Source organism: Corythoichthys intestinalis, chromosome 8, assembly GCF_030265065.1.
Source record: "Corythoichthys intestinalis isolate RoL2023-P3 chromosome 8, ASM3026506v1, whole genome shotgun sequence".
NCBI lineage: Eukaryota > Metazoa > Chordata > Actinopteri > Syngnathiformes > Syngnathidae > Corythoichthys > Corythoichthys intestinalis.
In genome coordinates this window covers 43,866,499-43,938,587 of record NC_080402.1, presented here as the reverse complement: position 1 = coordinate 43,938,587, position 72,089 = coordinate 43,866,499, and the positions used below count along the sequence as shown (strand labels likewise).

The 72,089-nt window shown below is 38.3% G+C and overlaps 4 protein-coding genes across 5 annotated transcripts; 3 read left to right on the top strand and 1 right to left on the bottom strand.

Annotated features, from left to right (window-relative positions):
• The first annotated feature begins 6,503 nt into the window (after positions 1 to 6,503).
• On the top strand, positions 6,504 to 15,126 carry LOC130921085 (somatostatin receptor type 5). Its single transcript, XM_057844728.1, has 5 exons — positions 6,504 to 7,284; positions 11,155 to 11,295; positions 11,378 to 11,650; positions 14,315 to 14,452; positions 14,929 to 15,126. Exons 1-5 carry the CDS (start codon positions 6,751 to 6,753, stop codon positions 15,124 to 15,126), a joined length of 1,284 nt encoding a protein of 427 aa, XP_057700711.1. The 5' UTR covers positions 6,504 to 6,750.
• A 17,660-nt stretch (positions 15,127 to 32,786) lies between these two features.
• gprc5bb (G protein-coupled receptor, class C, group 5, member Bb) lies at positions 32,787 to 39,859 on the top strand. The gene is made up of 4 exons (XM_057843822.1): positions 32,787 to 33,186; positions 33,659 to 34,769; positions 36,705 to 36,817; positions 36,903 to 39,859. Exons 1-4 carry the CDS (start codon positions 33,148 to 33,150, stop codon positions 36,945 to 36,947), a joined length of 1,308 nt encoding a protein of 435 aa, XP_057699805.1. The 5' UTR covers positions 32,787 to 33,147; the 3' UTR covers positions 36,948 to 39,859.
• A 4,133-nt stretch (positions 39,860 to 43,992) lies between these two features.
• On the top strand, positions 43,993 to 56,042 carry knop1 (lysine-rich nucleolar protein 1). Of its 2 annotated transcripts, none has more exons than XM_057844035.1 (7): positions 43,993 to 44,176; positions 44,500 to 44,539; positions 49,012 to 49,074; positions 49,166 to 50,317; positions 50,378 to 50,449; positions 55,219 to 55,287; positions 55,497 to 56,042. In XM_057844035.1, exons 4-7 carry the CDS (start codon positions 49,208 to 49,210, stop codon positions 55,800 to 55,802), a joined length of 1,557 nt encoding a protein of 518 aa, XP_057700018.1. In that variant the 5' UTR covers positions 43,993 to 44,176; positions 44,500 to 44,539; positions 49,012 to 49,074; positions 49,166 to 49,207; the 3' UTR covers positions 55,803 to 56,042. The 2 variants fall into 2 exon arrangements, with proteins under 2 accessions (XP_057700018.1, XP_057700017.1); XM_057844034.1 differs by having other exon boundaries at positions 44,465 to 44,539; positions 55,497 to 56,041.
• exosc1 (exosome component 1) lies at positions 54,513 to 68,566 on the bottom strand. Its single transcript, XM_057844036.1, has 8 exons — positions 68,488 to 68,566; positions 66,133 to 66,248; positions 65,899 to 65,973; positions 61,645 to 61,733; positions 61,528 to 61,561; positions 61,394 to 61,444; positions 58,562 to 58,646; positions 54,513 to 57,695 (listed from the first exon to the last, which is right to left on the bottom strand). Exons 1-8 carry the CDS (start codon positions 68,513 to 68,515, stop codon positions 57,589 to 57,591), a joined length of 585 nt encoding a protein of 194 aa, XP_057700019.1. The 5' UTR covers positions 68,516 to 68,566; the 3' UTR covers positions 54,513 to 57,588.
• Positions 68,567 to 72,089: the final 3,523 nt, after the last annotated feature.

Sequence of the window (72,089 nt, the reverse complement as noted above, 5' to 3'; positions counted from 1 at the left end):
CATGGACAGATGTCACATCGATCTTGATTTTATTGAAAAGATATTGTGAGGACACCTATTTTGTAATATTCAGTGTAATAAGTCAAAAAATAATTGGGACATTTAGAATGAATTTATAAAGTACATGAATTGATGGTAAGTGTTGTTTTTCCATTATTACCATAAATGAAGTTGAAGATAGCTGATCAGTGTTGGTGTTGAAAAATCAGAAAACAGAGAATCCTGAGAAAGCTCCTCTTGCGCTACTACAATGTGCTCTACGTTGGCATCAGGCACGAAAATAGAGCTGCTATAATAAATCTGAAATCTATCCTCTTTTTGTGTCAATCACAATACATCCACATAAATGAGGACACAGTTAGGACATCCTGCAGTTTGGTGGTAATATAGTGAGGCATCAGCATCAATTGATGAATGGACAGAGATATAGACAGAACTGCAGACAGGTGAAGGAATGATGGCTGGTGTAATTAACTAGTTAAATCAGGGGTGCCCAAACATTTTCCTGTGAGGGCCACATAACTTTTCCCTTCTCTGATGAGGCAAGGCAAGGCAAGGCAAATTTATTTATATAGCACAAGGCAATTCAAAGTGCTTTACATCATATGAAGATCATAAAATCACATTTAAATCAATACAACGTAAAAACCAAGACAATCAAAATCGGAAATAAAATTATACATAAAGATCGCATTTAATCACAAATAGAATAAAAATAAATAAATAAAAATAAAACAAAAACTACTACTACTAATAATAACTGAAATCAGCAATGGAGATAAGCACAAGAGGAATAGAAAGCAAGTAGATTGAAATATATAGACAGTTATGGATATGCAGTGCTAAACAAAAGCGTTTTTAGCCCTGATTTAAAAGAGCTAACAGTTTGAGCATACTTCAGACGTTCAGGTAACTTGTTCCAGAGGTGAGGAGCATAATAACTAAATGCTGCCTCACCCTGCTTGGTTCTTGTTCTTGGAACATGCAGAAGAACGGTTCCAGATGACCTTAGGGGTCTAGATGTCTTATAGGAATCTAACAAGTCAAGCATGTATTTTGGTCCAAGCCCATTAAGTGTTTTGTAGACGAGCCGTAGTATTTTATAGTCTATCCTTTGACTCACTGGAAGCCAGTGTAGCGATTTCAAAACCGGTGTAATGTGGTCCAGCTTCCTTGTATTTGTGAGGAATCTGGCTGCAGCATTCTGTACTAGCTGCAGCTTCCTGACTGATTTTTTTATCAAGACCCGTAAATATACCGTTGCAACAGTCCAATCTGCTGAAAATGAATGCATGCATGAGTTTTTCCATGAGGGGCCGGGGTCAGTTTGTAACAGAAAAGGTTTGACGATTGCAGGAGTGCCTAAATGTAAAAATGGAATGTTTTTCAGAAAGCCACAATTATATTTCTTTCTGGATTCTTCACGGAACAAAAGTAGATTAAAAAAAATATATATATATATATATATATATATATATATATATATATATATATATATATAATGATAATTATTCATTCATTCATTTTCCATGCCGCTATTTTCCTCACGAGGGTCGCGGAGGTGCTGGAGCCTATCCCAGCTAACTACGGGCAGTAGGCAGGGTACACCCTGAACTGCTTGCCAGCCAATCGCAGGGCACAAGGAGACGTACAACCATTCGCGCACACACTCATACCTACGGTCAATTTAGAGTGTTCAATCAGCCTACCATGCATGTCTTTGGGATGTGGGAGGAAACCGGAGTTCCCGGAGAAAACCCACGCAGGCACGGGGAGAACATGCCAACTCCACACAGGAAGGCCGAAGCCCGGGATCGAACCCTTGATGTCAGAACTGTGAGGCGGACGTGCTAACCACTCAGCCACCGTGTCGCGTGATAATTATAATATGATATAATATAATATAATAATAATACTATTAATCAAATAGATAATAACCAAATAACCCTCTCTGGGTTCTTCACAGAAAAAAAGCCAGGAAATAAATAACACTATTAAAAAGAATAAAATAAAATAAAAAAATAAAAATGGTCTCTAGTACTGTATAGTATTGTTCAGGGGGCCGGACCAAATGTGGAAGCGGGCCGTAGTTTGGGGATCCCTGAGTTAAATTGTTAATGCACAGGGGTGAAAGTGGCTAGAATTTCTTGCTGGAACTCCCTGACATAAAGGTTGCCACTGAGCCAGAAATTATTTATCTTTATATTTTTTAGGGGGGGTTCATACCTCCTAAAACCACAGAAATGCATAGAAAATTGGTTTTGGCAGTTATACCTAGCACACACAATAAAACACAGCGGGTTTTACACATGCGATATGCTACTGCATTACATTCATTGCAACAAGGCACACGTGACAAACTGATTGCATTTTTTAAAATGATGTGCAAAATAAAAGTTAACAAAACACCATACAGTAACCCCAACCTCCTTCTGCTAAGTTTTATTTTCCCTCATTTCCTCCCATTTAAATGCCAAACCTCAGTTTTATCTACTTAAGAACATAGGAGGTACAGTACAGTCAAATTTAAAATAATGTAATCATTAAGTTATTATTTAAGAAAAAAAAGTACATGTGACTTACATTATGCACAGTGAAATGGAAGATATATTGAAGATTACACAAACATCGACTTGTTTATATTATAAAAAAATAAAATACATTGCCTAACATAGGTAAATGAACAGTGCACATTAACTATATTACCAAATGTATCACATTTGAGACAAGCATTACTGGATGTCATTGCAGTAAAAAACATGTTTATAACCTTATTTTGTTAAATCTTACTTTAGTTATATTTGTTTTTACCAAAAGAACTGCATGTAATGCTTAATGTATCATTTATGATACAAATTAGAGAAAATATATGGCGGAAAACACTCAGGTGACTTGAAGTTCATCATTTGGAAAGTTTAAAATCTCAATTTTCTGGGGGAAGGAAATTTTTGAACAGGAGGGCATTTAAAAAAAAAAAAAATCGTTTCAAACAGCAAAACCCTAACTGGAGGTGAGCGCATGCGAGAGCATGATCAAAGACGCCATGATTGTAACGAGATATTATCACGTACTTACCTCTTTTCTATCCAAAAAATCCATGTAGCATGTATCACTGAGTGTCAAGACACAACTGTGAATGGCCACAACTGGATTTTGGGGGGATTTCTATTGGTGAAACATGCTAATATATCAATGGTCGTGGTGCAGAAATCGCAGACATCAAGGAGTGATTGAGATTTTCATTTTCATATATTTACCCTTTTAAACGTTTTGTGTTTTTCAATTTTTCTTTGTTTGGATCAATAATTTATCCTATAAAATATTGGGGAAAATGCGACACTAATGAAAAAAAATACAATTAAGCGATAGTTATGAGGTAGATATCTGTGACTTTTTTAGAGACGCTAATTTTTTCATTGTGACATAATTTGTTTAAAAGTTTGAAATATGCGAGTGAATAATTTTTTTAAGTAGTTTTTTTTTTTTAAACTAAATATTAGTCATGAATTAATGATTCAAAGCTAAAAATGACAGACATTTCGAATAATAAATACGATTACATACCTTCTTTTTATAGCGAGGTTGAAACAAAAGCGGTTGCGCGACATCTCTAAACGGGGGTTTTCAGGGTAAAACGGACAAATTAAAAATAGTTCGGGGACATAAGACATATTGCTCTATCAAACACAACAGTTCTTTTGGCTTAAAATACAGCAGTTTATTTTAAAGAAGGGTGCAAGAACAGAAACTGCTTTTTCAGCCTTGTCTGTGTTTTCTGCCATATACAAAGTTAATTTTAAACAACTGTCATTTTTTCATTTTAAAGACCTCATAAAGCTTTCAAATTTAAAAAAAAAATCTGAATTTTCTGTTCATTATTTCTGGGGTCAGGCATTATAGGGTTAACATGGCAAATGTTGTGAACCTCCCAATCAGAGCAAATAAAAAAATAAAATAAAATAAAACAAACCTTTTTAACTCTTTACTTTCTCTTAAAGATCTAATCAATTTTCCGTTGCTTTGCCCTTTTTCATCCACATTAATTCAAAAAGCTTGTTCTTTTTTTTCTTTTTTGTTGTCCCAAAAACATGTGGATTTGAACCAATCAGAGCTAAGTAACTATCTGTCCTGATCACATGTCAGTACGTCAGCCAATTGAACGGACAACTGGACAACTGGAGTACAGGAAAGGTGGTTTGCTGCGCGCATGTGCACTTCGACATGAGTTGACTGTCTCATCGGACTAAGATACACACGCTGTAGGACTCTGTGGCGCCGTGGAATAAATAAATAATAAAAATCGGTGGAAACGGATTACGCTACACAAGCGCTTTATTCGACCTGTTATCAACACTTGTGTATGTAAATCTGACGTTAGTAGATTGTTTTCTTGGTGCGTGTGGCAGCCTGGGAGTTTTTTCTTTTTTTTATTTACATGGAGGTTTGACAGTTGCCGTCATATTTTTGAGATCGAAGCACCACTCCGCCCTCAAATTTTATACCGGAACGGCGCACCGGAACGTTCCGGCACACTTTCCTCACTGTTAATGCATACACATATACATATTTGTTTTCATAGCTTACATGTTTACTATTGCTAAGTGTTGTTATATGAACAGTTTATATGGGGTAAATGGTAAAAGTGTATTGTCTACACTGGTAAGAAAAAGTATCTGAACCTTTTGGAATTACTCACATTTCTGCATAAAATCACCATCAAATGTGATCTGATCTTTGTCAGAATCACACAGATGAAAAAACCATGTCTGCTTTAACTAAAGCCACCCAAACATTTATAGGTTTTCATATTTTAATGAGGATAGTATGCATACAATGACAGAAGGGGGAAAAAAAGTAAATGAACCTTAACAGCAAGTAAGAATTGTCTTGATGAGAAGCATTGTCTGATGTGCTCATGGCTCGGTCAAAAGAGCTGTCTGAAGACCTGCGATCAAGGATTGTTGATTTGTATAAAGCTGGGAAAGGATACAAAACTATAAAAGTCTGAATGTTCATCAAGTGACAGTCAGGGAAGTTGTCTACAAATGGAGAGAGTTTGGCACTGTTGCTTCTCTACCAAGGATTGGCCGTCTACCAAAGTAATGCCAAGAGTTCGGTGCAGAATACTGAGAGAGGTAAAAAAAAGAACCCTAGTGTGTCTGCCAAAGACTTACAGAAATCACTGGCACAGTGCAATATCTCTGTGCACACATCAACTATATATGTAAAACTATGGCCAAGAATGGTGTTCATGGGAGGACTCCACGGAGGAAGCCACTGCTGCTTAAAAAAAACATTGTTGCTTGTTTAATGTTCGCAAAAAGGCACTTGGACACTCCACATAAGTTTTGGCAAAATATTTTGTGGACTGATAAAGCCAAAGTTGTATTGTTTGGGAGTAACGCACAACGTTGGTGTGGAGGAAAAATGGAACAGCTGACCAATAACAACACTTCACCCCCACCGGGAAGCATGGTGGAGGGAGCATCATGATTTTGGCCTGTTTTCTGCCTCAGGGCCTGGACAACTTGCAATTATTAATGGAAGAATGAATTCAAAAGTTTATCAGGATGTTTTGCAGGAAAACCTGAGGCCGTCTGTCAGACAGTTGAAGCTAAAAAGAGGATAGATGCTGTACCAAGACAATGATCCAAAACACAGAGGTAAATCTACTTCAGAATGGTTTTAGAATAACAAAATACATGTTCTGAAGTGGCCAAGTCAAAGTCCAGATGTGAACCCCATTGAGATGCTGTGGCATAACCTAAAGACAGCGATTCACGTTAGACATCCCAGGAATCTGACTGAACTACAGCAATTTTGTAGAGACGAATGGGCCAATATTAGTCCTGATCAATGTGTCAGACTGATCTGCTGCTACAGGAAGTGTCTGGTTGAAGTTATTGCTGCCAAAGGGGGTGGGGCTGCACAAAATGTGTGATGTGATGGTTCGCTTACTTATTTTCCCCCTTCTGTCATTGTTTGTATACTAATATGAAAACCTATAAGTATTTGGGTGGTTTTAGTTAAAGCAGAAACTCTTTTTGACACTCTGTGTGATTTTGACAAAGATCAGATCACATTTGATGGTGATACTTTTTCATACCACAGTGTACAATATATTTCACATGTATTTCTTGACCAATCAGTTAAAAACATATATACATAATTGTATCCCTTTTTCACGAGTTACTGTATTATATTTAGTCTGGGGACAAATGTAATATTTTTTAACATTCCTGTCTGTCTCCACTCTTGAAATTGACATACAAACTCCCTAAGTGTCTGCTCATAAAAGACATACAAATTGCTTAAATTATATGCAAAGCATTTCGTTCAAAACATTTAAGGTCTGCTATTTTGAACAATCATCAAATCAGATAATTGAGATGTGGTTGTTGTTCAAGAGACCAACCTATGGTGAAAACAGTCGCTCTCTCGTGCGTAAAAGCTGCGCGTATGACACCGACTCTGACCATTGACGCACAGCTGGAGCAGCATCAGTCACCACAATTATAGAGAAGCGAAAACACTGCAGATGCTTCAGCCTCGTAATTCTATAGGAGTATAAAAAAACAGGTCTTTGCTTCTAATAGGATGCTAAACACCTGCTTTGGGAAATCTCTCGTCCATGCGCTTCGTCTCCTGGGCTACCAGACGTTCTTTCTTCATTCTGCGCGATTGACTACTCTGGCGTAATCTGGACATTAAAAAGTGAAATCGACATCCGAACCATCCCTGGACTCGAAAATGGAACAATCGGGGCTGCTGAATTGTTCTTCATATTGTGCTCTTTCTGCCTTCACCAACGTCTCCCCTGAGGTGTTCACGCAGAGCGTCCCCTTCCAGGGGAGCAGCACCCTGCTGACGGCGGTCATCTACATCACCGTCTTCCTCGTAGGTCTGGCCGGCAACAGTCTGGTCATCTACGTGGTGCTGCGCCACGCCAAAATGAAAACGGTGACCAACATTTACATTCTCAACTTAGCGATCGCCGACGAGCTCTACATTATCGGGCTGCCTTTCCTCACGACACAGAATGTGCTCTCTTACTGGCCCTTCGGATCCATCCTGTGCCGGCTCGTCATGACCGCAGACTCCATGAATCAGTTCACGTCCATTTTCTGCCTCACTGTCATGTCCATTGACCGCTACCTTGCCGTGGTGCACCCGATCCGTAGTTCTAAGTGGAGGCACACACGCGTGGCCAAAGCGGTCAGCGCAGCAGTGTGGGCTGTGTCATTTGTGGTGGTCCTGCCTGTGGTCATCTTCTCGGACGTGCAGGTATGCATCACTGGAATTCCACTCAAATTCTCATCACGCCAATAACTTAAAATAAATAAATTTAAACAGTAATAAGCAAACATGCACAAAATGCAAATGCAGTTTTGCACTTTTGTCAATCCCTTGATGACAAATATTTAGATTTAGATTAGTTTTTGAGTAGTCTAATGTTTTGTTGCTGCTTCCCTTGAATTGTTAAAACATGGGCGTATGTTTGCATAGGGACAGTAGGGACAAAACACTACCAAATTTTCAGGATGCTCAAATTGTCCCCACTGTTAGGGAAGCTCAAGTTTGAACTCCAAGTGTTACCTCGATGGCTCGATTAGAGAAATAAATACGACCCCAACCATGGATTGATTTTCTTTGAAGACTTTATAAACAAGAGCTCATGGGTACAAAATGATGTGACCCAGCCAGAAGTTGTGATCACCCAGAAAGTACGAAGCTGTACAATAGAAGCTGGACCTTTATACTGTTGAAAAGGGCGGTGCCGAAGCCCACGTTGAAACGAAAATTTTCCAAGAAACGAAACTCATCATCTCACAAGCCTGGGTATTTTACCATACAAAAACATCTTTGAGCTGAGACCTTGAGCACCGGTCCCCGCTGGAACAAAGATAAGAAAACAGAGTTCTCCCTTGTATTCATTCAGGGCATATTGAAAAACAGGAACATAACAGTCCATATTTGGGCATATGGTGATACAGTCAAGGCCATGAGAAGGCACACTCAAAAAGATTACAATAGATTAATATAACAATGATACTCTAGGCTATAATGTTCTCATGCAAGCATAACAAATGCATACAAAATATGATGTATAATGGTTGTGTTTTAAGCATAAATAAAATTCTCTCACACCCACCAACTTTCAAACAACCTTATTTGCGTTGTATAATGACTTCAGTGATACAGGCCATTTAGATTGTCTGCCCACATGTTTTAATTGTTGTAACTGACCCCACCTTTAATTTCTTTTTTATTATTACAAGTTTTTTTTCAGCCAGCAGCAGTCACTTTAAGAAAAAAAAAGACTTCAATTTTGTGGAAGTGGGGAACACACCACTAATTTTGCAACTGAAAGTCCAACCTGCATCAGTTAGCATGACATTAAACTGTGTGAACTTGCTAACCTGCAAAACTCTGTGTGTCTTCCTTTATGTGTTTTCTACTGCTTCTGTGTGTCCTCCTTTATGTGTTTTCTACTGCTGACGTGAAATAAACTGTGGGAAATGTATGTGGTCTTAAAGCAGCCCAGGAGCTTTCATGTTTTTGTTGAGTTTGGCTGTGCTTGTTGACAAAAGCAGTAGTGTTTTACCTGAAGGGCATCTCCATTTTTATTTATTTTTTTGTTATTCCCTGAGAAAGACGTATATTTAATTTCTTTAATTAGACAATGTTGATTGGTCATAAGAAAAATGTGGGGGGGGGGTTTTTGCATTCCTGGATAGTTAAGAGATGATTAACAAGCTTTTATTTATTGTGTGTGTTAATATTATTTTAGTGATGTTCAAATAATGCAATTTAAATTTGCTCATAAAATACGGACATTTTTTCTGGCAGTTTTCAAATGTTTCTTTTTGTCAAGTCAATACAGATTTATTTTGCATTGATAATTACGAATGTCCCCAGCAAAAAGTCTACGTACAGGTTACATCGTCCCCACCAATGTTGAGCCCAAACCTATGCCCTTGTGTTAAAACATAATTTCATCCCTTTTTAGACATTTGTATACAATGATAAAATTCAAATATGCAGGGTCACTGTTATAGCCACTTTAGTTAGGTCAATTAAACCTATAAAGGGCACCCTAATTCGAAGGCTTTGCTTATGTAAATTGAGTATAGTTTTCCCTCACATTCTGATTACATTCAGCAACTAAGTATTAATTCAAGAAATGCTAAAATATCATTTGGCCTGGATGCAGTGAAATACTAGAAAAGATGCCCATACAGAAATGGCTAGGAATTAACGCGTGATGTTCCGGATAAAGCAATTCTACAATGGCTTGTCACATCCCCTGCTTTGACACTTTGAATTGATAAGGTTCTGTTTTTATGAAGATGTATCAATCTCTCATTTCACAGCTTCAGAGGTTTTCAGCCCCCTCAATTCTGAAAAAGATGATGATTCACATGAACAGGTGGTAGCAAGGAGTGTCTGATTGATTGAGAGGAAATAGTGGCTTTCTGACAAATATGTCTTGCTTAATGTTTCCATAGGTGATGATTCCATCCAAGGGCGTAGGTTTGCATGTAGGACGGTAGGGACATAACACGACCAAATTATCAGGAAGCTGAAATTATCCCCATCAACTATTAAGCAACCTTATTTGCAGTATAGAATGACTTCAGTTATTTAGGTAATTTAGATTGTCTTCCCATATGTTGTAAGGATAGAAATGACCCTACCATTAGTAAGTGAATTATTTTCATTATGTTCAGACTTTCATCTTCACATGCTGAATGTACCAGCCCTTTTTTGTTTGTTTGATTGGCTGATGATTTGACTCCCTCACACAAACGCACTCACAGCACTGACAGAATAGGAGAGATACTAGAAGTTTTTATGGGACAACAGCAGCAGCCACTGTAAAACGGAAAAAGACGTCAATGTTGTGGAGGTGGGGAACACACCACTAATTTTGCTGCTGAAAATCCAACCTGGACCTGAACCTGAAGCTGCTTAGAGAGGTGTTCGCTTGTATGTGTTTCCTACTGTTAACGTTAATTAAACTGTGAGAAAGGTAGTGAATCGAGGTTTACCGCCTTCTCCCCAATTTTCCTTTTGATTTTATGTGTTCTTAAAGCAGCCTAAAGGAGCTTTCATTTTTTGTTGAGTTTGGCAGTGGGCAAAAGCAGTAGTATTCAACATGAAGGAAGGCTCCTTTTTTTCTTCTTCTTTTTTTTTTTTTTGGCTTTTTTTTTTTTTTTTTTTTGCTTCTCCCTGACTAAGACGTTTTTAAGTTATTTTTAATTTAATTAGCCAATGTGGAGTGGTCTTAAGACAAATGCTTTTTTTTTTTTTTTTTTTTTTAAATTTCTGGATAGTTAAGAGATTATTAACAAGTTAGTATTTATTGTGTATGTCAGTATAATTTCAGTTATATTCAAATATTGTAATTTAAATGTGCTAATAAAATCCATTTATTTTCAAATTTTTAAAGAATGTCTCTTTAGTAGTTTTTGAAAACAAAGGTTTGGATGGTGTATTATCTGAACCAATACATATGAAAGTTAGTATCAGTCAATACAGATGTATTTTGCATTGATCATTTAGCCTATCAATTAATTGGGTTCATATTTGTGAGAATTGTAGGCCTGATCCCTGTTCACCCAATCTGTTTGGTCTTATTAATGTCCCGTCCCAAGCAGAAAGTGTACATGCAGGTTATGCTGTTATATCGTCCTGACCAATGTTGAGACCAAACCTACTCCCTTGATTCCATCAATTCCATATATTGATTCTTAACTTTCTATATAGGACTCATCCTTGTCTGCTTGGTTTCTCGTCCCCTGACTGTCCCTTCCTTTTTGACTCCTACTAAAATTAAATCAAGCAAAAATAATAACAGGTACAAGTCAGAAAATTAGAATATTGTGAAAAAGACCAATAATGTATTTTTGTAGACAGACAGACAAGGACAGACTGATGAACTGGTTTTGGTAATGTTATTTCGGTTTAACCTTTTTGGAAAGGTTTTAGTCATATTTGGTTCGATTCATTAACTGAATTTTCGGTGCATCTCTAATAGATAAATGGATTTGAGTAATATACTGTATATAAATTTACATTTGAAGTCTTTCAAACAAAATTAATAAATTAACAGTTTTCTTTTATCCCTCTTGATCTGCAATTTCCCTCTAGGACACATTTAACTCATGCAACATGATCTGGCCAGAACCAACAGATGTATGGTCAACAGCCTTCATTCTCTACACCTCTACATTAGGCTTCTTTGGACCTGTGCTCATCATCTGCCTCTGCTATCTGCTGATAGTAATTAAGGTGTGTGGGTGTGCAGGGGTGTGCAAGTGTGTGTGTGCATACTCTTGATCATACTTCCTGATATATCTTTATTTCAATGCAGGTGAAGTCCTCGGGAGAGCGTGCAGGCCTCACCTCACGACGGCGTTCAGAGCGTAAAGTGACTCGGATGGTTGTGGTTATCGTGGTGGTGTTCGTCCTCTGCTGGCTGCCGTTTTTCATCATCAACATCATCAACCTTGTAGTCATCATCCCAGAGTCTAGCGCAACTGCAGGAATATACTTCTTCGCAGTCATCTTGTCATACGCCAACTCCTGTGCCAACCCTCTGCTCTACGGTTTCCTCTGTGACAACTTCAAACAGAGCTTTAGAAAAGTATGTATACTGATGACTAATCTTTCATCTAAATCGATTGATTGGTTGTGTCTCATCTTCAAGATGGATGTCAAATTACAAGATAGCCTTACTCAACAAGACAAGTGGCTTTTGATAATGAATCATCTTGCATCAAAATATGCACAGTAGGGAGAACAAGTATTTGATACACTGCCGATTTTGCTGGTTTTCCCACTTGCAAGCCATGTAGAGGTCTGTAATTTGTATCATAAGTTCTCTTCAACTGTGACGGACGGAATCTAATACAAAAATCCAGAAAATCACATTGTATAATTTTTAAATAATACATTTGTATTTAACTGCATGAAATAAGTATTTGATACATTACCAACTAGTAAATATTTCGGCTCTTAGTTCTTTTTTAAGAACCCCTCCTGTTCTCCACTCATTACCGGAAGTAACTGCACCTGTTTGAACTTGTTACCTGTATAAAAGACACCTGTTCACATGCTCAAACAAACAAACTCCAACCTCTCCACAATGGCCAAGACCAAAGAGCTGTGTAAGGACATCAGGGATAAAATAATAGACCTGCACAAGGCTGGGATCGGCTACAGGAAAAGAAGCAAGCAGCTTGGTGAGAAGGTAACAACTGTTGGAGCGATTATTAGAAAATGGAAGAAGTTCATGTTGACGGTCAATCTGCCTCGTTCTGGGGCTCCATGCAAGATCTCACCTCGTGGGGCATCACTGATCATGAGGAAGGTGAGGGATCAGCCCAGAACTACACGGCAGGACCTGGTCAATGACCTGAAGAAAGCTGGAACCACAGTCTCGAAGAAAACCATCGGAAACACATTACGCCGTCATGGATTAAAATCCTACAGCGCACGCAAGGTCCCGCTGCTGAAGCCAGTGCATGTCCAGACACGTCTGAAGTTTGCCACAGACCATCTGGATGATCCAGAGGAGCAATGGGAGAAGGTCATGTGGTCGGATGAGACCAAAATTGAAGTTTTTGGTCTAAACTCGGCTCGTCGTAAAAGAAGGATGAGTACAATGCCAAGAACACCATCCCAACCGTGAAGCATGGAGGACGAAACATTTTTTTGGGGCTGCTTCTCTGCCTAGGGTACAAGACGACTGCACCGTATTGAGGGGAGGATGGATGGGGCTATGTATCGCCAGATCTTGGCTGACAACCTCCTTCCTTCAGTGAGAGCCCAGAAGATGGGTCGTGGCTGGGTCTTCCAGCATGAAAACAACCCAAAGCCAGAGGCATAGGAAGGGTCCCCGGGGGCCCCAGGCAACAAGCAACATGGGGCCCTTCGAGCGTGTGCAAGTAAGGTGGACAGTTGGACTTGGAGCAATAGAAGAAAGAGTAGCAACACAAAAATACCACCATCGGATGCAGAGGTATATACCTTTGTGTGAAATCAGTAGTCAAATTGGCCCTACGACCCACCAAATTCAAATTATTCCTTAAAAACCACTGATTGGTGGACTACCGACCGAAATGAGCACTAAATTTGCTGATAAAATTGTTTAGGATTATTTTAGATGCATATATGTCATATTTTTCTGATAGACTATTCGATGAGGAATACGATAGACCCATTAATAGACTTTTTGGGAAAAATCCCCATTTCTTTTTAAGTAGTCACATGAATAATGAGGTGGCCTGTGAAAATCAACATAAAACAACTCGGCAAGGACTTTCCAGAGAGTACTTGGTGAGTCTTTAAACAATCATGTGGTATTAATAGCTGATTGGACTTTCTTAAACATGTATAATCTACGTGACCTGGTTAGTGCTGATTGGAATTGATAACAGAATCCTTACATAATCTGCCAAATGATTCCATGGTATTGAAACACTCCCTACATTTGTCACTGGGACAGTGCAGTAAAGCCGCGTGAGCTAAATCTGGGGGCCTGCTGGCTCGGGGCCCTAGGCAATTGCCTGGTTTGCCTAATGGGACGCGACGCCTCTGCCCAAAGCACACAGCCAAGGCAACTAAAGAGTGGCTCCATAAGAAGCATCTTAAGGTCCTGGAGTGGCCTAGCCAGTCACCAGATCTGAACCCGATTGAAAATCTATGGAGGGAGCTGAAAGCCCCGAAACCTGAAGGCTCTGGAGAAGATCTGCATGGAGGAGTGGGCCAAAATCCCTGCTGCAGTGTGTGCAAACCTTGTAAAGGACTACAGGAAACGTTTGGTATCTGTAATAGCAAACAAAGGTTTCTGTACCAAATATTAAGTTCGATTTTTGTGATGTATCAAATACTTATTTCATGCAATTAAATGCAAATGTATTATTTAAAAATCATACAACGTGATTTTCTGTTTTTTTTGTATTAGATTCCGTCCCTCACAGTTGAAGAGAACTTATGATACAAATTACAGACCTCTACATGCTTTGCAAGTGGGAAAACCAGCAAAATTGGCAGTGTATGAAATACTTGTTCTCCCCACTGTAATCGACATTCAACAAGAACTGATATTAGAAAGTGAACTGTGGGGCATCCTGTGATGCTGGGTGAGGGGGAAATGATTCAAAATTGATCATCTGTGTAAAGTGCAGGTCCAGTAATAAAGCACAGGAAGATAAATGGTACGTGTTCTGTTACAGGTTTTGAGTCGTCTTTGAGTGCAGCATATGTGTGGTTAAATGATTAACACTCAGTTGTCATGGTGCTGTAGGTGCTGTGTGTAAAGACCATAAGGTGCAAAGCCAATGGTGTGGATGAAGCTGACCCTAGTGCTCGTCGTACAGGGAGGTCAATGCCAACTGAGGTTGCCCCTCAAAGTCAGGTGTCCCACCATCCCCAGAGCAGCCAGGTATGTTAATTTGCAAATGTTACCCAATCAATTTGCAATTTAAAGGCTTGCTCGAAAATACATGCAGTATTTTGTGAGTCTAATCTGCAAAGAGGAGATACTGTATATGGAAGAACCAGTGAAGACTGAATGTTAGAAATGTAAAGAGGTTTGCACAGGCACAGTTTATCATTTCCAGAATGATGATCAAAAGCTGTGTGCCTCATTTATTACTAGCATTTCTATTTTGATGAAAGTGGAATGTCATCGAATCAGAATGTATTCAAACAATATGATGTACTGTAGATTTACTAATTATAAACAGATGATCCTAAAAGTTGGTCATGATCATCCATAAAATGCTTCAGGCTTCAGCTATGTTCTATCCAGTTATGCAAAACAGTCGTTTAGGTCCTCCTCTCTCATCATCTTGTTGATGCATTTCACTATGACCTGTGTTTGTTCAATGACATTGCCACTCTTTCCCCTTGTTGAAGATTTCTCCTCAGCCTTCATGCTTACAGATTTCTCATACCGCCGCTGATTTGCACTTCTGTGTCTCGGCATGCAATCGGTCATCCTCGACAGACCTGCAATTCCCCAGAACCACTGCAACAATTACAGCATCCTCCATGAGCTCTGTGGCAGAAATTTCCACAATTTCCACAGTAACTAGAGTGCCTGCTGTCTCTTAGATGGACACACAAGGGGAATGACAGTTTAAAGTGGAGGTTGGGAAGGGGAAAAAAATGATGTGATAAAGCCAAGCAGGTAGCTTGTGTAAAAAAAATATACTGTAACATCACCATTCATTTTGGGATTAACCTTTGCACCCTAAATTAGTTTATTAACCCAAAAGATGGGTTAAATGTCAGGGCAAATCAAGAAAAATTCTGAGTTGTTTCAACTGTTTTATTATGTAGTGTCTGCAAATGCTGGGGCTATACAATCAATTTTGGTCCGGTAATTTTTCCAGATGCCTGCTCACAATAACCGATATGGAGGAAAAAATCCTAACACATGGCAGTATAATAACTGAAGCATTAAACTGCATGATGTGTGCATAACTGCACATTAAAATACAGTTAGGAAAAGTGGAGTGAGTTGTGACAGGAGTGAAATTGTGCCAACCTTGTTATGGTAGAAAACCATAGAAAAAATTGATCACGTGATTACATTTTTGGGGTAGAAAAGTCATTTTCAGTAATCCTGAAAAGAGTTGATGGCTTGATAGTTAAAGAGATCAACGGATAGAAAGACTTGTAGTTCTTATAAAATGAATGTTATTATGAGTTAAAATAATTTGATATTAAAACCCCTCTTGATGTTTTCGTTTTTAAATACAATTTGTAAAATTAGCTTAACTAGTAGGTCACCATTGTTGTTGACGTCACAGGGCGGTGACATCACTGGGTTGAGCTGCCTGGCTTACAGCGTATGACTCTAGCGACAAAAACATGTCATCTGTTCAACCCTTTCAATTTGGGGGTAGCGTGGCTCAGTGGTAGAGTAGTTGTCCCCCAACCCAGAGGTTGTTGGTTCAAGTCTCTGCCCTGATGAACTCGTCTAAGTGTCCTTGAGCAAGACACTGAACCCCACATTGCTCCTGGTGCTGCGTCACCAGTAGGTGGATGGCGAGATAGCGTAAAGCGCTTTGAGTGCCTTGAAAGGTGGAAAAGCGCTATATAAGTATAACACCATTTACCATTTGAACCCGAGAGGAACATTAATGAGCATGACAGCACTGTCGATATTTCACAAAACAAGCAGCAAAAGCAAAATGAACAGGAACGACTCGATGAGACGAGACGAGACGAGAGTATGACAAAACCGGTGTTCCGCCAAAATGTGCTACACTGGTGAAACGTCTTACAAGAAGGCAATTTTAACACTCAAAGTACTACCGTGCGCATTCAGCTTGTTTTGTTTAGATGCATACAGGCGGAAGGTCATAAAAATGCCTTAAGAAAATATTTAAATATAGTAATATCAAATAAGGGTGGTTTAAATACCTACGTGACTAATGTGGTCAACAGATCAACAACCTGCACTGTAAAAAATTTCAGTGTAAAATAACGGTAAAGAGCTGGCAACAGGGTTGCCATTTATATACTGTTATTTTACAGTCTTGGTAATGTAAAAATGTTTCACAGTAAAAGTCCGTTATCCAGAAAAACTGATTGCTGTATTTATAGAAAATAAAGTAAAAATCTGTCAGCAGGATTGCCATTACCAGACTGTTATTTTACAGTCTTGGTAATGTAAAAATGTTTCACAGTAATAGTCCGTAATCCAGAAAAACGGTTGATTCCTGTATTTATAGAAAATACAGTAAAAGTCCGTCAGCAGAATTGCCATTATCAGACTTATTTTACAGTCTTGGTAATGTAAAAATATTTAACAGTAGTAGTCTAATCCAGGAAAACTATATTCCTGTATTACCAGAATTCACAGTAAAGAGCAGGCAACTGAGGAGCTGCAGTGCGCTGAGTTTTTAACGATATACTGTGTTTTAACGGTATTTGGGAAAACGACTTTACAGTCTATGAATGCATATATTTCCGTCTAGTACAGAAAAAAATGCTGATGTCAGGTGCGAAACAGAACAGGTTTTATTTCATCTTGTTGGCAGGCAGTGAAAACGGACAGGAACTAGAGAGATGGTGCAGTCGGGTCGTGTAGGTCGGGCTGAGCAGGCTGGAGATCTGCCGTAATCGGGTCAAGCAGGACAGGTTGAGCTCAATGGAGTGCTGGCATAGTCTGGTCAAGCAGGACAGGCTGAGCAAGTTGATTGGGCTGGAACTCTGGCGTAGTCGGGTCAGGCAGGCAGGCTGGGTTAGAAGTGGTGATCGGTCAAGGACAAATCCCAAATTACCCCTAAACAATATACTACAATTGTCCAAACATTTTCACCGGTGAGTCAAGCCATGTGTTAATGGCCGCTGCTGGCACATTTCATCTTTTAATTCTGCTGCTTACCGACTGCCTCTCTGGTTATCTTTTGCCAACGTCTCCAGCTGCACAGGACTGCAAGTGTCAATAGCCAAACCAGGCTGCCATCTTCCTTTCATGCTTTTATAGCTCTGGGTTGCTCATGGGTTGATTGGCTAATCTCTTCCAGCTGTGCATCGAAACGATGCACAGTGTGTATCATAACATCAAACATAGTGCTTGCATGCCGGTGATTTTCCAGTTCACGCCCTGGTTGTCTGCTCAAACTTTTTTGTTGATGTTTATCAGGGTTTGACTTTACAATGCGTGAAAAATCATTGTCCATAATACTCCCATTCTTCGCATGGGTTCTTCAATATGAAGAAGTAAGAGTTTGTAAAAAGAAAAAAAAAATGAAGCAAAAAAAGCACCTGTCTAATTTACTCCAAACGTAAACATTGGTCTCATGTGTGATGTGGGGACAAAGTTTGTCGCAGACAGTGACGTTTCCACAGTAATTCACCGCCATACCACTAGATTGGTGTGGCTTTGTCTTTGTGTGGTTTTGGGGGACTCTTGTCGAATTCCTTTATTTTCCACCGGTCATTGACAGCAATGGCAATGGAGATGAAACGTGTGCATTTGCAGCTGTAGCTGATTAATATTAAACAACAAATGTTGTCAGTACAAATGTTGAAGCATAGGCGACACAGAAGTCGTTTGCGAATGTTTGAAAACGGTGTTGTTGTTGTGCTGAACCGGAAACAATGTTCTGAGCGGAACAATCACAGTCCTTCGACGTTTACGTCAAGCGCGTTGACATGATGTGTAGTCAGGACTTTTTGGAGGTGCACGTCAGGCTATGGTGTAGGGTCATAATCAGATCTGTGTTAATGGCGTAGGTCCGCCGTCACCGCTACACAGAAGCATACTGTAAATCAGTCTTCAGGGTGATGGAATACTACAATTTTTGGAGAAGGGCCAGTTTAGATCAGAGTGGGGATACAACAAGAAACATATAACATATGAGTAGAATAGAATGGAGGCGACGTCAAATAATATAATAATATAGCCTATTGGCCAAAAAAACATCCAGTCTGGTATTTGCGTCAATGTGATTGTGTTTTAGTCTGAGGCTAACGCTAATGAATTTAGCTAACATTTGCAACATCAAAATTTAAAGCTACCAACAATCAAAACATAAACAGAATGAATTTATTAAATAAATAATAATATGAATAGAGAAATAATTAAAAATAAATTTTATCGTATTGTAACTCCACTGTTGGATACATATGAGACACTCGGATTTTGCCTTTTTAACCGCTCACTGGCAAACACCTTTTATTTAGGTTCCCCAAAAATTCACTCAGCTGCATCTTTTGCAAAACAATAGAAAACTGCCCTCTACTGGCACTCCAGAGGAATTAACATCAATATTATATATCGCTATCCAGCAATCCTCAGAACTTTAGTTTAATATACAATAATTTAGGTAATATGAGTAAGACTTAATTAACTCACCGTTTATAAATTGGTACACATAAATCACAATATAAGTTAAAGAACAAGCATTGACGAGCATCAAATGTCATCTAAAGTCATCCTCTGAAGAGTCTCCAACTTCCAAATTATGGCTAATTATGTCCTCCAGGATTTGATGGCAAATTATTTGCGGTATCTAGTTATTTTAATTTAAACTGGCAAAAAACACAGTCTATATTACCATAATGTAAAAGATGTCAGATTTCTGACCATGCTCCAAATTTCCAGTCAAAACTCAGTTTCCAAAAAATACGGTAGTGTCATGTAATCGAAACATTAACATACCGTTTACAGCATTTGTCTTGTTGCTTTAATGCTGGTAACGCACAATGCATTGCTAACTACAGTAATAAACTGTTTAACACAAAAACGGTATTTTAGTGTTCAAAATTGGCCGTAAATTTACAGCAATTTTTTACAGTGTGCTTTAAAGCTACCACAAGAAAACACAATACTTAACTTTATGACAGGGAAATACATGGAAAAAGTATTTTTGAGGCAATGAAAAGGTAAAAAAAAAAACTCAATAAAAACAAAAATAGTGAGTACTCAGTGCTTTTAACCGATGTGCGCATGTGGATGCTTGTGCAAGTGCACTGAGCATCATGTAGACGTCTCGCCGAGTAGGAATGGATTGCAGAACACCAATAGTGTTCGTCTAGTGACATTGACAAACTACGTCATCACCCCGAGCGTCCATTGCGCGCATAAAATATAGCGCCCTCCATAGGTCAAAACATTTACTAAATTTTATAGAAATTTAAATCTATTGCAGTATTTTATGTGTTTCTAATAACATATTTTAGTAAAAGATAACAATTGTGGCTTATTACAGCCTACAAGTCTTTAAGTTCAAGCCCATTTATGTTCTAAAACTGTTTTTTCCCTTTCCAAAGTAAAATTTCTAAGATTAAGGGTTTTTTTAATCGCCGTATTTGAAGGAGTAAAAAATTGTTGACATTTTTAAAAATTATTGACATTTTAAAACAGAACTAAGTTTCAAAACAGTTCACATATCTTTTAGTGCTTTAGTAAGCTACACTAAGGTTCTATACAGTTTACATGGTGCTACCTCTAAACAACATTGTGACACAATTTTTCCACAATGGTGGACATAGGGTAATTTGTGCACAGGGCCTGGGCTAAGTTGCACAATTTAGCCCTACATGTAATTATTTACTACAATTTATTTTTTAATACATTTTATAGTATTTGCACATTGCATTTTTAGTTACAGTGTGCACAAAATCATTGCATTACCTGTCTGTGAGAATACATTTTACATTACAAATATTCCGTTGCTTAGATTTTAGGTCTATTGGGTGGATGTAAGTCTGTTGAAGAAATGACCCAATGACATTCAAAGCAAATCAGTCCCGCTAACAATGACCAATTTTGAGTAAAATTAATAACCTAGTACATGTGTAGATGAATTAACCCACCTCAGAACAAGGAATTTTGATGAAGATCAAAATAATCAACAAAAGGTTAAAAAAAAATATATATAAAACAGCCAACATTTGTGGAGATGAAACAACCCCAAAACAATTGTACTGTTATACGTGTTATTTATGCCTAGATATTTTTCTAATGTGCCTGTATGATCTGCCACCACCAGTAATGGACCATCCAAATTGTGTGCTGCCTGAGTTGTGTACTGGTGCGAGTGCCTGTTAAGACCTGCTTGGAGGCCTAGTTTCATTTTATTTTAAGTTGTACAATGTAAAACCAAAAATACAGTACTGACATTTATTGTTTGTATAACAGTGAGGGTGCTTTTCAATTGCTAACTTGGGTTGACCTTTTATTTCGCTAATCGTGGTGGATGTAATGCATTCATTTTTGTAGATGCTGCTTCTCTGATTGAACTTTCTGGTAATTTGCAAGAAATGTTGGGAGTTGACTCTATTCCTTTTAATTATTGTAATTCATACACAGAGCTAATTCACAGTTTTTAGTATTACATTATTACTGATATATCTAATACATACCCTGTATTTTATATCCAGATGCTGCGATGATGGTGGAACAAGTAATGATTGTAAAAGAATAAATCCAAAACAACAGTAAAAAAAAAAGTGATAAAACGGGATGAGAAGGCATTTTAATAATTCTCTCATGTCGTCAATATGCAAGAAGAAAATGTCCAAGATGTATTGATTGTAATATGTTTATCGCATTGCATCCTAAGAAAACAAAATATAATGTATTCCGTATGTATTTGTAATTGTTCAATATTCTGTTCTTGTTGCTTGCTGTGTCTTTTAAGAATAAAAATCTGTGGTCACCAGACATTTCAGCTTGGTACTGTCACTCCTCACATATTAAAACTGCCCAGGTATCTCACGGCGCTCATTCAGATAAACCCAAATTATTGCTCTTTCTTCTATCCAGATAGACAGCATAAAGTTACCTGACGTTCAGTCTTACCTGCTGCATGTATCCTGTGATGGTCCAGGGAAATTCATTTACCAAAACACCATATCATACACAACTTAACTTCCATTGTTGAACTTTAAGCCTCTGGGGATTACATTACAGTGGTACCTCTACATACGAAGTTAATTAGTTTCAGGACCTTGTTTATAAGTAGAAATGGTCATATGTCGAGCAGGATTTTCCCATAAGAATACATTATAATTCCATTAATTCGTTCCACAGCCCGAAAACCTACACTAAATCCTTAATAAATGTTGCTGGTAGTGGTACTATTGCAAATAGCAATTACACAGAGCAAAACAAATAAATTATGAATAAAAATCAGAATAATGATATAATAATAGTAACAATAATAATAATAATAATAATACCTGTAATAATGTAACGAATTGGGTTCTAATGTGGCGGATGTGTTTTTTTCATGGTGTACCTGAATGCACTGTGTGGCTGACTTGACAGAGTGAGAGATGGACTTTTTCCTTTCACTTTGTTCAGCTGCGGCGGACAGTAGGCAAGTTGTGTTGCACACGTTCTGAAATAAATGATTAAAAACCTGATGAAGCTGGCGATTTTTTGTCTATGATACCACAATAATAATTGTCACCTTAACTTATAAAGACTGGCAAATGGAGGTCAGCGGAGGACCGTCGAGATCGTAGACATTCTACGGCCGTATTGTCGAGCCAGTTCACGGAGGCGCGCACCACGCTCAAAATTTTCTATCATTTCCATTTTCATTTCAATGGTAAGCCTCGCCTTTTTCCTTTTTTTTTCACCACCTGCACTAACATTCTTGGAACCCATGTTGATATCTCTCACAAGAAAATCCGCCATACGTCCGCCTTGCGGGAAAACAAAGAAAATGCAGCGCTGTCATAAATCGTCGCATGGTATTGGCCTGAATATAAGACTGTGTTTGTTGCATTGAAATGAGATTGAAAAAGAGGGGGTCGTCTTATATTCGCGGTCTAGACATTATACCCGTTCACGAGGCTAGATGACGCCAGATATCATTGAAGCGATGTTCTGTTATGACAGATCTCAGCTACTCTCCCCATTCACGACGCTAGATGGCGCCAGATATCATTGAAGCGATGTTCTGTCATGACAGATCTCAGCTACTAGTTTAACCAGTTTGCATTATTTTATTGCAATGTTTTTCCTTATTCAGATTTGTTTCGAGACTACAGTTAGACTTCCCTTTGATAGTTAATGCAATTATTGCATTTTTGATATTTTATATTTACATTTTGAAAAAACCAGATGCCATTCATTTACGAATGTGATTGCACTTTAATTTACATATTTAAATGTTCAGATATTACGATTTGAATGAGGCAAAACAACATGCTTTTTCTCTCAAATTTATTGTTATAATCATTTGTTTCAGATCTACTGTAATTATTTTCTGTATGAAAATTAATTTGGTGTTCAAAAAGTCTATTTTCAAACTTGAGTCTTGAAAAAGAGGGGTTGTCTTATAATCTGGGCCGTCTTCTAGTCGGGCCAATTCGGTATTTCGAGCATGTCTTAGGATGTAGAAACAAATGCTGAGTCAAATTTTAGGTCGGATGTCGAAAACAACGTGTGTCGAAGTGATCATGTGTCAAGGTACCACTGTAATTCAAGTCAATTCTTGAATGATTCCAAAATCTCATCACTCTTCACAAATTCTTCAGGACCTCGGAACAAGACTTTCAGTCATAGCATCAACAGGGGAGTGTGAAACCCTAATTAAACATGAGTCACTCGCACTTCATTAAGGAAAAGAAAATATACTTATGGTATGTTGTCAATTTGAGTATCCGTGTGTGTGGGGATGTGTGTGTGTGTCCTTTTTATGAAAAATTGTTGCAACTTTCAGACCAGAGCAGTCTGACAGTATTTCATTTTGTCTTGAAATAATTGAATAAAAAAGTTATAAATTATATATGGAAGTTATAGACCCTACTCACATGTCGTCACAACCACGCCTCCGCGCCATATTGTCCGTCAGCTGGTCGTGTTTACGCATTACCGCTACGTAAATTCCTCCTATTATGCCGTGTTTTTCTGCTCGCTAACATTAATAATCAAAATGGTGAGGGCGTGTGTGGCGGTTGGTTGCAGTAACAGAGAAGATAGACGGAGAGACTTGAAGTTCTACCGTATCCCGAGAGAACCGGAGAGGAGAGCGAGATGGACTGCTGCAATTCGACGAGAATACTGGGCACCAAACGATCACCAGAGATGATTTAATAGTCATTTTATATCTGGTAAGATGCATTTAATATATATTTAGAGGGTTTTGGGCTGACAACCACAATTAAGATCATTGCGAGGCTAATTGTCGACAACATACAGTTTGAAATTCAAGATGCTTATTTCTTCCACCATCATAATTTTTTAAATAATATTTAGCTGGTAACAAGTGAAAGAAGCTGGCCTCGTCAACGGATCATCAGTTAAACAGGGGTGTCCAAACTTTTTGCAAAGGGGGCCAGATTTGGTGTGGTAAAAATGTGGGGGGCTACCTTGGCTAATTTACGTTGAACAATATATTTAAACAAATTTTAGCAAGCCCTTCTGGCTGTCAGATTTGCTTTATTATTATTATTTTTTTATTCATAATTTCAACAATCTCGCCTTTGTGGCGTTCTCTTTCGACACTCGGGCTCTTGCGAAATACTGCTGCTGTGAAAGTAAACTAGCTTCAAGTTGCTTTCATTTCTCGCTGCGTATCTTCCCTGTAATGTTGTCGTACATGTCAGCGTGTCTTGTTTGGTAATATCGCGTCACATCGAACTCTTTGAAAACAGCGACTGTCTCTTTGCAAATGAGAGAGACACAGTTGTTGCGTATTTTATTGAACAAATAGTCCAATATCCACCTATCCTTGAAGCGTCAGCCATCGCAGTCAACTTTTTTTTTTTTATCGATTGTCTCCATTTTAGAAAATTGGAAGTAAAGGGTCACACGGGGTCATGATGCTTAGAGTGCTGCTCTTAAAGTTTTTCAAAGTTTCGTGAGAATAGGCTGAGTTTCTGTGGACAAGATAGTTGTAGATATCAGGGAAGCAGATGTCAGGCAGAGACGGTGAAGACAGCGGGTCGAAAAATATCGATTTAGGCATCAAATATGGATCTGGCAAATGGATCGACCGAAGCTTTTCCACATAACGCCTTTTATGCAACACATCCAATGAGTTTACAGCGTCTGAAAGTACCGGGGCTTCCATGAATTGCACTATAAATTGCACGATAAATTGGGACCATTGAGAATACGGACACACAATGACGGACAATATGGCGGCACCATACAGCGACACGTCATTGTGTGACGTTGGTGAGTGGGGTCTATAGAAAATGTTTGATTTCAGTATTTAAAAACTGCATTTTATTTATTATTATTCATGATTATATTTTTTGTTAACTCAGATTATTCTTTGACATTATATTATTTGATGATTTTCAGCAATAAAGAATACTAATAGAAGGCAGGGCAAATGCTTTTTAATGGAAGTGCAACGTTCAGTTTTTTTCTCTTTCTAATTACTTCAGATGACAGCAGTTGATATTTACACATTCTCATCATAAATCTGAGGACGTTGCCCTAAAATCATTAAGGATGGGGGTCAGAGGGATAATCAGAAGTGGTAGCCTATGTGTGGCAGCTTACTATGTGAACAGTATTGGTCAGCCAAGGCCTAAAATTTTTTATTTCCCTTTTCAGATTCTTGGCTGCCTGCTTCTACTGAGTGGCCAGTATTGGTATTACAGGTGACTACAAACGAGTGCATATTTCAGCTATGGCAAATTATTTAATGATGTTAATGTGTATGCTACTTGTATTCAGCATTGTGGCGTATGAAAATATGTAATGTATTGGTGAGTGTCACATTTTTCTTAGAACCTTCTATTGAATATTATGACTCCTAGTGTTTTAAAATCCAGTATCATTTATATTGGATAATAATAATGATGATAATAATAATAAGGGCATCATGAAATACAACCAGTATGCAAAATCTTATTATTATTATTATTATTATTGAACAAAAACAAGGGTGAGGCTTACACTATAGCACATTGTTAAACCAGCTCTTATTTACAACAGCAGTAGCAGCAGCAGCAGCTGCAACAGCACACAGATAAACAAAAAGATGCAATAATTAATTTTACAGTAAAGCAATAAACAGATGAACACAAATACACAACCCAGGAGGTTTGCATTAGTTCGTAGAGTTTATACAAGTAAATAACGACGACAATGAGGGTCCAGTATGATTAGACAGATAGCATTACATAGACTCATTCATAACAAAAGAATTGGTTGATCCAAATCGAACTCCTGCAGTTTATTCCATAGTATTTGTGGTTAACTTTAGTTAATCTTACAGTGCCCTCTGGAGGATTTAAGAAGAAGAACACTTTAGTTGCAATGTACAATGATCTTCTGTTTGACGATTTTATGCCATTAATTACACAGAAATATAGCAAAAAGAAGTTGTACTGTATGTCCTGATCTAGACCCTACTGAACATCTTTACAAAGGAGCTTAAACATGTATCTTGAGCAAGCACCCTTAAAACTAAGATGTGGAATAGAAAATAATAATAATAATTAAAAAAAATAAATAAAAAAAAAGGCAAGAAAGAAAATATACCTAAAACTACTGTATGTCTATGTCTGTTTAGAAGGAAATATTTTTCTGCAGATTTAATTTTCAAGTCCCAGATTATTAAATGAATTCCAATGTCCAGACATTAGAGAGGCCCCTTAAACCGGCTATAAAAGTGACAACAAATCATTGTTCCATTTACTACATTCATCTATTTGTTAGTGTAAAGCTGCTTCTCAGAGAGTGACTAATAGACTTGAAATAATTAAATGATTCTAAGAGGTGGACAGCCCCACTATAGTGCTAAAAATGGTAAAACTGTTCTGTATTTGCACCCCACCAAAATGTCATTCTTCCTTGTTTCATACTACACATCACTCTGCGATTTTTGTGGAATTTGGTTTTATGTTTTTGTGTAATCTTGCTGATTGTAAGTGCCATTATTTTTGTCGAGGTCAAGTCCAAAGGCCTGTCTCTGAAATAAACGGTAATTTTGAAAAATTAAACAATTCATTACGACAACACAGTATAATGTGAATTGAATGAAAGAGAGCTATTTTGTTTACTGTTCATGTTAACAATTGGATAATTGTCACGAGATACTTGAGGGATAACAGAGGGATTATGGGATGGACCATAATTGACAAGGTCCTATTGGATGGACTCAAGTGATGACTGGATTACCCCAATTAGAGATAATGTGCTGTTTGTCAGCACTTATATTGCGTGTCTCCATTTAGCAGTAGGCCTTGTCTCAGGGGAAGGATTGAACTCAACAAATATAACTCTCTCCTGTGTGAAAAAAGGGGAAAATTACCTTGGAAAACAACAATTTGCCCTCGTATACTGTGGTTTATGCCAATGTTTGCCGGTTTTTCTTATTGAGCTAAGGAACATAAAAGAATCTCATGATACCTAATCTTACAAAAGTCACAAACGGTATGTACCGTATTTTTCGGATTATAAATCGCACCAGCCGAAAATTGCGCAATGAAGAGGAAAAAACATATACTGTAAGTCAGGGGTCGTGTTAACCGAATATTTTCCGTCGTTGACCGACTACAGAAGGCACGTTGCGTTGTGATGATGCACACATCACTTAGGGCAGGAGTGTTCAAACTTTTTGCATAGGGGGCCAGATTTGGTGTGGTAAGAATGTGGGGGGCCGACCTTGGCTGACGTCCTTTGCGTAGAACAATATATTTAAGCAAATTTAAGCAAGCCATTCTGTGTGTCACATTTGCTTTATTATTATTATTATTATTTAATAATTTCAAGAATCTCACAACTAGCCTTTGTGGCGTTCGACTCTCGGGATATTGCTGCTGTGAAATTAAACTAGCTTCAAGTTGCTTCAGTTTCTCGCTGCGTATCTTTCCTGTAATCTTGTCGTACATGTCAGCGTGTCTTGTTTGGTAATATCGTCTCACATTGAACTCTTTAAAAACAGCGACTGTCTCTTTGCAAATGAGGCAGACACAGTTGTTGTGCATTTTAGTGAAGAAATAGTCCAATTTCCACCTATCCTTCAAGCGTCGGACGTCGCAGTCAACTTTTTGTTGTTGTTGATTGTTGCCATTTTATAAAATTGGAAGTCAAGCGTCACACGGCGTAACCTTGCTTAGAGTGCTGCTGCCTTTGAGTGGGTAATTAAGGAGCAGCATTTAATGTGTAAGTTACTTCATATGCTGGTAGCAGTACTGCTGACCAATTTATTAAGTCTGTGTGCGGGCCAGACGTTATTGATCTTATGACAGAAGCTGGGGGCCGGATGAAATTTGACCACGGGCCGCATTTGGCCCCCGGGCCGCACTTTGATCATGTCTGAATTAGGGCATGCGCAGCACTGCTACAAAACATTCAAAACAGCAAACATAGCGGAACATCGGCTTTATTTTACTGTTATTATAATATTTTAAAATTTGAATGTATGTACTGTTCGCATTTTTGTGCTTTTGGAGCAAAAGAAAAAAAACCCGTGGATGCCATTGCTTGAGGTGGGCGGGTATGTTGTCTTCCGGGCTGAGGAGGTTATTGTCAAGGAAGTGCAGAATGGTGTACCGCACGCAACACGTCACGTTGGCTCATTATTGTGCATGACGTTAGCCATTGTTGCTAGTCAGATCAAGTTCGCGTTTGTCCCAATGCTAAATGCATGTAAATAGTGTGCGAACGAGATGTTTACTGAGCTAAACCTACTAATTCTGTCCGAAATTGATGTCCCAAATTCACGGGTAAAGATTTGGAAGAACATACAAATGTTCAATTCAAGAGATGGCTTGAGTGTCGAGGGCTGAAAAAGACATTTTCACGTAGAATTGCGACATCGTTTTGAATGGTGACGGAACCATATAAATGCAAACATGAAATTTGTCGTTAATTCTCGGACCGTCACCATGGAAACGGCCCCATTATATTTAGGGATTGGAGTTTATATGTGCTTTGGGGTTGGGGAGATGACAGCAGACGCTTAAAAGTGGCCTGAGAGAATACTGTATAACTTTCATTTTGAAGTGATGAGGTTTTTCCCTCAACTGTTTGTTTATGATCTAATCATGTTTTTTGTCATTCCACTGGTAATTACAGTATGCTTTTCTTATTCAACTTCTCGTGTTTGTATGGTGGGAGGGGTTTCACCACAGCACCCAGACCAAAACCTACGCTGGGGTGGGGAGAACTGTATGTACTCCTCAGAGAAAGCCTCCAGATGTTCAGAGTGGTTCAAGGCTAAATTGAACCACCACTTCTTTTCCCTCCAGTAACATTTCTCCACCGATGGAAAAAAGAAATTATAGGCCCTTTGTTCCACATTGTGTTCTTTTCAATATGAAATACCCTTTTTCTGAATGGATTTTCATGTAATTCCTTGCATATAAAATATTCTCTGTTCATTTTTCACTCCTGATGAGTTGTTGTCATTATGTAGTAACTCAAGTGGTTTACATTTCACAGTTTCAGAGATTAAATTTTACCTGAATAAATTATATTGTACTATTTTTTTCTGGCTCCAGAACTATTGCTTTCCCTTCCTCATATGTGATTGTTTGTTTGTCTCTGAGTTTGTGAACCACAAGCTATCTTTGTCTTTTCAAGTGTCTGACAGTAAACACTTGTGTAATGTACTGAGGAACAATTTTAAAGGGATCCAGGGCTAGAAAGACTTGTACTTGTTAAAAGATAAACGTTATTATGAGTTAAAATAAATTGCATTTTGAACCCCAGTTGATGTTTTTGTTTTCATACAATTTGTAAAATTAGTTTAAGTAGTAGGTCGCCATTGTTGTTGCTGTCGCAGGGCGGTGACGTCACATGGTTATGCTGCCGGACTCCCAGAGTATTACTCAAGTGACATAAAAGGTCATCTGTTCAACCCTTTCAATTTGAACCCAAGATAAACATTAATGAACATGACAGCACTGTCGATATTTCAAAAAACGAGCAGCAAAAGAAAAATGAACAGGAATGACGGGATGAGACGAGAGTAAGAAAAAAAAAAACGGTGTTCTGCCAAAATGTGCTCCACTGGCGAACGGTCTACAAGAGGTGAATTTGACACCTAAAGTGCTACCGTGCGCTTTCAGCTTGTTTTGTTTGGATGCATACAGACAGAACAAGGCAAGGCAAAGCAAATTTATTTATATAGCACAATTCAACACAAGGCAATTCAAAGTGCTTTACATCACATGAAGATCATAAGAATCACGTTTAAATCAATACAACGTAAAAACCAAGACAATCAAAATTGGAAATAAAATTATACATAAAAATCGCATTTAATCAAAAATAGAATAAAAATAAATAAATAAAAATAAAACAAAAACTACTACAACTAATAATAATAATTGAAATCAGCAATGGAGATAAGCACAAGAGGAATAGAAAGCAAGTAGATTGAAATATATAGACAGTTATGGATATGCAGTGCTAAACAAAAGCGTTTTTAGCCCTGATTTAAAAGAGATAACAGTTTGAGCATACTTCAGACGTTCAGGTAACTTGTTCCAGAGGTGAGGAGCAGAATAACTAAATGCTGCCTCACCCTGCTTGGTTCTTGTTCTTGGAACATGCAGGAGACCGGTTCCAGACGACCTTAGTGGTCTAGATGTCTCATAGGAATCTAACAAGTCAAGCATGTATTTTGGTCCAAGGCCATTAAGTGTTTTGTAGACGAGCAGTAGTATTTTATAGTCTATCCTTTGACTCACTGGAAGCCAGTGTAGCGATTTAAAAACCGGTGTAACGTGGTTCAGCTTCCTTGTATTTGTGAGGACTCTGGCTGCAGCATTCTGTACTAGCTGCAGCTTCCTGACTGATTTTTTATCAAGACCCGTAAATATACCGTTGCAATAGTCCAATCTGCTGAAAATGAATGCATGCATAAGTTTTTCCATGTCTTGTTGAGTCAGAAGCCCCTTAATTCTGGTTATATTTTTTAGGTGGTAATAAGCAGATTTAGTGACGGACTTTAGATGGCTATCAAATTTTAGGTCTGAGTCAATAATTACGCCAAGGTTTCTGACTTGATTTGTAGCTGTAAGTGACATTGTGCTAAGTTGCCTGCTTATCTTTGACCTTTCCTTTTTTGGCCCAAAAATGATCACCTCTGTCTTCTCCACATTTAACTGGAGAAAATTCTGGCACATCCATTCATTGATTTGATGAATGCATTTACTCAGGGAGACTAAGGGACTATAATCATGTGGGGACACAGAAATGTACAGTTGTGTGGCATCTGCATAGGCGTGATAGAAGATGTCATACTGTTCCATTATCTGAGCTAAGGGCAGCATATAGATGTTAAATAAGAGTGGTCCAAGAATTGACCCTTGAGGGACTCCACATGTGAATTTGGTTCGTTCTGACTGATGGTTTCCCATTGACACAAAGAAATCCCCATCATGTAAATAGGATGTGAAGCACTGAAGAATAGTGTCAGTAAGCCCTACCCACTGTTCCAATCTGCTGAGGAGTATGTCGTGATCAACCGTGTCGAATGCGGCGCTGAGATCCAATAGTAACAGAACAGATGATTTGCCTGCATCGGTATTCCAACGGACATCATTTAGTGCGGTCTCGGTGCTGTGTTGTGGCCGAAATCCAGACTGAAATGAGTTAAAAAGATTGTTTTGCATCATAAAAGTCTGGATCTGTTCGAACACAACCCTTTCGGTAATTTCCCCCAGGAATGTCAGATTTGATATTGGCCTGTAATTACTAATGGTTGAGGCATCCAGATTAGTTTTTTTTAGGAGAGGTTTTTTAGGAGACAGAACATACTATAGATGCCTTAAGAAAATACTTAAAGGTAGTAATATCAAATTAGGCTGGTTTAAATTTGGTACGTGACTAATGTGGTCAACAGATCAACAATCTGCTTTAAATAGTTGTATTGAGTTTATTTTGTCTACACTTATAGATTAGTTGATTTTTTTCTTTTATCACAGACAATTGTTTTAAATTGTTTTAATTACATGACATGTTTCCTGGAACATTTCCGCCTTCATCAGAGAGTCATCTCATTGGGGGTTAGGGGAATAATCAGAAGTGATAGCCTAAGTGTGGCAGCGTACTATGAGAACAGTATTGGTCAGCCAAGGCCTCAGATGTTTTATTTCCCTCTTTGGAGAGAGAAAAAGAGTCACCTCTCTGCTTTAAAGCTACAACAGTAAAACAATGCCTAAAAGTTAGAGAGGGAAACACATGCATTTAGTATTTTGAGGCAATGAAAAAGGTGATAAAAGACTCAATAAAAACACAAATAGTTGGTGCTCGCCGCTTTTAACCGACGAGCGGATGTGTTGGACGTCTCGCCGCATAGAAGGAATTGCAGTAACCAGGTTCGTCGAGTGAGTGGCAATCTACGCCATCACTCCAAGAGTCCATTATGCGTCTAAAGCATGGCACTTTCCGTAGGTCAAAACCTGTACTAAATATCATAGATTTATAAATCAATGGCAATATTTATGTGTTTCTAATAACGTATTTTAGTAAAAGAGAACAATTTTGGCTTATTAGAGCCTACAAGTCTTTAAGTCCGAGGTTCCTTTTAAATAAAAAAGTTTTTTTAGGGCTGACAACTGTTTTTTTTTTTTTTTTTTTTTTAATTAATTAAACAAGCACATATGTTAATTGCAGTGTTTTCCCTACATTTATTTTAAGAAAGTGGGGATTCTAGTTACAAAACTTGATGTGATAGAAACTCTGATATGATGAAGTTTGGATTCTGCACCCAAATATTTATTTATTTACATGAAAAACAGGTGTTTGACCTAAAATACCAGTCAATCTAAAAAAAAATGTGTTGCTCTCTCTTCCACCCTGAACCTAGTCTGACATGATTGTCAAGTTCCATTAGTCCTCCTGATTGTCACGGTCCCTTTCAGATCCTGTCCTTCTCTACATCTACATGACCGTATGACCGGAGCAGGAGATTAGTCCACCTTAAAGGAGTCTTGGCTGAATGGTAGGCTGTTATGTAACATTTCCTACAAGGATGGCCACGTGGCCTCCGAGCGAGGACCATCTGCCTTCATCTACCAAATCCCCTCCTCACTCAGCATGCCGTGCTCTCTATGGTCACCTGTAACCTGAACAATTTGCCAAATGTTTTGATCTACTATGGCATCATCAGAGAAAGAAGAAGCAGAGCAGAGAATGTGTAATGTGAACACGAATACAATGAAATAGAGAAATAACACAAAGTTGAGGTTAAAAAAAAAACAAAAACAACAACAACAACCTTGGGTGCTAAGTGGTGTGCTCATTATTTCCTGCTTGGATGTGTGCACCAGCAGTCCCTGCTTCCCATACGTGGGTGAGCTCCAGCAAAGCTGGGATTGCATCTCTGTTGACACCTCCGCACAGTCAACATGAACCACGGAGAGAGACACAAACAGACCGACTGACTGGAATGAAGAGGATGACAGAGGTTGCCAAAGAGTGACAAAGAGACGTTAAGACAGGGACAAAGAGTGAATAGGAGACAAATGAGGTATTTGAAGATGAGGCAGATGTAGTCAAGGAGTAGATAATTGCTAATCATTATTTTTGAAAGTGGTCGTGTCACAGGAGCAGCAGGACAAAATCATTCTAGAGAAAAACAACCTTAAGGACATTTTCAAACGCAACATGGAAGCTGTTTGGTCACTGCAAACCTGAAGATTTATTATCGATTAGATTTAATAAACCCTCAATATGATGATATGAAGAAAACAATGCAATTACCAATAAATCTATCAAAGGTAAGTCAGGAAATGTAACATTCAATCATTATTTAGGTCTTACTGTGCTTGTTAGATAATCTATTTTTTTCTTCAAAAGTGAGATTATTTACACCAGTTTGCTGCATGATGTCATTTAAACAATTTTGTATCGTAACTGTACCCGATAACGATGCAAAATTATTGCATGCACGTGTGTGTATGTGTATGTGCGCGCGTCCGTGTTTTTGGTTCTTGAAGCCCGACTTCTCAAAGACCAGTGTGCGATGTCAGCCCACGCTGTTTTCTGTCGCCATGGAAACTATTGCCCAGTGCTAAAATCTGTTCTGTTTAGTAGTGCTAAGAGCTTGAGTGTATTTCCAGAGAGCAGAATATTCATGTCTGATGTGTCACAGATTTTGTTTGATCTGGTACTCAATAATTGATCTCTATGATGTGTCTGACCGTCTTGCCTATCTTTGTCTGGCATAACTGGTACTCCTCTTGTCCTCAGCATCCCTCTAAGATGGCTGTCAACAGTTTCCCCATCTTCCTCCTGCTTCTGATCGGCTCTTGCACATCGCACCCGTCACCTCCTCCTCCACTGGGATGTAGTGAGAATGTGGAGCCTCCTTACAGGGTGCTGTGTGACCTGGAGTCGGTGTGGGGCGTTGTTTTGGAGGCAGTGGCCTGCAGCGGTGCCCTCACCTCTCTGATCCTCGCTGTGCTCCTACTCGTCAAACTTCGTTCGATTTCAGACCCGGCCAGGCGCTCAGGTGTTGGACCACTTCTTCTACTCCTGGGCACACTCCTCGGGATATTCCTCATCTCTCTGGCATTCCTTGTGGGGAAGAACCAGGTCCTGTGTGTGATTCGTAGAGCCTTTTGGGGCCCCCTCTTTGCCCTTTGCTTCTCCAGCTTACTGGTTCAGGGTCTGAGGCTCAGGAGGCTGGTGGCTGGGAAAACCAGTCCACCAGGGAGCACGCTGGCTGCACTGGGCCTGGCACTGGCCTTGGTTCAGGGAATTATTTCTGCCGAATGGGTCCTTCTTACTGTGGTCAGGGAGGGTCATCCAGCCTGCGAGTATCCACCTTTGGACTTTGCGCTGACATGCAGCTACACGTTAGGGTTGCTCCTCATAGCAATGGGGCTCTCTCTAGCAGTAGTACTGTGTGGGGGGGAACTGGGGGCACAAGCAGCTCATGACAGTGAAGAAGACGGAGAAGATGAGAGTGACAAAAGGAGATGGAAGTGCAACGCAGTCTGGCTTTTCCTGGCAAGTTTGGCATCAGCATTGCTTTGGGTGGCCTGGCTTGGCTTCTATCTGTATGGGAGCCAAGCAGTGAGGCTGAGAGGGAAAACGGCCAGGCCAGGAAAGGCGGAGGACCGTCTGCTGGACGAGCCTGCTCTGGCGGTGGCCCTGGTTGTTCAGGGCTGGATCCTTTTACTTTTCCACGGCATTCCAGAGAGCCACCTCTGTCTCTGGAACCGTTCGCAATGCGGCAGGCAAGATTTCTTTGACACCAGCGAGACGACTCCTCCACATTTCAGAGATGAGCTCCCGGCACACTCTCACCAACCCTTCCAGGAAAATCAGGCTTTTTCCATGGAGGAGCACGGTGCAAGTACGTCCATGTCGTGTGTGTCTGTCCGTATTGTTGTTACAGATTTCTCTTAATAGTGTTTGAATTCTGCCTTTAAATGGAACTTAGGAGCTCACACTTTCGGTATCAAGGTGGAGCAGAAAACAGAAAAGTACAGTTGCTAGGCAACTGGAAATACAAACAACTGGGAACCCCCACCCCGTTCAATTATACATGAATAATGTGAAATTAAGAGCCATATTATATAATCACGTAAATTTAGACCCACTCGAAGGGAGACTACTTAAAGCTTACCATAAATGTAAAGGTAGTGATAGTGCCATTGATGGCAATAGACATCTAATCCATTCGAGCTGGGAGTGAATGATGACTGCCATGCAGTCATAATGGATTGCACATCTCAGCTAAAAGTGCTAGCAAAGGTAAATTTACATTGAGTCGAAACAAAATAATATTTTTCAGTGATCTATAAACCAAGGATTAAATACATTCTGATTTTACTTATTGATCTTTCTTTCATTTTCACAGCTGTAGATTTGGTTTTTTCTTTTGTGGGGTGTAATCATAGGTGGAGTTTGACTTTTGGCGCAGGGTTGGCACAACATGTTGATGACCCCGAAACGCAGTGTCAGCAATAAAATTAACTTACAAGAATATTTAGTATAATAATAAGTTGAAAAAGAGCGTTTTTTTGTTTTTGTTTCCCATTTTATAGGGGAATTCTAAATCAGGCTGCTTAGGATAGCTATAATTTATGCCAAGATCATCATCCATTGAATATGGTACGCCTGCCAATGGTGGCTCTGTTATACAATTAGCGTCTTTAGTGGGGCAAATTGAAACTCCGCTCACCATTTTGGTGGTGCACTGTGGCGTTTCATGGTACACATATTCAATCCTAGGTTCTTGCTCAGTAGTTCTTGTCACTTTTGAAAGCTTAGGTTTGAAAAATTACATATATCCATCTTGCCTCTTCAGTCCTCGAGTGGTTTTGGCTAAGCAAAGCAAATGACCGTCTAGTGGTGGTGCTAGTCACATGATCTGTTCGAAAAATAGTTTTGACCCATTATACAATTTTTTCGTTCGTATCATTCATTTTTGTGTTTGTTTTTTTCTTTACAACTTTTACAGACAATATTTTACCGGAAAACTCTTAATTTTAAAATCAAACATAGGAAAGTAAATTACATGCAATGACACTTTTCAGCCACTAGTGGGGGGTTTCCATTTCATTCCATTCCATTCCAGTAAATGTGGATTTTTGCTAATACTGTGCTGTAGAAAGAAAATAATTGAAAAATGAAAAATGCTGATCATAATAAGCAGACTAAAAAAAGCAGGGTGGAATCGTAAAACAAATAGAATATTTTGGGGAAAAGTCATTGCACCAATGTTTAGAATGTTGTAACCAATAAATACAGTTGTCATAAAATGAAAAGTTTCCTATTTAAAAAAACAAACATATTTTAAATACTGGTACATTGATTTATCACAACAGAGGATAAGCTAATGTAATAACAACACAAAGAACTATTTGTCTTCATTTTAGTCACTTTTTGGGCAATTTCGGGATTCGAGAAGTTTGTTTTCTTTCTTTTCTTAATTTTTTAAAATTTATTTAAATGAACAGTAAATCAAATCATGCACCGCTTGCCTGATGCACCGCTGGCCTGATAGAATAGAATAAAATAGGCATTTACTGTCATTATGCAGTTGTACAATTAAATTGTGGAGCATTCCCCTTCACGGTGCAGGATAAGTTGAAATCTCAAAGTAACTTGCATGTATAAAATTATAAAATCTAAAAAATATAATACAAAAATTGTACAGGGCAGTCCTATGTTCAAGCAGTGCAAATAATCAAGGGAAGTGGCAGCAGTTGACAGTGAAGACAGTGAATATTGCACGTTAATATATTGCACGTAAGTAAGTATTACATAAAATATGGTCCTTCAGGTCTCCGAAGTGGAAACTACCAAAGCGGTCATGGGAGTGTTCGCCCTGGCATCGCCTTCAGAGGTCATGTCTACCAACCAACTGAGATGGCTCTTGTTATGAATGGCGGCACGGTGAGTGGGCCTCTTAACATATGGAAATGATTCAAAATCAAACAATTCATTCTTCTGACTCACTTGTTTTTCCGCCAATATATAGATGCCCACGGCCCCTATTAACTACACTGGAAGACGACTCTGGTAAAATGGTATTAGGACTTGAGCCCCTGTGCCACATGTACTGTATGTTCCTTTAATTCCTGATGCCACACCAAGAGTAATAATTTAAAAAGACATATCATACGGGATGGACTGACAAGAGCTCAATACATTTGTTGTTTCCGCATACATGTTTTTGGAATCTTACATACCAGAAGGTTCAAGTCTCTTTTTCAGAACAAAAAGACTGGAAGTGAAGAGTGCATTTTGTGCAGATTTCATGCACAGTTTGCAGGTGTGAATACCAGCTGCAGTGCTTTAATATTATCAACGCACAAATGTCTGTAATGTGTAAATTAGCTATCGGGAAGTTTGTGAGGTAGGCTGATAATAATGTGTGCATTTGAGGTTGATCCAAACCTCCTGCATATGAATTTATATCATCTATTGTATTTTAAAAATGTTTGCATTGTCTCCTTTTCTCACCATTTGGCTCTTCCATCACATAATCTGAGAGAAATTATGGAGAATTTGTCCATATTGCACATGAATGTAATTTAGTCTATGGATGACTTAAAAAGCCATTTTAACAATACACACAATAGTGAAATCATTGGGTACACTTCCTACCAATAGCGTTGCATTTACCGTAATTCTCGGACTATAAACCGCTACTTTGTTCCTCATTTTGAATCCTGTGGTTTATAGTCCAGTGGCTTATTTGTTGATTTATTTGGGTTCATAGGTAACACTTTATTTGACAGCGGAATCATAAGACTGCCATAAGACCGTAATAATTATGACATGACATTATATTGGCCATTAATTAATGCTTATGACAGATGTCATTAAGTGTCATCCGGCAAATTATGTCACTAACTCCATTTATGTCCAGCTCGGATCTTTTACATCCTTTCAAAAGGGAGGTAATTTGCCAGATGACACAAAATTACATCTGTCATGAGCAATCATTAGTGCTAATGGCAGTGTCATGTCATAATTATGATGGTCTTATGACAGTCTTATGGTGCCACTGTCAAATAAAGTTTTACCAAATTCCATATCTAGCAATTAATGAAACAACTAGACCAGTAACTGAAAAAATATTTTACACAGAACATGAATTTGGATTTATTTACATCTGTAGTGCTGCAATGCATGCTAGGAGGCATGTTGGACAACAACAAGTGTTGACAGCAGGTGGCAGCAGAAGTTGACAGTCTCCCCAAGAGAACAGTGATGGCCAAACTGAAGCCTCTTGAATCAATGAAGCAATGGTGGTTCATTTGGTCCTATGACAGTCTTATGATGCCGCTGTCAAATAAAGTGTCACCGGTTGATATCTTTTTGTGTAAATGTCTCATAATACAGTGAGGACAGCTGCGGCTTATAGTCCAGTGCGGTTTGTCTACGAACAAATGCCGTTTTCGTGTCAGATTTGGTGGGTGGCGGCTTATAGTCAGGTGCGCCTTATAGTGCGAAAATTAGGGATATAATATTGTCTTTACAGCAACCAAAATGTTCAAAACGCAGTTCAGTATGATACAGTTTGATTTTGCAATTGAAATACAATAATATGCATTTTGTTGATTATTGGTTAATGATTATTTAATGAATTATTAAAGAATTCCCAGTCAGTTCCAGCCAATGCCTAAGTCTGGATAAAACTTCGACGATCTCCATAAAAGGAAAAGCAATAAAGGTACTCTAATATGCATATTTCTAAATTACTTTACCTCTGACAGTGTTCATCAAAATTGAAAATTGTTGGCGTCGGCAGTGTTTGTGTCAGAGCTTTCTAATGGACCACATTGGATTAGTGATTTCCAACCAGGGACAATAGATTTGTATTAGATTGGGAAAGTGTACCTGATGATGAGACTAATGAGTGTAAACATATAAGATACATTACAAGGGTTAAGATATCTTGTAAGCTGTATTTTGCACTTTATGAGAGCTAATATCGTCTCTTTGTGGTATTATCTGAGATTTATTATCTTGTAAAAGTAAAGTATTTTGATATTTTGTCAGTATTATTTATTCTGAGTGTTTTGTAGGAGGTTGATGTCCATATTTAATGGAAAATGAAACTGCCTGGTGTCAAATGATACAACTATTGTTAGAGAAGTTGACAAAAAATATATTAATTGACATCCGGCCATCGCTATGTTCTGATTAATATCATTGATACAAGTGAAGATGTATACACTATGCTCTACCAGGTGTAATATGTTTTTATTGTGATGTATGAGTGTCGCTAAAGGCTAAATTGCTATGTATGACAGTGTTGCCGTTGTGTTTTATGGCAATGTGGTTGTTACAACCCCCCCCCCCCCCCCCAACTTGGTCAATAACAATACAACGTAAGAAAACCCTTTTTCTTAAATGCAATTGCTCTTCAGTCCATGCAGTAAGCATTATATTGACACATTCCACTGTACAAGCTATGACTAACTATTCACTAATGTTGTGGGTGTTGATATGCATCAGTAATAAGGCTTCCAGCAGATAGAAAAAAATATCACTGTACCAGTTTAATCAAGTGAGGCATTTTTTCACCAAATCTGGCTTTTTAATGAACTACAAAGTTGCTTTTGTCAGTTAGATTGATGCTAGAATTTTGTATACTGAAAATATTATCTTGAATTTTACGTTTAAAATATGAATGACCTTTTGTCGTGTGTGTCATAAAACTTTAAAAACACTGGTATTTAACTTTTGACGATTTTATGGCAATATGTCACAATTTAATGCGAGCGTATAACATGAATGTCTGTCATGTAATTCATCAATGCACTTTTTCTGTTAGAGGTTGTCCTCATTTGTCCTGTCCTTGTTCAAAGCAGGCACAATTTCACTGCAACAATATCTGTTTATTTCATATGATCCTCATTAGAACAAGTGTCCCAGTTGTAAAGCTTTAGTTTTATAAGTATGTGCAAATTATATATAATGTATCACAAAAGTGAGTACACCTCTTGCATTTCTGCAGATACAGTGCCTTGCAAAAGTATTCGGCCCCCTTGAATCTTGCAACCTTTCGCCACATTTCAGGCTTCAAACATAAAGATATGAAATTTAATTTTTTTGTCAAGAATCAACAACAAGTGGGACACAATCGTGAAGTGGAACAACATTTATTGGATAATTTAAACTTTTTTAACAAATAAAAAACTGAAAAGTGGGGCGTGCAATATTATTCGGCCCCTTTACTTTCAGTGCAGCAAACTCACTCCAGAAGTTCAGTGAGGATCTCTGAATGATCCAATGTTGTCCTAAATGACCGATGATGATAAATAGAATCCACCTGTGTGTAATCAAGTCTCCGTATAAATGCACCTGCTCTGTGGTAGTCTCAGGGTTCTGTTTAAAGTGCAGAGAGCATTATGAAAACCAAGGAACACACCAGGCAGGTCCGAGATACTGTTGTGGAGAAGTTTAAAGCCGGATTTGGATACAAAAAGATTTCCCAAGCTTTAAACATCTCAAGGAGCACTGTGCAAGCCATCATATTGAAATGGAAGGAGCATCAGACCACTGCAAATCTACCAAGACCCAGCCGTCCTTCCATACTTTCTTCTCAAACAAGGAGAAAACTGATCAGAGATGCAGCCAAGAGGCCCATGATCACTCTGGATGAACTGCAGAGATCTACAGCTGAGGTGGGAGAGTCTGTCCATAGGACAACAATCAGTCGTACACTGCACAAATTTGGCCTTTATGGAAGAGTGGCAAGAAGAAAGCCATTTCTCAAAGATATCCATAAAAAGTCTCGTTTAAAGTTTGCCACAAGCCACCTGGGAGACACACCAAACATGTGGAAGAAGGTGCTCTGGTCAGATGAAACCAAAATTGAACTTTTTGGCCACAATGCAAAACGATATGTTTGGCGTAAAAGCAACACAGCTCATCACCCTGAACACACCATCCCCACTGTCAAACATGGTGGTGGCAGCATCATGGTTTGGGCCTGCTTTTCTTCAGCAGGGACAGGGAAGATGGTTAAAATTGACGGGAAGATGGATGCAGCCAAATACAGGAACATTCTGGAAGAAAACCTGTTGGTATCTGCACAAGACCTGAGACTGGAACGGAGATTTATCTTCCAACAGGACAATGATCCAAAACATAAAGCCAAATCTACAATGGAATGGTTCAAAAATAAACGTATCCAGGTGTTAGAATGGCCAAGTCAAAGTCCAGACCTGAATCCAATCGAGAATCTGTGGAAAGAGCCGAAGACTGCTGTTCACAAACACTCTCCATCCAACCTCACTGAGCTCGAGCTGTTTTGCAAGGAAGAATGGGCAAGAATGTCAGTCTCTCGATGTGCAAAACTGATACAAACATACCCCAAGCGACTTGCAGCTGTAATTGGAGCAAAAGGTGGCGCTACAAAGTATTAACGCAAGGGGGCCGAATAATATTGCACGCCCCACTTTTCAGTTTTTTATTTGTTAAAAAAGTTTAAATTATCCAATAAATTTTGTTCCACTTCACGATTGTGTCCCACTTGTTGTTGATTCTTGACAAAAAATTAAAATTTTATATCTTTATGTTTGAAGCCTGAAATGTGGCGAAAGGTTGCAAGGTTCAAGGGGGCCGAATACTTTTGCAAGGCACTGTATTTAAGTATATCTTTCATGGAACAACACTGACAAAATGAAACTTTGACACAATAAAAAGTAGTCTGTGTGCAGCTTATATAATAGAGTTCATTTATTTTCTCCTCAAAATAACTCAAAATATAGCCATTAATATCTAAACCCCTGGCAACAAAAGTGAGTACACCCCTATGAAAAATGCACATCCCTAAATGTCCAAATTGAGTACTGCTTGTCATTTCCCCTCCAAAATGTCATGCAACTCGTTACAGGAGTGCTGTCAGCATTGTTGCAGAGATTGAAGAGGTGGGGGGGGATCAGCCTGTTAGTGCTCAGACCATACGCCGTACTCTACATCAAATTGGTGTGCATGGCTGTCACCCCATGGGGTAGCCTCTTCTGAAGACGGTACACAAGAAAGCCCGCCCGTCTCACCGGACCATAGCACATGGTTCCAGTAATCCATGTGCTTTGTTGACATGTCTTCGCAAACTGTTTGCGGGCTTTCTTGTGTACTGTCTTCAGAAGACGCTTCCTCCTGGGGTGACAGCCATGCACACCAATTTGATATAGAGTGCAGCGTATAGTCTGAGCACTAACAGGCTGAGCACCCACCTCTTCAATCTCTGCAGCAATGCTGACAGCACTCCTGTAATGAGTCACATGACATTTTGGAGGGAAAATGACATGCAGTACTCAATTTGGACATTTAGGGATGTACGTAGTTTCTATGGCGTGTACTCACTTTTGTTGCCAGGGGTTTAGATATTAATGGCTCTATTTTGAGTTATTTTGAGGGGAAAATAAAACAACTCTATTATTTAAGCTGCACACAGTCTACTTTTTATTGTGTCAAAGTTTCATTTTGACAGTGTTGTCAAATGATAAGATGCATTTAAATATCTGCAGAAATGCGAGGGGTGTACTCACTTTTGTGATACACTGTATATTTAGACAACACTCGTGGTTACGGGGCAACACGGTATTGACATATTGCACCCCCCCTCCCTCCCAATCGGTCTAGTTTAAAAGACTTGGGGCTGGAAAAAGCATGTGGCTGGTTCATAGACTTCACTATCATACATATCAGAAGTGATAAGTCTCTGGCTGGTTGATCAAATCAGTGGTATGGGTAAGGCAGCAATCAGCTGCTGTTTGTTGCCAGAGGTGGGTAGAAACGCGTTACATTTACTCCGTTACATTTACTTGAGTAACTTTTTGAGAAAAATGTACATCTATGAGTAGTTTTACTAAGCCATACTTTTTACATTTACTGGAGTAGGTTTGTGAAGAAGAAAATGCTACTCTTACTCTGCTACTTTGACGTTACATTTTCCCTCTTTATATTACATATTAGATTTAATTTTTTTTTTTTTTGCCAGAGACGCCAACAGTGGCACAAGTTTCACCAATGAGACGTCGCAAAAATAATCACATGACTCCATTGTACCAATCAGACTCAAGCTTGTCGTTCTTTGATGATGCTGGCCTGTTCAATCACGTGGCGTATTTAAAGCACCACAAAAAATTAAGTATTTGACATTTAGCACTGCCATCAACATGACTGAAAAGCGCGGATTTAAACCTCTCTCACATTTTTTATTTGGGTTCGATTGACCACGGAAGTTATGATCCTTTTAGTCGTATAGTAGGAAACATATTTTCTCCACTCATGCTCTTTGAAGGAATGATGCTTCAATTCTGTATTTTTTTTCTCTCGCCAGGATTCAAGGGTTTTTTGGTATGTATGTCTTTGGCTTAATGTGGTAATGTAGTAGGTTATAGTTTTTAATTATTAACTGTATTTTTGCTTTGCTGTAAAGCAGTTAGAGGGCATCTCGGGTTTTTGTAAAGGGCTATAAAAATAATTGTGATTCTTCTTCCAAGTTTAATAATAACAACAGTTCTTATAGATAACTTTGTGCTGAGAAAAAAAATGTTTATTGTTTACATTGTTAAAAAAAAATTAAACATCATAAGCAGTTACTCACAATGTTACTCATTGCTTGGGGATTCTTTTCACCAAATACTTTTTTACTTGTACTTGAGTACATTTTTGGATGAGTACTTTTACTCTTACTTGAGTAATATTATTTTAAAGTAATGCTTCGTTTACTTGAGTAAAGGTTTTGGCTACTGTACCCACCACTCTTTGTTACTCGCATCTACGTACTGCAAGCAATGTGAAAATGAAAGACGATTAACATAATTACTGATCATTCATTTGTCTGTTCGTTCTTTCCTTTGTTCGTTCGTTCGTTCGTTCATTTATTTATTCATGCCACTTCAAAATTATACTTGACCTTGTCAACTTTTTTGTATCAGTAGGCCTACTGTTCAAATGACAGTTTATGTTCATAAAAAATAATAAGGAGATTAAAGATTTGCTATTTTGCTGCATAAATTATCCTTAAATACATTTGAAAAGCGGTTGGAATTGAGCTATTTCAAAGTACACGCTCAATTGACTATATAGTAATGTTAAATTCATCGAATGGCACTGACACAAAATGGCTGACAAATGACGACAGCTCACAGCGCGCAGCTGGCATCTAGCTCTGTATATAAATATATGATCGCTACGTGTTTCATTGTCTTTAACGGAAGCAAAATAAATACTTCCGGGTCGGAAAGCGCTTTTACCCACACGTGAATGAATAAAGTGTGCAAAGTAAGTCAAACTATCATACATCCACATTTGTAATCCCTTTAGATTTGCGCATTTATCTACTATTTCCACGGCGCATTGCGTGTTTGAGTGTTGTTAATTTTAGCTTCATGGTCGTCTGTGTCCAGTCATGAGCAGAACTGTAATGCGGTTTGCTCTCTGTTGTATTCAAAGTGTTTTTGCAATATTCACAATGAATAAACTGCATTTTAACTTTCATGTCTTCCTCGACCGGAGTCAGAAAATTAGCAAAACTGGATATTTTTTTTTCCATTCATGAATTCATTCCAGACCGATCCTGACGAAGTGATCTTTATTTCTGAAAGGACTCCACGTACAAACCGCAAGATTGATGTCATTAATAAGGTAATTTATTGAATAAATGAATCTCAATGTTATATAGAACACTTACAAGTTAGCGTGAAATGTGATAGATGTCTGCGGTTTAGTTGGCTAGAATTGAACATCAAAAATTGGGGGAAATACTGTGATACATCTGAGTTTTTTTTTCTTTTCTTTTTTAATATTTCAAATTTGGCATTGTTTTATGGATGATTTGTTCTAAAAGTGCTATTCTTAAAGATACCAAATCTTTGTAAATAGTGGAATTGATAATACAGTATATCCATAAAATGCCATGGTTAAATTGTTTTAAAAGGCAGTACACTGGTAGGTACCTCTACATACAAAATTAATTCTTTCCAGGACTTGGTTTGTAGGTCGATATCCTTAATAAATACCGCTGGTTCAATTGCAAATAACAGTTACACATAGCAAAACAAATACATTATAAATACATTTCAGAATTATTATAATAATTTATGCAAAAAATCGGGTTCTAATGTGGCAGTTGTGTTTTGCATGCTGTTCCTAATGCTCTGTGTGCCTGACGACATAGTTAGGTCCGTTTTTATTTTCACTTTTCTTGTTCTGTTGTTGTTGGCGTCGGCTGTGGTGGACAGTAGCTGTGTTGTGTTGCACAAGTTCTGAAATAAATGATGAAAAACCTGACGAAGCTGGCGACTTCTTTGCCGATGTTACGGCAATAATAATCCTCACCTTAAAGAGGAAGTTCAGGATTTTTGACATCAAGCTTAATCTAGGAGTTAGCGAGGGTTTCATTATTCAGTGGATTTGATTTCAACAAATTCCGTGTAGTTTGTTAGTTATTTGTTAGTATCAGGGCTCCGGAATGGCTAAGCTAGTGCGAGTCAATTGGACAGCATGCCAATAAAAACAACATATGCACACATGAAAATCATCGATGACCCATGCAATCAATAGTGTTGGCTATGTTTTCAGAATAAAGTTATTAAAACATACTATTGCATGTCAATAATTGCAGTATGAACTAGGCCTAAGCGATATTAGAAAAAACTATTTTTGCGATTTTTTTGGTGGTTTGCGATATATTGCGATATAAAAAAATAAAAAATAAATAAAAATAAAAAATTATATATGTTAATTTCACTAGATGACTTGAATAGCTGTTTGGAAATACTTTGGATGACACACCATGACCACAGTGTATTCATATAATACCGTTTAATTTGTGAATGATGAAGATTGCTGTATGAAGGGGATCCAGGAAGCCATCCCATACATTAAATGACAAATAAAAGAGCAGGTGCATTAGTCCCCTGAGTTGTTGACAAAATATAACAATAAATAAAAACTTATTTGTAAAATAACAACAAAGTTGTAAACATATTTGAACAAAAATATTAAATATGACAAATAAAAGAGCAGGTACAATAGTCCCGAGTTGTTCACAAACTATAAAAATAAATAAAAACCTCAGTAAAACAACAACAAAGTAGGAAACATATTTGAACTTAAATAAAAGTGCAAGTGCATTAGTCCCCTGAGTTGTTTACACAAAATATAACAAATATAAAACTGCAAAACAGCAACAAAGTTGTAAAAATCTTGAAACAAAAATATTAAATATAAAAAATATATGTGTAGTTGGCGGCACGGTGGCTGAGTGGTTAGCACGTCCGCCTCACAGTTCTGAAATCAAGGGTTCAATCCCGGGCTTCAGCCTTCCTGTGTGGAGTTTGCATGTTCTCCCCATGCCTGCGTGGGTTTCCTCCGGGAACTCCGGTTTCCTCCCACATCCTAAAAACATGCATGGTAGGCTAATTGAACACTCTAAATTGTACGTAGGGATGAGTGTGTGCGTGAATGGTTGTATGTCTCCTTGTGCCCTGTGATTGGCTGGCAACCAGTTAAGGGTGTCCCCTGCCTACTGCCCGTAGTTAGCTGGGATAGGCTCCAGCACCTCCGCAACCTTCGTGAGGAAAAGCGGCATGGAAAATGAATGAATGAATGAATATGTGTACTATATACAGTATAGTTATTTGAAAAATACAATTTACAAAAAATTTAGATATAAAAGAAACAAAAGCTCAATTTACAATAAATTTAAATATAAAAGAAACAGAAACTCAATTGAACTTGTAAATAATTGAACTGAATAACTGTGATGAATAACAGAACCATTTTAACTCCCAAATTTCCTGCGTTTCTGATAGCTGTCACATGAATAAAAAGAAGAAAAGACATTCCTGCAGCTGTGTTATGTATTTGTCTGCATATAGACCACCTTCTCTGCAATTCTCAACTGGGTCTCATAGATTTTTGGCCAAGACAACTAGTTTATCCATCATTACGGGCTTGAGACAAAAACGTTGGCACGTAACGATTTTACCACTTGTACTGTACTATAAAGCCTCTCTTATTGGGAGCTCGTACCAGGAATGCATAGATACTTGCGTTTCAAATGGTCGAACATGTTCGACGTACTACTTCTTGTTGAGGTAACTATGGTGAGACAGTCTGTCGACAGGGCTGGTTTTTGTTCCTTATTGTCTTGTCGATTGCCAAAATACTTCCAAATTTCGGATGTCGATTTTCTTTTCGGGAAAGTCTTCTATCACTTCCTTTCCTTCCGTTTTGCTTTCAGTTTGAGAACGGCCTCTCCTTCCTCCGCTCAGCTGTTCGGCCCATCCTCCCTCCACTCCACTGTAGCAGGGGGAGGGGCCGATGACGGCTGAGGTGGAGGGAAAGAGAGAGGCTGTCTCCGCTCAGCCTCTTTCATTCCCTCTCCCTTCCCAAAACAAAATTTTGTGGATTTAAAAAAATATATATATATATCGCATGTCCTTGCGATGGGACTATTGCGCATGCGCACATCGCAATGGCGATGTTTAAACGATATATCGTTCAGGCTTAATATGAACAAACTTTTTTCGCATTGAACAGGATTTTTATTATTCAAAACGTATAAGCGGGTTGGCGCCTGCGGGGCGTCTCCGCTCGTCTGTGTGGCTGTCGCGTGCTTGGTGGGGCTCGCGTGCGACTGGATGTGATAGGGCGCGCTCGGGTGGGGGGTCCCGGTGCCGGTATAGGCGATGGGGCGGCGTAGGGTCGGTCGCCAACGGGCTTACACTCACAAGGAATTCACACAATTACTGGGTTCTAGATCACAGAGCTAATTCGTTTACACTCTACCCCTTTCAATCACTTAGTTTATAGACTCCCCCACCCCTATCACCCTCCCTCCCCGGTCAAGAGGGCCCCCACATGGTGTCAACCGGAAATACATCTAGCTGACGATAGCACCAACATATTAGTAGTTAATGTAGACATTCAGTATATTTCTTGTTGTTGTTTGTGTTTCTTTTCTTTCTTGTGTTTCTTTTCTTCTGTCCCCCCATAACTCTTTCCTGTTGGCTGCTTTGTCATAATAAACGAGGTATGTTGAATGATCACAATGGGAGTATGTCATACTCTCAATGTGAAACATTAAAAGTGTTCAAACCAACCGGGCACTTAGACTTCAATTCTCCGTGTCAAACAGCTGAACAGGACAGGTTTTAAAAAAAAAAAAAAAAAAAAAAAAGATAAACATATTAGCAAATTGGAACATAAGTATAATGTGTACGTTAAAATTAATTGAAAAAAAAAAAAAAAATATTCTAAATAAAATTAAAATAAATGCAGTCCTTTAGGTGAGCCTAAACCCACAGCCACAGCTCAACATCATTACCATCAGAACAAAAATAATTGAATTGTTTTACATAAAAAGCACATGCGTATGACTCGTATCATGTTTACATTATACACACTTTCTCAACACAGACTGTTACTAGAGAGAAAAAAAACACGTTTCACCAGCGCTAGACCCACTAAACACGCTGGAGTTAACTCTAGTAGCTGGTGGGTTCATGACAGTGTTTACTAACCTTTAATTTTGCATAAATGCGAAATCATATTGGATGTATTGCTTCCTTGGCAACCACCCTCCGCAAACATGTTTTACATATCGGTTGCCCCTCCTCTAATCCGTGGCCATCTGTAACTTTTCTGTAGCCGAAGTATTCTCATACCAACAATTTCATATTCGTTGATGAGGGGAAAAAGTTCAGGAGTTTCACCTCCTCCAGCCATTGTGTAGCACAGCTGACTCACTGACACTGAGCAACAACCGGTGGAGGAGGGTTCAGCCTTGCAGCTGCACACGAGGGATTTCTCCATGCATTTTTGGGAAATAAAAATAGCTAATACCTTAGGGACGGTATGACTGAAAACTTTTGCGGTTTTGAAACCTTGACGTATTCATACCGCGGTATACCTTGAAACCGGCAATCGGCACATGCCTAATTATGTTATTTATACTTTTTTCATTCTATAAGGACGCTCTGATTCCGATTCTCTGTGTGAAAGCATCTGAAGAGGACATACGAAAGAGGGGGACGGGGAATAAAAGCAAGAGGGAAGAAAAAAAGTTATCAATACTTAGTTGGACTAACTTTAATTGTGTTCCCTAATAGGCAAAGAGACTTGCTCTGCAAAGAGACATTGATCTAGAATCTCTCCCGAAACCGCATTCTAAGGTTGGTGATGCACACAAATGCGTTTATGACTTGAGTGGTAATCAAGTGCCAATTATTGAATTTGAACCGATAATCACATTTTCCTCCCCAGCCAAAACCCAAGTGCGCTGCTGTGCAAAGTTCTGACAAGAAAATGAGCATTAAGAATAAGGATGTGACAGATGAGAACATTAAAAAGAAAGGCAAGAAACCCAAGAAAAAACTAACCTCTACTCCAAAAATTCTCACCCCGACGGTTGCTGACGATGTCCCACGGAGTGTAGAAAAGAAAAAGAAGAGAAAAAAAGAGGACTCAGCAGAAGTTGGGATTGAGGAGAAACAGAAGAAGAAAACTAAAGAAGAAAGTGCTGATATTACAAATGTAAATGACAAAAAAGAAAAGAAAAAGCTCATTGACAGAAAAGAGGGAACTCAGAATGGCAAAAAGTCACCTAAAACTCACATTAAACATGAAACAGTCGGTCTTGACAACAAGAAAGTGGGGAAAAAAGCCATGAAAGCAAAAAAAGACGCGCTTCTTACGAATGGTTCCGATGTTACAAATGACAGTGCATTTATCAAAAAGAAAAAGAAAATGGATGAAAAAAGTGAACGTAAGAAGAAAAAAGTTAAAGATGAGGTGAGACAAATTCAAAATGACAATATTACAACAGAGGCAAAAGCAAAGGTGTCCCGAAAAAACAAAGAACAGAAAAAAATACCTGTTGAGAGTGAAGACGAGCACAAGAACATTAAACACAAGACAAAGAGGAAAAGAGATGTTGCTGAAGAGGGTGAATCGACTATAACAAAAAAGAAGAAAACTGTTAAAATAGCTAAGAATAAAGTAACTGCAGAAGCACCAGATGGACAAAAGGCAGACGAGGAGAAGCTGAAGAAGAAGAAGAAACCTTCACCGGACAATGAAGAACCTGAAGAAACACAGAAGGAAGAGACATCTCCAAACAAAGAGGTTGTCGAAGAGGAAGGTAAGACGAAACGAAAGAAAAAAGGAGAAAAGGTCAAGAAGAGGAAGTCCTTCAATCTTGGGGCAGAAGAAAAAACTGAATCGATTAGGAAGAAAAAACACAAAGTCGAAGAACCTAAAAGTGAAGAGACCGAAACCGGCCAATCGAGCAAGAAAAGCAAGCGAAAGAAAAAGTCGTCTGTTCAGAGGGACATACAGGCTGAGGAATCCGATTCAAGTTCGGGGAAAAAGTCTAAAATAAAGAAGAAGAAACTTAGCAAAGAGTTGGAAAACCAGGTAATGAGTGTGTCTTTTGTTTGAAATTGATATGATTATTTAAGCCAGATTTTGTTTCAGCATACTTCCGAAGCAGAAGTGGTCTTTTTGTCAGCGAAGACCGGAAACACTGATGAGGTTACCATCAACCAGGTAAAAATCTGCATTTGTGTTGAAGCATGATCTAGTTTTGCTTGGAAGTCCCACATTCCAGTGACTGGCAGTTCATTTTCAGGGTTTATGCGGGTCATTAAAAAGCATTAAAAGTCATAAAATGTATTTTGTCAAAATTCAGGCATCAAAAAGCAATAAAAAAACATTAAAGTAAATGTCCGAAGCATTAAAAATTATGTGAACTTGATTGTTAAAAAAAAACTTTTTTAAACATAATTTATTTGAATTGTCCGATATTATCGGGTAGCGGATAATATCAGCCATTATTAGCATTTCAAAATGATATTGGATAACATTGGCGTCGGTTTTTGAATTATCGGTTTTGGGCCAATGCATGCATGTTGCCTTCAAAATGAATGTACAAGCCTTCTGCCTTTGTACAACAACTGGTCACGACACAGCAATTATGCTTATTGACCATTAGGTGTCTCCAAACTAAGATTCCTGCGATATATATTATTTTTTTCCCAATATCTTTCAGACCAAATTTATATTTTTCTGGGCTAAAAAGTAACAAAATAATCTAGAATTTACTGGTGCACGATGATAGGAATTATGACGTCATCCTGATAAATCCAATAACATTTATAATAGGACCGATAATATGTACTGTTGTGGCTTTATAGTTTACGCACTAGTATGGGAAATCAGTTGACCATTTGCGGGGCATTGCTCCCACCTGCTGGTCAGAATAATTCACTGCATCTGTTTTTTGTTACAGTAGTTTGGTTCAATCACTTACACATTGCGGTGTCTAGCGGTAGCATTGACAGTCGTGAATGCTTTCTGTTACGTTTCCCGCCTCGGAAATATATGTAAGTATTTTATGTTTACTATAACATATGGTTGTGCAATATATGTTTACTTCTGTGGTGAAGGGTCATATGTACAGAACTTCATAAGTTGTGTTATAGAAGCCAGCCAATGCTTTAGTAGCTCAAGCTAGTGTGCTATGCTATACATATAATAGTTGTGTATATAAGTGTATTGTGCAGTTTGTTGTATATTGAGTATTGAATATGTGTATTTTTCTGTTGTACTTTCACAATATTAGGACGAGTGTCTTCCCATAAAAGCAAGAAAAGACCAAGCCTTGTGGTTCATGGAAGTGCATTCATTCTTAGCTGGCTGTCGGGCAGTGCAGAAGTGAAACGCACTGTTTTGTTCATGTCATTATGAAACATCTGGTGTGATCAAAGGCAAATCTATGTTGAATCCACCACTAGTTTTTTTTGTTTTATTTTTTTAAACCTCCAGGTGTTCAAAAACTCAGGTTATACATTTAAAAAATTATATATTTATCATCGGTTATCGGTATCCGCTTTGAGGAGCAGGAAGTTATCGAAATCGGTATCTGTTTCAAAAAAATGGATATCGTACACCCCTACTAATACAAAGGCATTGCCAAAAATATATGGCGGAAAACGCAGAAAAGGCTGAAAAAGCAGTTTCTGCTCTTGTACCCCTCTTTAAAATAAACTGCTGTAGAAGAAAAGAACCGTTGTGTTTGATAGAACAATATGTGTATATGCTACCATAGCAGTTTCATGGCGCATTAATCCCCCGAACCATTTTTAATTTGTCTGTTTTACCCTGGAGACCCCCATTTACAGACAATGTGCTACCGTTTTTGTTTCAACCCAGCCATAAAAAGGTAATTATCATTCGAAATGTCAATCATTTTTAGCTTAGAATCATGAATTGAGGTCTAATATTTAGTTTTAAAAATACTTTATAAAATTGTTCACTCACATATTTTAAACTTTTAAACAAATTACTTCACAATGAAAAAATAGTGTCTGTAAATAGGTCATGGATATTAACCTCATAACTACGGCTTAATTTGATTAATTTTTTTGTTACTGCCGCATTTTCTCGATATTTTAGATGATAAATAATCGATCCAAACAAAGAAAAATTGAAAAATAATGTTTAAAAGGGTATTTGAAAAAGAAATCTCACACTCATTGATGTGGGCGATTTATGCATTGCAACCCTTGTTATATTACCATTTTTCACCCATAAAATCTCCCAAAAGCCCGGCTCTGGCCATTCACTGCTGTGTCTTGACACTCGGTGAGACATGCTACATGGAGTTTATGGATCGAAGCAATGTAAGTACGTGATAATATCTCGTTAAAAACAAGGTGTCTTTAATTATGCTGTCTTATCCTCTCACCTCGAGTTACGGTTTAGAGGTTTAAATTTATTTTTTTTTAAATGCCCTCTTGTTCAAATTTTTTCTACCCACAGAAAATTGAGATTTTAAGCTTTCTAATGATGTATCACACATGCATATAGCACAATTTTGAAATTTGGCCAAATTGGGGGTCTCACAGCAGAACTTCAGGTCAGCTGAGTGTTTTCCACCATATACGTTTTGTACTCTGACACACTCTCGTAAAAAGCGAACGTACTGTGTAAGGTACAGTCCTGTGACATGCTTGGAATTTTCGTTCAATTAAAAGTTTTTTTCGGTATCAGATTGGGACTCTGTATCTGCAGATTCTCAAAATCAGGGTGCAAAAATTTGTGATCCGGACATCCCTAGTCTTGCGCATACCATGTTCTGCTCGCTCAGAGAATAACAGAAACACATACAGTTGTGGTCAAAAGTTTACATACACTTGTGAAGAACATAATGTCATGGCTCTCTTGAGTTTCCAGTTATTTCTACAACTCTGATTTTTCTCCGATAGAGTGATTGGAACAGATACTTCTTAGTCACAAAAAACATTCATGAAGTTTGGTTCTTTTATGACTTTATTATGGGTGAACAGAAAAAAGTGATCAAATCTGCTGGGTCAAAAATATACATACAGCAGCGCTAATATTTGGTAACATGTCCCTTGGCCATTTTCACTTCAATTAGGCGCTTTTGGTAGCCATCCACAAGCTTCTGGCAAGCTTCTGGTTGAATCTTTGACCACTCCTCTTGACAGAATTGGTGCAGTTCAGTTAAATTTGATGGCTTTCTGACATGGACTTGTTTCTTCAGCATTGTCGACAAGTTCAAGTCAGGACCTTGGAAAGGCCGTTCGAAAACCTTAATTCTAGCCTGATTTAGCCATTCCTTTACCACTTTTGATGTGTGTTTGGGGTCATTGTCCTGTTGGAACACCCAACTGCGCCCAAGACCCAATCTTCGGGCTGATGACGTGAGGTTATTTTGAAGAATTTGAAGGGAATCCTCCTCCTTCATTATCCCATTTACTCTCTGTAAAGCACCAGTTCCATTGTTAGCAAAACAGCCCCACAGCATAATACTACCACCACCGTGCTTGACGGTAGGCATGGTGTACTTGGGGTTAAAGGCCTCACCTTTTCTCCTCCAAACATATTGCTGGGCATTGTGGCCAAACAGCTCGATTTTTGTTTCGTCTGACCAAAGAACTTTCCTCCAGAAGGTCTTATCTTTGTCCATGTGATCAGCAGCAAACTTCAGTCGAGCCTTAAGGTGCCGCTTTTGGAGCAAGGGCTTCCTTCTTGCACGGCAGCTTCTCAGTCCATGGAGATGCAAAACACGCTTGACTGTGGACACTGACACCTGTGTTCCAGCAGCTTCTAATTCTTGGCAGATCTGCTTTTTGGTGACTCTCGGTTGAATCTTCACCCTCCTGACCAATTTTCTCTCAGCAGCAGGTGATAGCTTGCGTTTTCTTCCTGATCGTGGCAGTGACAAAACAGTGCCATGCACTTTATACTTACAAACAATTGTTTGCACTGTTGCTCTTGGGACCTGCAGCTGCTTTGAAATGGCTCCAAGTGACTTTCCTGACTTGTTCAAGTCAATGATTCGCTTTTTCAGATACATGCATGTATATTTTTGACCCAGCAGATTTGATCACTTTTTCTGTTAACCCATAATAAAGTCATAAAAGAACCAAACTTCATGAATGTTTTTTGTGACAAAGAAGTATCTGTTCCAATCACTGTATCGGAGAAAAATCAAGAGTTGTAGAAATAACTGGAAATTCAAGAGAGCCATGACATTGTTCTTCACAAGTGTATGTAAACTTTTGACCACAACTGTACGTTGGAGCTACGTCCTAGCTAGACAGCGAGCTAGACTCCGAAATGACGATGTCAGATGTCCGTGTGGTTTGCTGACTTTATTCAGCTGCTCATGACATCAACATTTGCAGAATGAAACTAAAATAACAACAATTCAAATTTGTGTTTACAAGTAGCTGCTTATACAGCAATAACAAACAATTAGCATGTATCAGCTAGCGTCTGCACATCATCAAAACACTCACATAAACTCGGCCCAGGTATTTGACCACAATTGAAAATGCACAATAAACAGTACAAAAGGGGTTATATACAGTCATCGCCTCTGGATGCTTCACAAGCAACAAATGTGCGCGCAAGCTTTCACTTCCTCACTCCGCTGCACTCTTCCTCGTGTGTGTGTGTGTGTGTGTGTGTGTGTGTGTGTGTGTGTGGGATGGCCGGTGTGTAAATGCTCTCACGTGCGGAAGTACAACCAGTTCTACGCTTCCTGTGCCAAAATAAAAGCATGCGTCTCGGAGACTTCCTGTAGTGACATCACATGCGCAGCAAAGACGTTTTGGTCCAAAATTTTGGCATAAAAAGTTTTCATGCACACGGATTGGATTATCACAAGACATAAACCACCCCTCTCATTCGGAATAGAATCTCGATCAGAATGGGCTGGATCTGGTCAGAACATTCCAAATGATCTTGTCACTGCAATATTGATCTAGTGTTGTGCTCTTTCACAGGAAAGACGGCAGGCTTTACAGCTTGACATAGACAACGCCTCTCAGCCTCAACAAGCGGACAAACTTTCAGTCAGTGATCCTTCATTCTTGGGATTTTTTTTTTTTTGTGCCACATTAACCAAAGAGCACAACAATTGTATCCTAAGACAGATGTTGCAATGAAAGCTATCATGTCATAGCAGTGTTCGAATTTATCTGCAAATTCCAAGTGTATGAGTAAAAATCAAGTAGTTTTTATTGCTATCTACTTGTAATGCAGTCATTGTGTATGTCCTCAGGGTTTCGGTCAGTGGAGCACCGCTCAGTTTGAAAGCTCACATCAGCAGCTGAAGTTCCTCAGGTTAATGGGCGGCTTCAAGAAAGACTTCAAACCGGCTGCCGCTCCTGGTGCGGCGCAGCACAATATGGCACTTGGCAAGGATGCACAGGAGCATTTACAACAAGGACTCCTGGGAGAGTTTGAACGCGCCCACTCACGCAGAATAGACTTTAACAGCAGAGGTGCAGGACTCGGTTTTAGTAAACCATCCAAAAAATTTTCGATTGACATCAATACATGTCGATCTGTGCGCTTTGATGACTGAACCCTGCTCTGTAGGTCTTGTTTTAGTCCTCTCGCAAATAAAATAATTTTTTTACCCTGACAGTAAATTTTCTTTATATGACCGACACTAGGTTGAATTTTTTGTTGTTGTTGAAATTTTGAATTTAGTCATATTTTATACATCATCGCTCTTGGATAGCACACACTTCCAAAATGACAATCCTTTAGGAACTAAATTTTACATGCAATCTTGATTAAAAAGTAGGCACGTGCCGGTATGAGGTTCTGACGGTATGATGACAAAAATTTCACGGTATTGCAATTACAGCTCTAAAATATGTTACCGAGATGTGGGTTAAAAAAACAAAACAAAAAATCCCATTGAATGGTTTATTTTTAGAAACATATTAGAAAATTTAGAAAATGTGTATATTCTAAATAAAACTAAAATAAATGCAGTCCTTTAGGTGAGCGTAAACCCACAGCCACAGCTCCACATTACCATCAGAACAAAAATGATTTTCCATAAAAAGCACGGGTGTGATTCCTATCATGTTTACGTTATACACTTTTTCAACACACACAGTTACAAGAGAGAAAACACGTTTCACCAGCGCTAGACACATTAAACACGCTGGAGTTAACTCTCATAGCTGGTGGGAAATGTTCAAAATAGTGTTTACTAACCTTTAATTTTGTATAAATGTGAAATCATATTGGAAGTATTGCCTCCTCAGCAGCCACCTTCCGCTAACATGTTTTTCATGTAAGTTGGCCCTCCTCCTCTAAGCCCCAGCCATCTGTAACTTTTCTGTAGCTGAAGTATTCCCATACCGGTGATTTAGTTTTTTTTTCGATGGGTGGGGGGAGTTCAGGAGTTTCACCTTCTCCAGCCGTGGTGTAGCACAGTTGACTCACTGATACTGAGCAACAACCGGTGGGGGAAGGTTGAGCCTTACAGCTGCAAATGAGGGATTTCTCCCTGCATTTTTGGACGTGAAAAAATAGCGAATACCGTAGGGCCGGTATGATGGAAATTTTTTGCGGTTTCTAACCGTGACATTTTCATACCACGGTATACCTTGAAACCAGTAATCTGCACATGTCTATTAACAAGCATACAGTAGTTTGCACAATCGCATCAAAATGGCACCCAGAAATCACTAATTCGATATGAATTTAGCCAATTTATTATGTTGTCATTGATTTAAAAAAAATGCCAGCATTCATCATGTCTCGAATGATACTTTAAACCAAAAAACTGAATTGGCATTGAATTCATTTCTAAGAATCTGGTCTCAAATTTTAGTTGTAACCTGTAGGAATCCAAATAAGTACTAGTGTTTGTTTTAGATTAACATTCTCATTTTATTTCATTCTTGACATTTATAATAAGACAGAAAAATATTCATTTGTTGCAAAAAACCTTCCTGCTTGCTTTTTTTGTAGGCTCATAATGTGCTGGGAAACAATTTTGCTCAGTGAAATTGAAGCAGATGTGTTGTGGGGCAAATCAGCACCAGGAAATTAAAACTGAATAACGCACTGGGGCATTCTTAAAGTACAACATCATTCAGGTGAAATTGCTCCTTACTGCAGTTCATACTGAAAGATGCACCTTGAGGTCTTATGGTCATGTAACCAGCAACGTGAAGTTTCCGAGATGATACCCTAACAAAACGTGCAGAGCAAATCTTCAAAGAGCATCATCCAGCCTCAATATAGGAAGGTTCCTCAGTCACCCAGGATCAGGAAAGAGGGAAGCTGTGTGTTCCTTGTGTGTGTGTGTGTGGGGGGGGGGGGGGGGGGGGGGGGTGTCACATTTATCATGCCTGCAAATACTCTGGTTGGACCCTTGCCACTTTGCGAAACTCTTTGGAATGTGTCAGTGGACACTGCATCTCACACCAGCTGATCGGAACCATCTGTGCACCTAGAGTTTACAGGGAAAAATGACAAATGTGATTAAATTACAAAAGAAGAGGCTGTACAGTAGGTAACGTCACACTGTATAATAGTCTGGTCCAGAAGTATTCATGCAATTACCCAGCATTTTATTTTTGCAGATTACAATTTTGACAAATTTAAATATTGGAATAAATAGCAGAAAAAAACACTAAAAATTGATTGTAGTAGCCTCAACTACTTGAAGTTGATATCACCAAATTCTGAGATACAGTACCTTCCTATCTGTGAGGCTGTGATTGAGCAAAAAATTACAGCATATCTCCTAAAGTAATTCATGATTGTCTTCACTCACAAATCGACTTCCCCAGTATAAAACCTGGGTTCAGCTGAACTCAAGGATGATGCACTGACAAAAAGCCACTTTTTGTTTTAAGAATAACAACAGGTTTATAGTACCTTCTGCCATCTTGTGGAAGAGCATTTAATTGTTAGTCATACACAGTTATTACAAGGTTGGCATCTACCGATAAAGATTCAAAGAAAATACTTTTCGAACCTTTGATCAGAAATTGAATAACTTCCAGTGATAGTTAGGAATCAATTGTATAGAAGTCTTTTACCCAATTAAGAGTATAAACAAAGTCAACAATATTATTGCTATACCAAAGCGAACTAGCTATTTTCATTGTTGTGTGTGGCCTCATATTTTGAAAATCACTTTGGGTGTGTACGCAGTGGGTTAAAATTGGCTAAAATTATTGCAAAGATTATAATGCAATTGTACACCTTTGCACCACAATGACAAAACAAAAGAAAATAATTACATGGTTGCATGTGTTTAAAAAATGCTGCAGACATCTTTTTATTCACTACATGTTTCATAACATTTACCTGCTTCACTATGGGCCACAACCACCCCGAGCTCATTCTCAGCTGTAGTGAGGAGGTAGTTCGACTGCACATCACCCAGAGAAATCTGTCAGTCCAGGTCAAGGATTGACTATAGTCTCAATCAGATCAGCAATATTATAATTGCGACCGATTCTAAAGCCACACCACTAAAACAATAAAGTGATCCCTCGTTTTTCGCGGTTGATGGGGACCTCAACCCCTTCCCCTTGCGAAAATCAGTGAAGTAGAGGCGGCGCGTATATAAGTATTATTTAAAAAAACACATTGTTCACTATATTGATTCAGATTTAACAGCATTGAAAAGAGATACATATAAGACACCCCCCAAAGTAATATAAAAAAAAAAAACCTTGTATATTTTAATGTTTTTTAAGCACTGCAAATGTAATGAGATTTTATATATATAATGTATATAAAAGAATAATTTGTACATCTATGCATATATCTTATGATTTTTAAATAAAATAATGTACAGTGGTACCTCTACATACAAATTTAATTTGTTCTAGGACCTGGTTTGTAAGTTGAAATGGTCATATGTCCATACCTGTCAACCCGAGGCCGTTGGCAATCTTACAAATAGTGAGTACGCCCTTACAAATTGGTGACTAATCTTACAACGTTGTATACAGCGTGCAATATGAAACAAAAATAAAACTCAATTTTTAAAATATGAATTTATTAGTAATATTGCAACATATAACCTGGTGCAATCAAAGAACAATAAATATCTTCAGCTACATCATGATTACTATAATTTAACAGCGACTTTTGTAATTGTATGTAGCACTTACAGCAATTTCTATCATTTCTTGATGGCTGCACTTCAGCTCGCAATCCAGTTTGACTTGAAGGTAGTTCATTACCGTGTCCAATTATAAACTAAATAATATAAATTAAAAAGGTCAATTGATAAAATTAACTTACCGATGCAATCTTTGAGTCAGGGAACATTTTTTTTTTTTTTTTTGTGCTAATTCTGAGAAGTGATCAGCAATAGTTGCAGGCAAATTGTGTTCGGCAACAAACTGCCAGAATAAAATCTCCGCTTTCATCACTTTTCATTCTGCAGACTTCATCTTTATGTCCAGTGTTGTTAATCTTACTTTTAAAAAGTAATTAATTAGTTACAAATTACCTCTCCCAAAAAGTAGTTGAGTTAGTAACTCAGTTACCTGAATGTAAGAGTAATTAGTTACTTGGCAAAGTAAATGGTGTTACCTTTCATGTTTTTTTTTTCATTAAAAAAAAAAAAACAGTAACCTTTGCTATGTTTGGAAATCGTTTAATGCTGTGAATCAACTGTTAAAGTGTTAAAATTGCTACCGTTTTTGCATTAGTTCCCTTCTGTCTACTTTCGACTTGTTAAAGTTTAAAACTGATTCATTATATAAAGATAGATTCAAGTCAAGATTTTGCCGATTTAGGAGTATTTTAGATAAAACAAAATACTTAGGTTCACTAAGAAGGTTCACTAAAACAGCCTTTCTAAGAAGTCTACTGCTTCAAAATGGCAGCTGTTTATTAACGCCGACGTCTGTCATTTTGCATGTAGTTCTATAAGCATGTGATACCTAGGCGTAGATTGTAGGCTGTTGGCTACAGTCAGGAAATATTGGAGCCACCTAGCCTAGCATCGCGTTTGCTACAGCTTCAAAACAAACACTCTTCTCTCTCAGTGTCTCTGACTTTTCTCGCGTAATTCATCCAATGTAGTAACGCATCGTAACGCACATTGTCTCATTGCCGAAACGGAGACAAAGTCCGAACGGAGCGGAAAAAAAAGTAATGCACAAAAAATGTACAGATTTTGAATATACGGGCTACACATTTAAAAATCAGTGCTCACTTGTACAAATAACGCAGAAACCGTACAACTTAACAGTTATGTATGTCGAGCGGGATTTTCCTATAAGAATACATTATAATTCGATTAATTCGTTCCACAGCCCAAAGACCTATGGTAAATCCTTAAGACCTACTGCTGGTACAATAACAAATAGCAATGTAAACACAAATCGGAATAATAATAATATGTAACGAATCAGGTTATAATGTGGCGGTTGTGTTTTGCATGCTGTTCCTGACCACACAATGTGACTGACGATAGAGTGAGAGAGGCGCGGAAGAGTTTTTTTGTTTTCATGTTGTTGTGTCGGCTATGGCGGACAATAACCGTGTTGTGTTGCACAAGTTCTGAAATGAATGATTAAAAACCTGACGAAGCTGGCGACTTCCTTGCCAATTCTACAATGATAATAACTGTCACCTTAACTTACAAAGACTCGCGAACAGAGGTCGTCGGAGGACCGTCGAGATCGTAGATATATTCCTGCCGTATTGTCGAGCCAGTTCAATAACGCGCACACCACACTCATATTTTTCCATAATTTTCATCTTAATTTCAATGCTTAGCATCACCTTTCAAATTTTCACCACCTGCACTAACCTTCTTGGATCCATGTTGATTTCTCTCACAAGAAAATCCGCCATGTTTTACTGTCTTGCAGGAAAACAATAACATTGCGATGCTGTCAAATAAATCGTCGCATTTCGAGCATGTCGTCATATATTGACACAAATGACTAGTAAAATTTTGAGTTGGATGTCGTAAGGATCATATGTCGATGCGATCGTATGACCAGCTACCACTGTATTTATATATTTATTTTTAATAAAAATAAAAAATAAAAAAAACACAATGGACTGAGGGCGCAAAGTTTGAAGCGCGAAGTAGCGAGGCATCACTGTACGTGAATTCTTAAAATACATTATAAATACACACACACACCCAGACACAAAAAAGGATACCACTTTCGCAAGGACAATGTCTCCAGGTCTAAAACATTTATACGTTTCCACCTGCAGAGAACAAAAGGAGAATACATTTAGCATCTTATATTAAATAATGACATAGTGTATAATACCACTGTCTTTGAACAAACCTTGTCTTTCTCGGTTGCCCGCACATCTTCTTTTCTAAAGGTTCAAATAAGAGTATATATGCACTATGTAGTGAATGAGGATTTGATTATATAATTTGAAGTTCACTTTGGATGTACCTGATAGTTCCTCTGAAGCGGTCCTTTAGCGGTGTGGAGCCGACATAAAGGATATGGACCTTGGCAATCCTGGGATTGATACTAGTTACCTGTCCAACCAAAGAAAAAGGCCATGCTAGTCTTTAATAATACACTGATGTACAAACATATGCAATAGTTAAAATTAAACACTGAGTGCATTTACACATTAAATTACCAGATTCATCAGATAAAATGAATATATTTTGGTTGAACATCTTAGTGTTTAAAACTATGTTTGAATATATTATGGTTTGTGTGTCAGTTTTACACATAACTTAAAATTTCAGTGCAAAATTACACTTACAGGGAACCTCGGATTTGAACACTGGTAGGCTCTAATAAGACACAATTGTTCTCTTTTATTAAGTTATTAGAAACACATAATTTTTTGCCATTGATTTAAAAATCTATAATATTTAGCACATGTTTGGACCTACAGAGGGCGCCATGTTTTAAGCGTGCAATGGATGCTCTGCCTGATGACGTAGATTGTCACTGTCAATCGACGAATACTTCCGGGTTGCTGCAATTCCATCTACGCGGCGAGACGTCCAACACATGCGCTCATCGGTTGAAAGCAGCGAGTACTTACTATTTGTCTTTTTATTGAGTCTTTTATTACCTTTTCATTGCCTTAAAATACTTTTGCATGTGTTTCCCTTTCATACTTTTAAGCATTGTTTTCTTGTGGTAGATTTAAAGCAGATTGTTGATCACATTTGTCGCATAGTATAGTTAAACAATCCCGGTTTGATATTAATACGTTTAAATATTTTCTTAAGGCATCTTTAGGATGTTCTGCCTGTATACATCTAAACAAAACAAGCTAAAAGCGCACAGTAGTACATTGGAAATTTCGCCAGTGTAGCACATTTTGGCAGAACACTTGATTTTTTCCCCCTACTCTCGTCTCATTGTGTCTTTCCTGTTCATTTCTCTTTTGCTGTTCATTTTGTGAAATATCAACAATGCTGTCATGCTCATTAATATTCCTCTCGGGTTCAAATTGAAAGGGTTAAACAAATTACATGTTTATGTCACAATAGTCATACTCTGGAAGCCTGACAGCGTACCCATGTGACGTCACCACCCTGCGACGTCAAAAACAATGGTGATCAATAGGGATGGGAATTGATACGATTTTTACGATTCCAATTCCATTATCGATATTGCTTAACGAGTCGATTCTTTATCGATTCTCTTATCGATTCTAATTTCGGGAAAAAGAAGAACAAACATTTTGATTGGCATCAAGTTTGTTTAATCAGAAGTCACAACCTTACAAACTCACAATGAGGTCAAAAGAGGCCCAAAGCCTCAATGTTAACTGTGGCAATAAGTGGCAAATGCACAAGAATCTGTAACATTTTACTGAAACATTTTTCTAATAGAAATAAAAAAATATTGGTATATTTTGTCATATAGGTCGTTGTTCTGCCTTTGGCAATGTCCCCAAACTTTTTCCTGTGAGGGCCAAATAACTTTTCCCTTCTCTGATGAGAGGCCGGGGTCAGTTTGTAACAGAAAAAGTGTGACGATTGCAGGAGTGCGAAATGTAAAAAAATCATTGTTTTTCAGAAAGCCACAATCAAATAACCCTCTGTGGATTCTTCACGGAACAAAAGTAAATAAAATAAAAATAATAATATAATATAATAATAATAATAAATAATAATAGCACTATTAATTAAATAGATAATAACAAAATAACCCTCTCTGAGTTATTCACTGAAAAAGGCCAGGAAATAAATAACACTACTGAGGGAGAAAAAAACAAAAAAAATTCAAAATGCTCTCTGGAATTGTTAAGGGGGCCGGACCAAATATTGAGCCGCAGGCCGTAGTTTGGGGACCCCTGTTTTTATTTACCAGTATATTGAAATGCATGCCTTTTAGTTTTTATGGCGCTTTCACGCTCAAGTGGTGGCGCCCTTGCGCTTCCTCACGCGAAGAAGAGCGCGAAGAAGAAGAAATGCCGCATCCAAGCCAGTGAGCGAGTTAGTGAAAAAGGGAAACACTGCCACGAGCCTATGTTCTTTGTTAATGTTTGTAAAATACCCACAGAGCCAACGCCTGTATGTATCATCTTCTGTGTTGTTGTTGTGTGTTTCCACTCGCGATCAGACACTTAAATCCAGTTGTGTAGTGGTTTAAACGATGTGCTAATGCTAGCGAACGCATGCTAACTGTTTGGTATGACTGTGTTAGCAGCTAATCATCGCTGATTTACGTTGATGCGAACCTGTTTGTTATTGGGGACGAAATTGATTTGTTTCATTTCTATTTTTAGTTTCAAGTGATGGTTGAATAAAGTCAGCAAATTATACCAACGTCTTCTGCATCGTCATTTGGGAGTTTAGCTAGCTGTATAGACCCTACCCACCGACGTCACAAAACCACGTGCTCGCTGTATGGTTCCGCCCACTTGTCCGTCATTTTGTCTCTGTATTGGCATTGGTTTCAATTGATCGAGGAATTTAAAATGCATTTCATGGAAGACCCGGTGCTTTCTGATGCCGTAAACTCACTGGATGTGTTGCATAAAAGGCGTTATGTGGAAAAGCTTCGTTCTATACAGTCGCCAGATCCATATTTGATGCCCAAATCGATGTTTTTCGACTCACTGTCTTCGCCCTGTCTGCCTGACATCTGCTACGCTGATATTTACAATTATCTTGTCCACACAAAATCAGCCTATTCTCACGAAAATTTGAAAAACTTCAAGAGCTTGGAGGCTTATAAATACTTCGTTGCTGGTTGGGTGAAACAGGTCCTCGTCCACGAAAATTCGGCAGGAATCTATCTTGTGCTTGGAAAGGTGAGTTACGAAATTTTCAATTCAAAATCTTTTGTTATTGCTAACATCCACTGTCAGGTCTAATGTATTTCATGTCGTTTGTCAATGGAGTTAAGGCTTTTAATGTTTATATGGTTTAGCGATAGCACTCTCACTACATACATACGTGTATGTTGTCGGCGATTAGCCTAGCAATGATCTTAATTGTGGTTATTTGTCAGCCCAAAACCCTCTAAGTATATCTTAAATGCATCTTACCGGATATAAAAGGACTACTACATAGTCTGTGGTGATTTTTTGGTGCCCAGTTTTCACGTCGAATTGCAGCCGTCCATTTCGCTCTCCTCTTTGGATCCCTCGGAATACGGTAAAACTTCAAGTCTCTCCTTCCATCTTCTCTGTTAGTGCAACCAACAGCCACACACGCCTTCACCATTTTGATTATTAATGTTAAGGAGCAGAAAAACACGCCGTAAATAGGAGGAATGTACGTAGCCGTAACAGGTTAACACTATGTTTTGACGGACAATTGGGCGGTACCATTCAGGAGAGCGGAGTTGTGACGTCACGTGGGTAGGGTCTATAGCCAGGACTGAGCCTTAGCGTCTCGGTGAGGACAGTGCAGTCTATTCCCTCCCGATGCAGTTATTTCCATCTCGCAATGACTGCAAGTCGCTTTGTTGTAATTTTTCCTCGTGAAGTGAAGACACACTTTCGAGCGTTCGAACCTACGTCAATGTTATGTTTACGGCGGCAACGCTCGTGCTAAACTATCGTAACCTTTCATTTTCACCCTTTTTCCTGGTGAAGTGTAGCCAAACTTTGGAGCGAGTGGTTCTTGGCGCCATGCTAGTTTGATGCGTTTGGACAACAAGACACGTCACGACGCAATATGTGTCTTTAGGGATCGTTAAAGGGCTCGTTAAGGCTTTTTCATTGTGATGTCGAGGCCTCGAAACATTCGGAACCGGTTCTGAATTGGAATCGGATTTCGATTCCCATCCCTAGTGATCAACTAGTTAAACTAATATTACAAGTTGTATAAAAAAGAAAACATCAAGAGGGGTTTTAATATCAAATTATTTTAATTCATAATAACGTTCTCTTTTAAGAACTACAAGTCTTTCTATCCGTGGATCCCTTTAAAGAAGCACACAAGTGAGAGTTGGCACATACACGAAGAAATACTTTTGAAAGTGTGTTTTAATAAGTTCAAACATATCAAGCATGTGCGAAGGGAAAAAACTAAAAATAATGTCTTATTATAATGGCCTCTCACAGATTGCATTGTGTGTGCTGATTGGCGCGCAATTAGTGTTTGATGCACATGAATGTACATGTATGCATTTGTTAAAAGCAATGACAGATACCTCCCATTTTGACACATGACAACATACAGTATAAACAATCAACAGCAACAGGTCACCTTTAATTACCTTACAAGTGACAATTGCGCCGACATCTGGCAGTAATTGGGTTTCCGTTTCTCTAACAACAGAGATGACTGGTAACTAGAACACAATACAAAAAACAAAGAATGAATCGTATTTGTTTGTATAAATACTTAGCCTGAAGACATCACTCGAGTAAATCCGTGACATGCTCTCCCACGTCAACATTTCTCTGTAGCTTTGTCAAACTACGTACTCATAACCCGCCTCAGTCCTCACCTCTTCGCCTTCATTCTTCTTGAGCACGTAGCCTGCAAGCGAGGAGTAAATGTAGCCATGTCGCAGGTATACACCTGTTCCAGGTATACAGTCTTCTGCACTGCAAAGTTTATCACCTGAAAAAAAAAACAAAAATGCACAGTGACTGAGAAGTCTCATAAATGAGATTAAGGTGTAAAGAGTGTAGTAAGCCTGCACAATATATCGTTTGAACATCGCCATCACGATCGCGATATCTGCATGCGCAATAGTCCTATTGCAGGGCGTCCAATTGTTTTTTTTGTTTTTTTGTTTTTTTGAACACATAAACTTTTCTTTTGCTTCATAAAAGCAGCAAGTGTGCAGAGACGTGGCCTTCTGGATTCCTTTTACATACATCAATCTTCATAATTCACAGATGAAGACCCTTAGCCTGGAGTAAACTGTATTATATGAAAACAATGTAGTCATGGTCAGTCAACCAAAGTCTTCCCAAACAAAGCTATTCAAGTCATCTGCTGAAAATTCTAGTTTTAAATATTGCAATATATAACGCAATAAATCGCAAACCCCCAAAAAGTCGGAATATAAGTTTTTTCCAATATCGTTCAACCCTAAAAGAGTGGCATGTATCATATCAAGACCAGATAAACTGAATTGATGAAACCACAAAAACAAGAATGCCTACACATTTGACGTCAATTTATGTTTTCTTACAAATTCATTGCTTAAAGAAACTACTTGTTAAACACATAAATCTTTTAAGTTTTAGTTTTAGTCTCAACGTCACTTATACAGCTGAGATTCTTTCCCAGTAGCATGAATAAACGTCAAAATGCTCCAAATTAGGGCTGCAACTTATGATTATTTCCATAATCGAATAATCGGACGATTAATTAAACAATCGGATGTCACTTCTTGCAATTACCTTCACAACTTACCCTTGATGTTGTTTTTGACATGATGCAAGTAGCAATGAAGACAAAATAGATGACTATTTCCTTTAACTGTATCGATTATCAAATTCTCGGCAACAAATTTATTAATCGATTAGTTGTTGCAGCATTAAGATGCTAGTTTAGACTATGATATTCGAAAATTGGCAAAAATGTGAATTGTTGTTTTCCAAAGTAAAAACAGATTTTCATTCATACTTCTTTGATTTAACAAAAACATTATGACGAAATCTGATAATATTTACAACTGAGAAGTTATAAATATTTGATCATTTCAAGAATTTAGATAAGTTGAAGAAGGTCCTAAACGATGAATCGGTTATCAAAATAGTTGTCGATTAATTCACTAATCGATCAGTTGTCGATTAATCGATTGCACCTCTACTTCACATCTTACTAGCCTCATTGGATTCGTTACTAGTAGCAGAAGAGGTTTTCATAAGTATGCAATGACTGGTCAAAACACTATAATAATTTGCTAACCTTAATAATAGTATTACAAGTGCTTTGTCAAACAGTCAGCCTTCAGAAGGATAATACAGTATTCAGTTTTAATTATTGACATTCATTTAACAATTGTGTGTCAATTTGCACCTATATTTTATTTGTCATGTAGCTCAATGATGGTAACAGAAATACTTTTAACAACTGTCTTTATGATCGTCACTTCCACACCTCTGTAATTTACACAACAATGCAACATAACTGCACATAACCGTGACAGTCCAAATAAAGCCAAGATAGATTTGTTGATGTAATTTAAACTAACATCCACATTCACTGCTGAAAGGAGTGCAGCAATGCAGCAAAAAAAACACGCTACGATAATAGGAATGTAAACTGGAATAAATTGATACAATTTAATGGGGGGGGGGGGGGGGGGGTGTTCTAACTTAGATTTTGATTATGTTTAGGTCAGTAGAGAAAATTTACTGCCCCTGTCTGGCCATCACTGACTGACGTTTTTTCCCGTCTTATTAAAAATTAACTACCTTATAAATAAAAATTTCACTAAATCCAACAAAGGAATGTGGTTCTTCTGCCTGGGGCGATGGGCAGGGCTGCTGCTGAACACATCCGTGGAAAGTAAAAGTCAATAATCCACACCCCAAGAAGTAACATAACTCTAAATAAAAACAACAAACAAAAAAAGCATGTATATACATACTGTTGAACGTAATAACACTGACGTACACTCGTGAATACTTAGAATTCCGATAGTAGTCGTCCCACAAACCATCCAACGCGTGGTAGCTGAATTTTGCTGGGCTTACCCCTTTCGTTTCGTTTGACGTGTACTTTCAAATAGTATCGGCTACAAATACAGTCTGTAGAGATTCCACGCTACTGATATAGCAAACATTTACACATATATGTTAACGTGTTCATTATAAAGACAGGTTAACGTCAAGAAACTCACCAGGAACACACAGCTTCATGGGCGACATGTTTGGGAAAAGAAATGTTTCCTAGGCGATTGGTTGTGACGAAAAGATGAGCCTGATGCTGATTGGTTGGTGAAACAGGAAACTAAAATATTTGGTCGGCCATCTTTGTTTGGGGCAAATAAACGCTGCGCCCCGTGACGTATGCTAGTCCAATAAGTACGGTTGTATTACATTGCATTATTTAAAGAATTTTGCAAGTTCATCATCGGGAATCTTCACGTGGACTTCAAACTCAAATGGGAAAATGTCATTTTTCTTTGTTTCTATTAAAAAAAAAAAAAAAAAAAAAAAAAAAAAAAACTCAAGAATGAGATGAAGAGAATGTTTTTATCATTAATCGACCCATTTTGGTATCAAAATCCTACCTCCATAAATGTAAATTTAGCACAAGCTGTTACCTTCATTTTCTCACTTTCATAACTTTCACTTTCACTGTGTCCCACATAAACCTGTTAGGAAAAAAAAAAAAATCAAAGAATCTGAAAGTGGAAAAAACGCTCAATATTTAAAAAAAAAAAACTAAAACTTTCTTGTGAATGTTTGATTGACTGCATATATAATAAAATGAAATAAAATAAATTGCACATTCAACTCTTTCAGTCAAGGGCGTAGATTTGCATAGGGACGGTAGGGACATAACACTACCAACTTTTTAGGCTGCTCAAATTGTCCCCACCAACTTTTAAGAAACCTTATTAGCATATAACAATAAGTTCAGTTATATAGGTAATTTAGATTGTCTTCCCATATGTTGTAAGGATAGAATTGAGCCTTCCATTATCAAGTGAATTGTTTTCATTATGTTCAGACTTACATTTACCCCTTTTCACTTGCTGAATGTGCTGGTCCATTTTCCCCCTCAAACGCACGTTTGATTGGCTGATGACTTCACCCACCCCTGCCACACAAACGCTCAGACTCATTTAGCTCCGACAGAAATACATGTCGACAACATCCCGCCCCCTCCACCCCCTTCGAAGAGAAGCGATATTTCAATTTTTTTTTTTTTTTTTACCAGCACCAGCCACTGTAAGTAAATTAAAAAGACGCCAATATTGTACAGGTGTGAAACGCATTACTAGTTTTGCTGCTGAAAGTCTGACCTGTATCTGAGTGCGCTTAACATTAAACTGTGTGAACTTGCTAACCTGCAAAACTCAAGTAGGAAGCTGCATAGAGAGAAATGTCCTCCTGTATGTGTTTTCTACTGTTAACGTTAAACGTTAAACTATAGAACAAGAAAAATGTGAGCTAGCAGCTGCTTATAGAGAGAGGGGTGTTGCATAACCTCATATGTTGCTCACACAACACAACATACATCATCATAATTAACTATGTACATTAAATACATTTTTGGGTGGGATGCCACGAGCTACCCACACTAGCATGGCGATCGACTCGTCAATCGTCATCAACATAATGAGCCCCCCCCCCGGATTTAGCATATCAATTAATTAGGTTCATATTCGTGAGAAATGTAGCCCTGACCCCCGTTCACACAATCTGTTTGGTCTGACTAATATACAATCCCCAGCAAAAAGTGTACGTCCAGGTTATGCTGTTATATCGTCTCTACCAATGTTGAGACCAAACCAACATCCTTGCTCGCAGTGGACAGCTATTCAAAAGTTAACTTTGGACCTTTAACCCTCTTATACAGTAGAGTGACTATTATTGGTGTTTTATATTTACAAAATAATGCAGCGTTGATTCAATCCAAATTAATTAAATTGAAAGGAATAAAACCAGAAATGCAAACTTGTTAAGGTCCCAAGTAACTCTAAAGTTGATTTTTTCCCCCATATTATTCAACTCATTACATGCCGCTTATGGCGTAAGACACAGGTGTAAAACCGATTCCAGAACGGGCCAAGTGGGCAGGTTTGCTTTCCAACCAATGAAGAGGACACCTTTTCACCAATTAGATCTTTTACATGTGTAATCAGTTAAACTTTGTCAGGTGCTGCTTGTTTCAGCAGTTAAGTTCATTGGTTAAACTCTCTGCGTTGTATCGGTTGGAACAAAATCCAGCACCCACTTGGCCCTTTCTGGAATCGATTTGACACCTGTGGCGTAAGACCTCCAATTTATTTTACCAGGGAAGACTGACTGAGAATGCTTATGTTTCAGTGCCATTGACGGCGCTAGATGTCCAAAGCCTTTGATTTGGCAAGGGCGAATGAACAATTTTATATCATATAAACAAATTATTAAAAATTCAACAAATGTTCAATCAAAAATGTTCATTATATGAACAAATGTTCAATCGCTCTTCTCAGTCAAAAGGGACTGGTTGTCCAGCGCCGTCAATGGCAGCCAAGGAGTTAAATGAGAGCCCTGTATGGGTTTAAAAAAAAAAAAAAATCATAATTCGTGCATGAAAGGGTCAACTTTTTTTTCCTTTACTCAATGTTGTTTTAGATAATTAAACATCTGTAAATATTTTGAATGAATTACATCTTTGTCATCATCATCTGTATCATTGACAGTTGCAAAATGTAATATGATTAGCCCGAAGAAAGAAAGAACCGAAGAAAGATAAGGACAGACAGGAGAAGCATATGCTTATCAAGACCCGTCCCCTTGCAGCCAAGGACGCACAATCAAACATGGTAGAGTTGCATACATCATACTACATGAGCTTTTCTTTTTTGTTTTTTTTTCCACATGAATTTTCATCCCAAAAGTTATTGATATGCCTTAGTACTTAGCAATATTGTCGATTAGTGTGAGTTCATTGATTAGGGTGATTGTCAGATTTTCCAGACGTGAAGGTGTTGGCCGAACGTGGGCGTTGGTTTGGTGTAGGTCGCATTGTTGAGAAAATTATGTCCAGTGAACTCAGCGTCCAGTCAAGCAGCTCCATCGTGTACGGTTGTTACAGTTCAGGCAGCAGGCACATACACGAGCAGTTAATGATATGTGTTTGCTACAGGGCATATTTTCAGGGCGTGCAATGTTATGGCTATTTACGAACAATTCCCTCGCTTATCGACACTCCTCTTACACTCCCATAACTTTGTCTCTGTCCCTGACATTCCATCATCCATTTGTTGTGGGAACATTATGTTATGGTTGTGTGTGTGGCAGTAGTGTTATGTGTCATTATAACTGGTGTTCAAGTAGCGATTCAAAATGGTTTCTTTATAGGTCCTTTTAAAGGATCAAAATAGTTCTATGCTCGTAAGTGCTGGGTCACAGGTATTCCATAGGCGAGCGCCAAAGTTTGTAACCAAAAATGATTTTAAGGTTGTTCTGACTTTCCGATAAGAAAACAATCTGGTTTCTCTCAGGTCGTAATTGGATTCCCTCAGTTGGAATCGAATTTGCAGGTTAGATGGGAGACAGTTTGAGTGGGCCTTGTACATCATCTGAACAGTTTTGAAGTTTATCAAGTCATAACATTTTAGTAGCTTGGATTTGATGTAGAGCTCATTTGTGTGTGCTCTGAACGGTGCGTTGTGAAGTGTTGGGAATAACGCCGTTATAAATATTTTTTTCACTAACGGGGTAATCAAACTAATTATTTTTTCCGCCGCTACCGACCGTTAGTGACGGTCAAAAGCGGTGCGTT

What these genes read in the sequence shown, in the direction of transcription:
- LOC130921085 (XM_057844728.1), top strand. Translation starts at nt 6,751, where the DNA reads ATGGAACAATCGGGGCTGCTGAATTGTTCTTCATATTGTGCTCTTTCT. An exon ending in ATCTGCTGATAGTAATTAAG is followed by an intron (nt 11,296 to 11,377) that starts GTGTGTGGGTGT and finishes ATTTCAATGCAG; the next exon opens with GTGAAGTCCTCGGGAGAGCG. An exon ending in TCAAACAGAGCTTTAGAAAA is followed by an intron (nt 11,651 to 14,314) that starts GTATGTATACTG and finishes ATGGTGCTGTAG; the next exon opens with GTGCTGTGTGTAAAGACCAT.
- exosc1 (XM_057844036.1), bottom strand. Translation starts at nt 68,515, where the DNA reads ATGTCGCCCATGAAGCTGTGTGTTCCTG. An exon ending in ACATTGTCCTTGCGAAAGTG is followed by an intron (nt 58,647 to 61,393) that starts GTATCCTTTTTT and finishes CTGGACTGACAG; the next exon opens with ATTTCTCTGGGTGATGTGCA. An exon ending in TGTGGCCCATAGTGAAGCAG is followed by an intron (nt 57,696 to 58,561) that starts GTAAATGTTATG and finishes TGTAAACTCTAG; the next exon opens with GTGCACAGATGGTTCCGATC.
- knop1 (XM_057844034.1), top strand. An exon ending in TCCCGAAACCGCATTCTAAG is followed by an intron (nt 49,075 to 49,165) that starts GTTGGTGATGCA and finishes TTTCCTCCCCAG; the next exon opens with CCAAAACCCAAGTGCGCTGC. An exon ending in GCAAAGAGTTGGAAAACCAG is followed by an intron (nt 50,318 to 50,377) that starts GTAATGAGTGTG and finishes ATTTTGTTTCAG; the next exon opens with CATACTTCCGAAGCAGAAGT.
- gprc5bb (XM_057843822.1), top strand. Translation starts at nt 33,148, where the DNA reads ATGAAGAAAACAATGCAATTACCAATAAATCTATCAAAG. An exon ending in TACCAATAAATCTATCAAAG is followed by an intron (nt 33,187 to 33,658) that starts GTAAGTCAGGAA and finishes TCTTGTCCTCAG; the next exon opens with CATCCCTCTAAGATGGCTGT. An exon ending in CATGGAGGAGCACGGTGCAA is followed by an intron (nt 34,770 to 36,704) that starts GTACGTCCATGT and finishes ATGGTCCTTCAG; the next exon opens with GTCTCCGAAGTGGAAACTAC.